The sequence below is a fragment of the Podarcis vaucheri genome (genome assembly GCF_965113315.1).
Source record: "Podarcis vaucheri genome assembly, chromosome: 11".
NCBI lineage: Eukaryota > Metazoa > Chordata > Lepidosauria > Squamata > Lacertidae > Podarcis > Podarcis vaucheri.
The window spans coordinates 19616336-19688424 of NC_138749.1; the positions used below are offsets into that span (position 1 = coordinate 19616336).

Below are 72089 nucleotides of genomic sequence, written 5' to 3' on the forward strand. Positions count from 1 at the left end.
TCCATGAAAGCAAACTTCTCATATATCTCCATAATCATGCGCATTGAAAACATGCAGGCAGTAAGAACCGGTGAATCTTAATAGCACCAGCAAACCCCGCATGAGTTTTAGCGAGCTGAGAAACAAATAATAAAGCCAAATGCAAAAATAATAGAACAAAACTATAAAAACATCAGTGACGTCTTGCTGGTGTTGTATAAACATCTTAGCTCTGGGAGTTAGCGTGGCGATTCTTAACTTCGTGACGTAAGGAATGGCAATGATTGGATCGCGCAGTTGTCATCACTTCAACAATGGGGAAGTAAAGAGTGAGGTTACTGGGACAATCAATTTAATAAGATTCAAGAGTCACTTTTCATTGCAAATGACATTGAACAAATCTCACTCTCTAAATACATACACTCCCACCCACCCCCCGCAAAATGATAAGGGAATGCTGCTGTATAAATAAGAATGCATAGATATCTTACTATATATTTAAAATCTAAGGCTGTCATCACCCTCTGCAGTTTGCATGTCTGCCAATAAAGGGCCAAGCCAACTCCAGGGCAGGGAACTCAAGGGAGCTGTTTCATGGAGGGGGAGGGTACTTCACCGAGTGGTTTAGCAAGGCCCTCTTGGAAGTGGCACCCTCTATTCAATGCAGCTGCAGTGAATTTTAACAGGGGGGAGAGAGGTGCTTCACAGCACAGTTTAGCAAGTACCTCTGCGAAGTGCCTCCTATCTCCTTTAAAAGAGATTGGGGTGAGCTGTGTAGGCAGTGGCTTGGAGCAAGTGTTTAGGGGAGGGGAGATTTGCGAGGGGTGGTGATGTGTAGATTGGTCAAGTGGGTGGAAAGAGTGGTTGGCACAGGGGTTGGCAGACAGGCTTGGCAAGCAGAACAAACCATTCCTAGAGTGGTTTTACAATCAATTCCTCTTCCCCTGCAACTTTGGGGACTATAGGTCTGTCATATGTCTGGATGACCAGGGGGAATTTCTGAAAGGCAGTGCTTTGCCCTGGATTTTAGAGAAGTCAATAAAAAATGTATTTTTGGCTTTGGGGCTTGGAAAGAAAGAAAGAAAGAAAGAAAGAAAGAAAGAAAGAAACTCAACTTTTCTTTTTAGGGAACTCATTGCAATGCCTATTGGAGGGTAACCCCACCTAACATAAACAACTTGAAAGCCAAGTGAGCTGGTGTAAAACCACTGGATTTCTCCCCCCCCAAAAAAGTGTACAACCAAAGATACACACCACTCAAACAAGGGGGGTGGGGAGTTTCTGTTCAAGCTGGTTGCTGTGAGAATTTTGGGCTTTCAGAACTGCTGTTCGATCCTGAGTTTGCTTGTTTTCCTCATCTCTCCTTATCCCTTTTTCCCTTTTGTGTTGTGCCTTTTAGATTGTTAGCTGGAGATCGGGCACTGCCTTGCTTGTTGTTGAACTTTTCTAAGCTGTTCTGGGAGACCTTTCTGGCTGAAGAGTGGGTGAAAATGTTCTAAATACGAGCTAATAAGTTATAACTGGGAAAGGCCTTAAGGTGAAGAAAATGATTCCCTCCCTATTGTCTCCATATCCCAGTTGTAGGCTTCCTAGAGATATTTAGCTGGCCACTGCTGGAAACAGGATGTAGGAGTAGATTGGTCTATTCTCCCATTGTAAGATCCTTTTGTCCACTTGCAATATAAACAACTCCCTCCCCCTGGCATAGATGCTGAGGCCAAGGGGAGAGCAAAGTTAATTTTTACCCATGGCAGCCAGAGAGTTTCAGCCAGACCTGGCTGCTCTACTTTTACATCTTTATTATTACTATCTGAAAGCACCCAGACTGTTGGGTTGTTGCAACTGAGATGCATGTTTGGCTCATGGGACTTCTGCTATCTCTTCCAAACAATGTGGGCTTTTAAACCTTAAGCTATTAGTTGGCCATGGCGAAACCATTTCATGTGGTTTCTACTCCAGCAGTTCTCTTCCCAAGCGATTTTCAACATGGGGCATCCCTTTTGTGTTTCTGCTCTGATCCGTTGCCAGTCAAATTACTCCATGAGTATTTTATCCATTTGCATCTTTTATAGCCAGAGTTTAATATGGTTCAAAGCTGACTTTTCCAAGCATCATTCTACGAGTAACAGACCAATTATTATTTTTCAATTGTGTAAGAAAATACGCTACATAATGAGGAACGCTACAGAGTTCCAGCTGTTGGCTTTGGGAGAATTATCCCCACAATTATTTTATTTGCTGCGGTCATTAGCGTCATACCACTTTCATTTGCAGCTTAACTTTCGGGCTAATTCCTGCGAACAAATAGATTTTGCGTCCATTTCTCAACACAGTTCTGGCGACATTTCCTGTAACTGGACAACCCTGCGAATGTGTTGATGCAATGGTGCTGACAAGGGAGATGCACGTCTGTGATTCCCGTAATAGGAACTTGCATTTTGATTTCTAGGGTCATTGGGAATGTTGGACTCTCATCAGCATCACTTCCCATAATCTGTCTGAACAAGAATCCCAGCATGCCAAATTAAAAGGAAAGAAAGAGCACATTACTTGCACAGGCCTTAGCTTCCCGCCACCTCAAAGATCTTCCTAAAATCTGTGAAATGGGACTTCTATCATACCGTATTTTTTGCTCTATAAGACGCACTTTCCCCCCTCCTAAAAAGTAAGGGGAAATGTGTGTGCGTCTTATGGGGCGAATGCAGGCGGGAGGCTCTGCTCAGAGCTCCCTTTAAAGAGCCACGTGGAGCGTGTGTGCGGCTCTTCGGGGCTTTTCCCCAAGGAGGGAGGAGGGCTGCCCTTCTCCCTCCTCGGGGAAAAGCCCCCAAAAACCGCACACACACTCCACACAATCTTTAAATGGAGTGCGGCTCTTGGGGGAGCCTTAGCCATGCGCAGCCTGTTCTGGGCAGGGGATGAAGGCTCCCCTAGCCCGGGAGAGGCTGTGCACAGCTATCCCATAAGCCAGGACAGCAAGCAGAATCATTGCGCAGCAATCCCGCTTGCTGTCCTGGCTTGTGGGCTTCAGAATATTTTTTTTCTTGTTTTCCTCTTCCAAAAACTAGGTGTGTCTTATGGTCTGGTGCATCTTATAGAGCAAAAAATATGGTAATTCTCAGCATACTCACCCAACCAGTTCCCAGGATTCTTTGAGGAGAGCCATAGCAGTTAGACTGACATAAAATGGATATAAGTGTACATCATCAATAGATGCATCAAAGAAAGGATCCAGTGCAGGGTTTCTCAAACTTGGGTCTCCAGCTGTTTTTGGACTACAACTCCCATCATCCTTAGCTAGCAGAAACAGTAGTCAGGGATGATGGGAACTGTAGTCCAAAATCAGCTGAAGACCCAAGTTTGGGAAACCCTGATCTAGTGAAAGATGGCTCCTTAGTCACTTAACACTGTGTGGCCTTGTATATTTAGACGTATGAGAAGTTCCTGTGTTACAGCAGGCTTGTGAAGGATCCTTTTTTTTATTAACATAGACAATGCTCTAAGAGGACTCTAGAAAGAAAAGCTCAAGATACATATGACTGCATCAGTGCTGTGGCCACCATCTGTTTTTTAGCTTGTTTATCCATTTCTTTGGCATGCCGTCTTCTCCACCTCAAACTTTCTGGAGGAGGACAACGTGTTTGAAACATAAAACTGTTAAAAATATTAAAACATGGATCTGAACCACATCTGAATAGCGCTTGGGCTCCTTCTCAGGGAATGGCTACATCAGTCTTTTTCCAGTCCATGACTTCTAGCCAAAGCAGCACTAACTCACAATCTCGTAAGTGCTGTGGGTTTTGGTTGTGGACTTTCTCCCTTCTTCTCTCCAGACCACCACATTCTCCCTAAACTGGTTCTTGAGGTTCCCCCATTTCTGCATTAACCTGTGATGATTTTTTTAAAACAAACAAACAAACTCCAATTTAAAAAAAACCCTACTTAGATATCATTTTATCACACACACAAATTCCTAGATAAATGGGGAGGTCGCACACTGGAAGGTCTAAAGTGGGTTTCTAAGCACATTCTTCTTCTCCTCCCTGAACTTGGTGGCGGCAGCACTGAGAGGGAAAATAGGGACATTTCAGGATCACATCAGAAGCAGGGGTGGCTTTCATAATTCTGGGACTGTTCCTGGAAAGTCGAGACACTTAGAGGGTATTCATTGTGCATTTCACTGACCTTCGTATTATTAGTTTTGGCTCATAAATTCAGAGAAAGGTGATGTCCAAAGAATACAAGGTGATGTCCGAAGAATACAAGGCAAACAATTTTATGTTTATGGGGAAGGAAGAGAAGAATGAAGAAAAGTAGGGGTTGTTATTTGAGCTACTGTTGAATGTATAGGTAAAGGTAAAGGGACCCCTGACCATTAGGTCCAGTCGCGAACGACTCTGGGGTTGCGGTGCTCATCTTGCTTTATTGGCCGAGGGAGCCGGTGTACAGCTTCCGGATCATGTGGCCAGCATGACTAAGGCGCTTCTGGCGAACCAGAGCAGCGCACAGAAACGCCGTTTACCTTCCCACCGGAGCAGTATTTACCTATTTACCGGAGCAGCATTTACCTATTTATCCACTTGAACTTTGATGTGCTTTCGAAGTGCTAGGTTGGCAGGAGCAGGGACCAAGCAACGGGAGCCCACCCCGTCACGGGGATTCGAACCGCCAACCTTCTGATTGGCAAGCCTTAGGCTCTGTGCTTTAGACCACAGTGCCACCCGCGTCTCTTGTTGAATGTATAGTTTGGGTCTATTTCAGTACTTGAGCATGTACATAAATGAGAAACTTTCTCCCCGGGACACTTCTGTAAATAGGCCTTGGGTGACATACAATTGAGGAGATAGCATCGCTGTTATGATCAAGTTAATTAGAGTGCATTAGTTTTCAATGAAGCAGTAGTAAATCAGAATCAAGTGGTTCTGAGGATTGCAAATCTAGTGATCTGGGGAGTGGAGTACACTTAAACTTCTGAGTCATAGCAAGTACTGGAGTGACAAGGGAGGTGCTACAGTTTACCCTGCCAAAAACAGCCTGGCGGTCTGCTGTATAGCTTGAAGAAAGAACTTTTTGTACAATCCCGTCCAATAATTTATCATCTAGCAGCTATACTGATGTGAATCTCAGTAGTCTGAACAAGCAGAGAACCAAAATATAAAGGAGAGCCAACAAAATGGCAAATGTTCCTTCACTTTTGGATCAAACCTGTGAGAAGCCACTGGGTTTCATAAGCTTCCATCCGGAAGAGATGAAGAGATTCCTGACTGCTCCCCGTTACCCTCTTCACAAAGGGCCACACTCGCACACTTCCCTACATGAAGATCACATTTGTGAGCACATCACTTTATTTGCTGCCTCATACTAGGTCAAACTATTTGTCCATTGAACCCTGCACTGTCTATTCCAGATGGCCCTTCCCCACAATCGCAGGGCATTTCTAGACTGTAATAAATAAAATAATAATAAATAATAATAATAATAATAATAATAATAATAATAATAATAATAATTTATGCCCGTACATCTGGCTGGGTTTCCTCAGCCACTCTGAGCAGCTCCCAACAGAATATTAAAAACACCAAACATTAAAAATTTCCCTAAACAGGGTTGCCTTCAGAAGTCTTCTAAAAGTCAGGTAGTTGTTTATTTTCTTGACATCTGATGGGAGGGCATTCCACAAGGTGGCTGACACTACTAAGAAGGCCCTCTGCCTGGTTCCCTGCAGCCTCACTTCTTGAAGTGAGGGAACCACCAGAAGACCCTCAGAGCTGGACCTCAGTGTCTGGGCTGAATGATGGGGGTAGAGACGCTCCTTCAGGTATACTGGGCCGAACTATTTTCAGGTGGGTTCTAGACTCATTCAGATTGCACAACTATAGTTGATTGGGAGTTCTGGCACAATAACCCCCCCAGGAATCTTGGGAACTGTAGCTTAGCCCTCACATCACTACAATTCCCAGCACCCTTAACAAACTACAGTTCACAGGATTCTTTGGGAGGAAGCCTTGTGTGCTAAATGTTTTTTAAACATATGGCATGGATGTGACTCTGATTTGTTTATGCAATGTTTGTGGCGGGGCTATAACCCACCTCTAACCCCCCCACCCCATTTATGGAGCATTCATTTTAATTTGTTTGTGCTGAAGTTATTCAGTGTCATTTTACCAAATCCATTTTACTGGCACAACCTGATGCCTCCTGGCTGCAATTAAATCCCACCTGCAAAATAGCAACAGTCTTGGAAGCAGCCTAAATTCGGAACATCTCAGCTCACACAGGCAAAGGGCACTTCTTGACGCACCTGTTTATTGACCATTCATCCTGATTTATTTGCAGGGAGATTAGATGACCCTAGCTATTTATTGAGCAAAGGTTAGAAGAGGCTGCGTCAAAGCAAGCGTGAGCCCGCAATTCCCAGGGTATTTCTCCCTCACTTTCCTTACTGCAGAAAGTCTGATCTTTGGGGGGGGGGAGCAGGTTTATTGGAGAAGACCTCCCAATCAACTATCATCACACAACCTGAATTTGCCAGAATACAATTGAATCACACTGAAAACAATAACCTTCCGGAAGTGCCCTTAGCCATTATAATCTCCCAATTGGCCCTGGGGAAATTTGTGTGTATATATAGATGTCTATTGTTTCAGTCCCTCAAAGTCTCCTCCTGTGTGTTTTCTCCTGGATCAAATAAAATAGCAGGCAGATAATCAGCTGTGAGATTCAGCCTTGGTCTGCACTCTAAAGCTTGGGAGTGGCTATTGAGAGTCCATCGGACAAAGCGATAAATGAACAAACACGTCAGTGTGTTCATGTCACCCAAAGAACACACACTGCACACACAATGTCTGAGTCACTTGAGAGATCCAACCTTGTGATTGCCTCTCTGGTGTTGAGCTCAGCTGCACGGATATTCTCTTGGCTTTTAAAAAAAGAAAATCATTTCATAGGATTGTATGTTTTTAATGGTGTTTCCCATCTTTGCCAAGTCTTGGGCTTTCCGACACCCTCGCTCCCAAATGAAGGATACGAAAATTACTGTCCTAAACCATTTGCTGGCTAATAGCATTGGTGGCATCAGTCATAATAATTTTTAATGGCTTTCCTGTAGCTATTCTAGAAAAACACAAGCATTTGGGGGCTGTTGTTCTGATAATTTTGTAAAACAGATTAATCATAAAGCATTAACTCGAGGTGGCTTCAAAAACTATTGATCTGGCTTTATGCAGTTGTATTCCGGCGGAATTGAAAACCAAATTATATGGGCTTGGCTGATCTGCAGATGCATGAAAAGCTTTCCCCTCTGTTCCCAATTACTTCATCCACCTAGCTTTCAGATGAATAGTTCAGGTCACAGAGCAAATGGTATCTATGTATTCTATACACTATGACCTGGTAAATATGAACCAGCCCAATCCAAAATTTATTGGTCAATCAAGTTCAGGTTATAGCCAAAAAAGAGAGGGGGGGAAACAAATGAGCAAAGAGATTTTAACAGACTAGCGTAGATAATAAAAACAGCATAATAAAACACAATTTAATACAAATGTACATATATCTCAGGCTAGACTTGGGATTCATCCATACTTCCATTTGGTCCATGACTTCTAGGCACAGAACCTAGAGGTTTTTCTTTTGCCCCACAGCTTTCCCTGGAAAACCCCACTGTTTTCAGCTCACAGGTTTTCTGTGGGTTAATGTTTGTTCCAATTCAGCGGTAAGCAGGAGGTTTTCCTGGGAAAAGCAGTGGGACAAAAGTAAGACCTATCAGACCAGTGCCTGGAAATCTCAGGACAAAAGGGAGTATGGATGAGCCCTCAGAGGCTTTCCTGATTTGGTGTCAGGAGCGAGCCAGCAGTAAATAAAATGAAGTAAGTCTTCATTAGAAGAAAAAGGATCTGCACAGTGTCGGGCCTAATGAGCACAGCAACTCATCTTTGGTACGTCTTGCCCCTATGAAGCAGTTGTCGAGACCAAAGGTCCCCACCTCCTCACAGCTGTCTAAGTCTCCTCCTTATCAATCTGAGACTGCGCCTACGTGCCTGTCTTTGCTCTTCCCACTTCATGCCTCTTCTGGTTCTGGGAGACCCAGGGGAAAGGGAGCTTGTCGCAACAGGAGGGGGACGTCCCTGTGCCTCTTCACCAGCCAGACTCCTCTGTGCCTTTCTTCCCCCCATAATTTTCATTAATTTTCCAAATTATTACAAATCAAATTAAATTAAATCAATACAATTTCTTAAAACCAGGTTTCCCTCTCCGGTTCCGGCCTCCTCTGTGCTTCTTGGCTTCCCTCCTCTCCTACTTCACCTTCTGATTCTGAACTGCTCTCTGCCCCAGATTCCCTCCTTTCACTAAGCCCTGTTACCTCTTCAGCTTCTGACACCTCCCTCTGACCACTCATCATTGTCCCACCACCAATCCCCGGGCTCTAAGCCTTCTTCCCCTGGGGGTTCTCCAGCTGGTTCTTCCTACCATTCCTCTTATCCAACCCACCTGTGACAGTTGGGATGCTTTTACAGCAAACCTAGTTGTATTAAACACAAAAGGCTCAGCCATGCTAGACAGCAGGTGTTCAATTTTATCAATGTCACTGAGGGTGGCAGCTGGCTCCAGAATTTTCTTTGAACATTTCCCCCTTGGTATTTCATATAGCCTGCAATGTAACATATAATGAATAATATCCACCGCAATCTGGCATCCACAAAGGCAGAAGGCTGTGTGGCTTTGCCCAGAATTACCTACAGATGGTCTCTCATTATAGTATTATCACCAAATTCCTAGGTATGATTATCCTCTCATCAACTTAACTGCATTGGGATGGCACTAGCAGTGAATGTGTGAGCAAGAGGAACCAACTTCTGAGTTAATGTAAGGAGTTTGCCAGGGAGCAGCCCAGAAGTTCAGATAGCCTGGGAGAATGAGAGGCATACATGTGCCGAAACATTAATGCCTTTAAGGCAGTCAGTTGCTCAGATGTTTTCCAATTCTGCTGCGGCCAGAGTCGTTCCATTATTTTCCAGTAAGTGGTCTGAGACTGATATCTTTCAAGCAGCAAACACTAATGCAATGCAAAAGAATATTAGATTATTCTTGCAGAAGGAAGTGTTGCCACGGGGCCAAATTAGATTATTATATTTTAGCCATCATGACTAGCTCTTGCAAAATGAAGGGAGAGCAGCCAACATTGGAGCAGCAGCAGCAAATTGCCTAAAGTGTTTAATAGCACAATCCTACGCAAGTTTACTCTGAAGCAAATCTAGCTGTGTTCAATAGTTCTTAGGACTGCATAGTGCATCTCTGACTTTAATTTCTTTAATCCATTTGCCAGTCACTCAGTCATTAAAATTCTCTGGGTGATGTATTGGGAGTTTTTTGGGTTTTTTTATTGTGTATTTTGTGTTTTTATAATGTGTTTTTATGTGGTAACTGCCCTGAGACCTGTGGGTATATGGCAGTATACAAATTTAATAAAAATAAAATAAAATATCCATTCTACTACTACTACTACTACTACTACTACTATTAAAGTTTGCCTTTTCAATATGCATTAGGGCACCTCTTATCATAACCAAGCTTTGCATGGTGGTTCCTGAGCTGAAGGGACAAGTTTCCATCTATGTTTGGATACAATTTGATGTCATTTTGAATCAAGATGGAGAACTAAACCTTTCAAAACTGCACAGATATTTGGGGTTTCTTACACATGCCAAGCAGCACCAGATCGGAGGCTGTTATTTTAAAGTTCAAGGAGGATTATAGAAAATTCTTACCAAAATGTCAATATCAAAAGAGAAAAATTGCAGACAGGAGCACAGGAAATAAAACATCATACCCAAGGAAATGAGGAGGCAGATTGGAACTGCAAAATATGATTGAGTCCCACCCCAAACTAGCCCCATTCTACAACTGCTGTTTAACTGCAGCGGGCATGCTCACTGAAAACTAGACTTCCACCAGTGTTAGGCATGAGGCCTTTTTGTTCTCACTTTTATTGCAGAGGCTATTTATGGAATATGAAATATTTCAAGGACCAGGGCCGTCTTAAGCATATCCAGTGCCGTGATGCAAAGCTCCCTCTGGCACCCCCCCCCCAATTTCCCAGAGTTTTTTAGGGAGGATGGCGCTGCCGGCGGGAGTGGAGGAGGCGGGCAGCGGCTGGAGGGCAGCTCCTCTGGTAGGGAAGAGGCAGTGGCTGGACGCAGCGCCTCCTGGCTCAGCTGGCCACTTTGTGCTTTGTGATGGCCATGGCAGACGGAGGCTCCGGGCACGGCACTGCTTTGGCGGCAGGTGGGCGAGGGTGGCGAGCTGATGCCAGGAGGCGCCGCGTCCAGCCTCTGCCTCTTCCCTGGCGCCCTCCAGAACTTGGCGCCCCGGCGCCCCACACCACTAGCCTCTGTGGTTCTGTCAAAGACCACCTCTCTCCATATGAACCTGCCCAGACTCTGCCATAATCATTGGAGGCCCTTCTTCATATGACTCCTGGAGCAAGAGGCTTGGAGGGCGGCAATACAAGAATGGAGCTATTCTGCACTGGCTCCCTATCTGTGGAATGCTTTCCCCAGGGAGGCTGAAAAAGAAAGGAATGGGGGAAAAGAAGGGAATGGGGAATTCCCCCCTTTTTTTACGCAGGAAGCCGTAAAAGTGTCTAAAAATAAGCACTGTCCATAACCGCTGGTGTATGTTATTACGCAGAAAGATTTATTGCCTAGATTATTCAAGGGGTTAATGTCAAGTACTCAGAGGATTACAATTCATTAAATTCTAACTCACAAGTGGTGTATTTTGTCTTGCAGACAATTTCTTCTCCCTGTCCTGTCTCCCAGCCAATTATAATTGCCCAATCTGAGTTTGCCGATATGTGAATAAATCCCACCTGAAAATAGCCGCAGACTGGAATCCCCCTAAGAGGGTGGCATGGCTGGGTGCATGCATTAGTGGCCTGAAACAGCTAATAGTGTGATGAAATCCCTTTATAAATACTTCACAAAGTAACTGTATGCAATGGGGGGGGGAGAGCTGGTTGCAATTTTCTGCACAATTCCCTATGAAGGTGCTGCTTTTTTCATGGTGAATATGGCTATCAATGGCTATGTTCAACCTCCACTGCCTGAGTGCCAGCTGCAGGGTTCACAAATGGGGAAATTGCTGTTGTGCTCAGGTTCCTTGTGGGTTTTCCCTAGGTATCTGCCTGGCCACCATGAGAATAGGGTGCTAGACTAGATGGGCCACTGACTTGGTCCAGCAGATCTTGTCTTATGTTCATATAACATACAGTCACATCCTGGAGCATTTTAAAAGACACTTCCAATGAAAAAGGCAATCCTCAGGCCACACGTAAGTAAAAAAAATAAAATCAACTTTTTGCATGAATTGGATTGTAGCTATGGCTAATTAAAGGTAAAGGTAAAGGGACCCCTGACCATTAGGTCCAGTCGCGGACGACTCTGGGGTTGCGGTGCTCATCTCGTTTTATTGGCTGAGGGAGCTGGCATACAGCTTCCGGGTCATGTGACCAGCATGACTAAGCCACTTCTGATGAACCAGAGCAGCACACGGAAACACCGTTTACCTTTTCGTCGGAGTGGTACCTATTTATATACTTGCACTGGCGTGCTTTCGAACTGCTAGGTTGGCAGGAGCAGGGACCGAGCAACGGGAGCTCACCCCGTCGTGGGGATTCAAACCGCCGACCTTCTGATCGGCAAGTCCTAGGCTCTGTGGTTTAACCCACAGTGCCATACCACCACCACCCAATTACCAGCGAGATGTAGAAGAAAGAGCTTTATGGCTGCTGGAAGGGCGCAGCAGGTTTGCTGATCTCTCCCAAGGCCCCTGGAAGAGCACAGAAGGGGCAATGGTTCGATCAGATGTCCCTCTCTGATGTTGCAGACAGAACTCCAATATTGGGACCACCATCTACATTAATATATCCTATCTGCACTGGCATAACTGGCACCAATGCTTAGATCTCACAAGGACCAAGAAGGTTGGAAAGTGGTGTGCTGGCATGCCATGAGAAGACCAGGAGGTGCCTTGGATCTGAAGGACCGAAAGCATCCCAGTCCCTTATGTGTCCCTAAACCAGGACACAGTCTGGAGAATGTGCTGTGGCCTCACTGCTGAGCAACAGACCAGCCAGTGGAGACCAGCCAACCAGAAGAGTCTCTGAGGAGTACTTGCCTAAAGGCAGAGTCCGTGTCCAAAGTCAGGTCCAGTCAGGGTCAGGGAAACAGCAATCCACATGGCCAGATGGTCCAGGGGTTAGGGAATCCAATGATCAAGGGTCAAGACGGGACTTCCGGTTCGGCGCCAGCGCTAATGGCTGCTCTCTCTCCGAGCTCCGGAGAGAGGACGGCTCTGCGAGTTCGGGTCTGACCCGCTTCGGCAAGCGGGGGACCCCTAAAATCACAGGAACGGATCCTGTGAACAAGGAGATTCGGTGGGCACCCGAAGCGCCCCCTCTTTACCGCAGAAAGAGCCTTTTTAAAGGCTCCGGAACGACAACGGGGGAGCGCGGTGCTGAGAATCGCTACCCAGCCCGCAGAGTGAAGCCGCGTCGCCATTAGTGGAGAGCGCCGATTCCCTTCCTGAATAATCTGGATAAAAAAGACCCGTGAGTAAGACTGAACCTCTATTCGAATTAAACTACCTGAAATTAGGCTGAAAACGGGAAAGGCAAAAATTAAGGAAGTCTGCCTTCCCCCGACTGCATGATAATCAAAGCAACGAAAGTTATTAAGCTGCATCCGTAAGGGAAAATCGTTTTTAAATGCTTGAACCCGACATTTGGACTTTGATTATCCCCTCCAGCTTGCAGGGCAGAGGGGAGGAAAAAGTGACTTTACAAGCTGCATGACTAATTTAAAGGAAAAGGAAACTTTCTGCAGCCTCCAACCTGGTACGAACTGCTCATAAAACAAAAGGAACACTGAACTGACTTCAGATTCCTGTGAAAGTAACAAAGTGGAAGCTTTATTGTTTATTTGTTACAAAGTTTTGGGACTTTGTGGATACATTATATCAGGGAAGGCTGGGACTCTATTTACAGGGAAAGTGTTGCACTATACTTATAGAAGCCTCCTGATAAATTTGCTTTTTAACACTCTTTATTTCGGTTTGCGGACATTCTGATTTGCTCCCTCTAGAGGGTAAACTAAAAGTTGCTACGCTTTGGGACAGTGGAATTTTCCTAGGAGAAGGCTCTTGTGGGAAACGACCTTGGGATATGAGTGGCCCAGCAGACGAGATAAGCACGAGAGCCAAGACAAGGCAATATCAACAACAGCTGCAGCAACACAAGAAAAGAGGCTCGATCTCAGGAATAACTTCTACAGTGACAACAGGACAAGAAAGAGGTACAGCAGTCTCCATGGATGCAGTATCGCAAGCCCTTCTTAAGATAAATCAATCCCTGGAGAATTTAACAAAGCAAACGGCAGAGAACACTAAGAAATTGACAGAGAACTCACAGAAATTGACAGACTTGACAGCAAGACTTGATTTGAATACAGAATCTATAAATAAGCTTACGCAAGAGAACTCTGCCACACGTCAAATTGCGGAGGAAGCCAGAACTATTGCTGGAGAGACTCAGGAAAAATTAGAACCGATTGCCAGGAAGGTCTATGACCACGATGCAACTCTGGCACTGTGGGAACTACAAAGAAAAGAAAGGAATCTGAAATTACGATCAATTCCAGAGGACGAAGGAGACAATCTCACGGACTTTTTAACGAAGGAGTTTGCTGATGCTTGGGAAGACCTAGAGGAAGACGAAATCAAAATCACAACGGCATTCAGACTGGGCAGAAGACAGAATAGAAAGGTACCGAGAGACTGCTTGATCACCTTGAGATCGAAGGAGGAAAGAGACAAAATATTAAGACTGCATTTTGAAAAGGCCTTACAAATTGGGAATTCACCGATACAGATCTTTAAAGATATCCCTAAACATATTCTGGACTTGAGAGCTTCTTATAAGGACCTGGTTTACCTGCTCAAGAAGAACAACATTCGTTTTAGGTGGGAATTTCCACAGGGACTGTCCTTTGACTATAGGGGGAAGAAGGTGAAAATAAAGACGACACAGGATAAAGACAGCTTCCTGCATAAAAATCAAGAAGATCTACAGAAAGGAACTGTAGACCCAATTGCTGAGCAAAGGAGTGTATTAGATATCTTGAACCTCTCATTTGGACAGAACCTTCCACCACCAACAGAGGAGGAACAACAATTGGGAGCAGTGGGAGGAATACCAGAAAAATAACAAGATGGCCCTGCAATTCCTTAGCTGGAATTGTAATGGGATGAACATGCCTTTGAAGAGACGACAAGTATTCCACATTTTGTACAGAGAACAACTGGACGTGATTTGTTTACAGGAAACTCACATAACCAGAGCCCACAGGAGACTGCTTATGAATAAAAAATTGGGACAAGAATTTATCTCGTCGGACAAAGTGAAAAAAAGAGGAGTTGTGATTTATGTAAAAGAGAAGTGGGCCCCAAAAATGATTTTTAAAGATGAAGAAGGAAGATACTTAGCGGTGGAGATTCAAGTACAAGGAGAAAAATTTTTGATAATTGGGATTTATGCACCAAATGAAGGTAAAGCAGAATTCTTCAAAAAACTTCATGAAACCCTGATGGACTATTTGGAATATAACATGATAATCATGGGAGATATGAATGGTGTAGTTTCTACAAACATGGACAAGACACAAAGACTGATACTCACTAAAGAAGGGAGACTCCCGAAGACTTTTTTTGAAATGACTGAAAATATGGACTTAATAGACATTTGGAGAACAAGGAACCCTCTTGAAAGAGAGGGAACCTTTTTCTCCCAAGCAAAGATGACCTGGACCAGAATCGACCAAATCTGGATTACTAGTGGAATGGCTCCGAAGATTAAGAAGGTAGAAATCTGCCCAAAAACCTGCTCCGACCATAACGCCGTGAAGATGGAAATGAAACTTACAACAACTGGTCAGTTTAGATGGAGAATGAATGACACCCTGTTTCGAGATAGAGAGTTCCACTTGAAGGCCCAAAAAACTTTAAAGGACTATTTTGAAATTAATCTAAGGGGCGATGTGGAAAGAAGAGTGATCTGGGACGCAAGTAAAGCTGTGATGCGAGGGTTTTTGATTCAACAAAACTCAATAAAGAAGAGAAAGCAGAAGGAGAAAAGAGAAAAAATTTTGGAAAAGATAAAAGAAGGAGAGAAAAAATTAAGGTCAAAACCAAAGTCCCAGGAGATTTTGAGGGAGATTAAATTGTATCAAACACAATATATGGAATTGATGAACCAAGAGATAGAGTGGAAAATAAAGCAAATGAGACAAAAGACATTTGAGTCGGCAGACAAATGTGGCAAACTCTTGGCTTGGCAACTCAAGAAAAGACAGAAATTAAATACAGTTTCAAGTTTGGAAGTGGATGGAAGGACCATATCTAAACCAAATGAGATAAGAAACTGTTTTGTAAGTTATTTCAAAAAACTTTATTCCCAAGGATTACAAAATGAAGAAGACATAGATAAATTCCTTAATAAACATGGATTACAAAAAATCTCTCCTCAAAGTAAGGTGGATCTAAACCAGAGAATAACAGAACAAGAGATAGAGGGTGCCATTCAGGACATGCAATTGGGCAAATCTCCAGGGCCAGATGGACTGACTTCCAGATATTACAAATCGTTAAAGGAATGGTTGATACAACCGTTAAAGGATGTCTGTAATGAGATCTTAGAGGGAAAAAAGGCACCTGAATCGTGGAAAGAAGCATATATTTCACTCATACCAAAGACAGAGACTGAAAAGACTCAATTGAAGAACTACCGCCCAATCTCGTTACTCAATGTGGATTATAAATTTTTTGCAGACATTTTAGCAAAAAGATTCAAAAGAGTATTGATGGAAAAGATTCATGGAGACCAAGCAGGCTTTCTCCCAAAGAGACACCTCTCAGACAATGTTAGGAATATAATAGACATTTTGGAAAAGTTAGAGGTGAATATAAATACTAAAGCAGTTTTGATATTTGTGGATGCGGAGAAAGCCTTTGACAACATTTCTTGGACTTTTATGAAAAAGAACCTTCATGGGATGGGGGTAGGACAAGGTTTTGAGAATGGTATGGGTGCAATATATTCCGAACAAAAAGCTAAGTTGATTGTAAACAATGTAATAACTGAGGAACTTAAGATAGAAAAAGGAACACGACAGGGGTGCCCAATTTCCCCATTGCTTTTTATTTCGGTCCTGGAGGTGTTGCTGAACATGATTAGAGAGGCTCAGCAAGTTAAAGGTGTACAGGTCGGAGCAAAACATTACAAGTTAAGGGCTTTCGCAGATGACTTAGTTCTGACTTTACAAGAGCCATACACTAGCACGAAAAAGGTGTTGGAGATAATTCAACAATTTGGCCAGGTAGCTGGATTTAAATTGAATAAACAAAAAACTAAAGTCTTAGGGAAAAACCTGACAGATATGGAGAAGAATAAGTTTCAAGAAGAGACGGGTTTGATGGTGGTTAAGAAGGTGAAATACCTAGGGGTTAATTTAACATCTAAAAATTTGAATTTATATAAGGACAATTATGAAAAATGTTGGTTAGAAATTAAAAAAGACTTAGAAATATGGTCAAATTTGAGATTATCAATGTTAGGCCGAATTGCAGTAATTAAGATGAATGTATTGCCTAGAATGTTATTTTTGTTTCAAACTTTGCAGATTATTGACAAGATGGACTGTTTCAAGAGGTGGCAGAAAGATATTGCGAAATTTGTCTGGCAGGGCAAAAAGCCCAGAATAAAATATAAAATATTAACAGATGCAAGAGAAAGAGGGGGATTTGCCCTGCCGGACTTAAAATTGTACTATGAGGCAGCAGCATTCTGCTGGCTGAAAGAGTGGATGCTCCTCGAGAATACAGATATCTTGGACTTAGAAGGTTTCAATAACGCATTCGGTTGGCATGCATATTTATGGTATGACAAAATCAAAGTGCATAGTGCCTTTAAAAATCACATTGTAAGGAAAGCGTTGTTCAATGTTTGGATGAGATATAAAGACCTGTTGGAAAACAAAACCCCTAGATGGTTGTCACCCTTAGAGGCGAAGGCCCATAAGAAAGTTAATATGGAGGTCGGATGGCCAAAGTATTGTGAGATTTTAGAACAGGATGGAGAGAAACTGAAATTAAAGAGCCATGAAAAACTAAAACCCAAAGTACAAGATTGGCTCCACTATTATCAAATAATGGAGGTTTTTAAACAAGACAGGAAAATTGGCTTCCAGGTGGAAAAATCAAAACTTGAGACAGAACTGCTAGAACCCAATACTAAGAATTTGTCAAGAATGTATAACTTGCTGTTGAAATGGAACACACAAGATGAAATAGTTAAATCAGCTATGATTAAGTGGGCACAGGACATTGGTCATAATATTATGTCTGCTGACTGGGAAAGGTTGTGGAACACCGGAATTAAATTTACGGCATGTAGTGCCTTAAAGGAAAATGTGATGAAAATGGTATACAGGTGGTACATGACCCCAGTTAAGCTAGCAAAAATTTACCATTTGCCTGACAATAAATGCTGGAAATGTAAGGAAACTGAAGGTACTTTTTATCATCTTTGGTGGACATGCCCGAGGATTAAGGTCTTCTGGGAGATGATATATAATGAAATGAAAAAGGTATTTAAATATACCTTTCTTAAGAAACCAGAGGCCTTTCTCTTGGGCATTGTCGGCCAATTGGTGCAAAAAAAGGATAGAACATTCTTTATGTACGCAACAACAGCAGCAAGAATATTGATCGCAAAGTATTGGAAGACACAAGATCTACCCACCGTGGAAGAATGGCAGATGAAAGTGATTGACTATATGACATTGGCGGAAATGACGAGCAGAATTCGAGACCAGGGAAAGGAGACTGCGGAAGAAGATTGGAAGAAATTCAAGATTTATCTTAAGGACTATTATAAACTTGATGAAGTTTAGAATGTCGAGATTCTATAGAGAGAAAGGGTTGCAGTAATATAAGATTAGAATAAGAAAGGACTATGATGAATTAGAGTTGGAAAAAACATTTATAAGTTGCTATAAAATTTGGACATGAGGATGCAGAAAGGGGAGGTATGGGGAAGTCCGAGGAAAGAAGTTTATGAAATGACATTATGAAATTATACTTGTTTGTTTGTTTGTTTTCTTTTTTGTGTTTGTCTGTTATAAAAACTTTTGTAAAACTAATAAAAAATATTATAAAAAAAAAAAAAGATCAAGGGTCAAGACGTGCCAGAAACAGCAAGGGTAGGGCCCAGGAACTACCAGCATTGTTTCCAGCATCTGGCTGCTGCTGGAAGCTCTGCTTAAAAAGGCTGAAGTCAGCTGGTTCTCACCAGTGCCTTCTCATCTATGTTCTTGAAGGCTGATCAGCAGCAGGTGGAATCACTCCGCCTTCTCCCCCCTCAGGTTGCTGTTCAGCAGGCAAAGCTGGCCCATGACAGGATGACTAAATCCTTCCCTACCAGGGAATAGAAATATTAACAGCCCATAAATGGATGGAAGAACTCAGCACAATCCTCACCACTGCCCGACATCACACATGACAAGGTGCCATCACCACTACCCAAACAAATGCTTATGATTGCAGCCTTAGTGACTGTCATGATGAGGAGAGTATTGTTCCACAGGTACAGCTTTTAGGCTTCCCATTAGGCATCTAGTTGACCACTATGAGAACAGGATTCTGGCCTAGGTGGACCTTTGGCCTGATCCCCGAGGTTCTTCTTGCATTCTTATGTGTATATGAAAAGAGAAGTACAGGGCCAAAAGGCTTTTAAAAATATCTATTTATCTCCACTTTTAGCCTGGAGAAGAGAAGGCTGAGAAGTGATATGATAACCATCTTCAAATATCTGAAGGTCGTCACATGAATGATGGAGCAAGCTTGTTTTCTGCTGCTTCAGAGGGTAGGACTTGAACCAATGGATTCGAATTACAAGAAAGGAGAGTCTGACTGAACATTAGGAAGAACTTTCTGATGGCAAGAGCTGTTTGACAGTGGACCGGATCACCTCAGAAGGTAGTGGACTCTCCTTTATTGGAGGTTTTTAAACAGAGCTTGGGTGGCCATCTGTCAGGGATCATTTAGCTGTGATTCCTGTATTGCAGGAGGTTGGATGAGAAGACCCTTGTGGTCCCTTGAAACTCTACAAATACAGTCATACCTCGGGTTACAGACGCTTCAGGTTGCGTTTTTTTTCAGGTTACGGACGCTCCGAAACCCGGAAGTACCAGAACGGGTTACTTCCAGGTTTCGGAGGTAGCGCATGCACAGAAGCGCCAAATCGCAACCCGCACGTGCGCAGATGTGGCACTCCGGGTTGCGAATGTGCATCCTGCACAGATCACGTTCGCAACCCGAGCGTCCACTGTATATGATTGCATTATTTATTTTATTCAAAAGGCTTTTTACACCACATTTTGGGCAAGAGTGCCTCTCCAACTGGTTTACGGTCAAATAAATACACAACAGGGGATGCGGGCGGCGCTGTGGGTTAAACCACAGAGTCATGCTGGCCACATGACCCAGAAGCTGTACGTCGGCTCCCTTGGCCAACAAAGCGAGATGAGCGCCGCAACCCCAGAGTCAGTCACGACTGGACCTAATGGTCAGGGGTCCCTTTACCTTTACCTTTAAACACACAACAATGAAACAATGAGCATTCAAAACACTTAAAATAGCCAATTCCATCCACTTAAAGGATGCTGGATGGGAAAATCAGGACTGGAAAATCAAACAGGGATTCATAACCAAGGAAAGATTTTAAAGTTTCTGAGACTCACTGAAAACATGTGCACACGAGCTGTACATCAAAAGGCTAAAAAAAGCAAAAAAGCTGTACATCAAAAGGCCAAAAAAAAAAAAGAGGCTATTTTTGGCTTCTGTCCATCATCTTTCTGATCACATTTTTCAGAGGGCACCCCTACTCTCCTCAGGTGGTGGTGGGGTGAAGATGTTAAAAGAATGAAAGCAAAATCCCAATTGATGTGCATGATTAGTCCTTGTAGACTCAGCAAGAAAAAGCAGCTTTCCCATTTTCTTTTTTAAAAATACTTTTTAATTAAATTTTCACTTTAACCAAACAACAATAAATTTCCACATTCATTTGTACAACTCTTTTCCCCCTGCTCTGCTGAGCAATGACCTCCCTCCCTCCTGCCAACAGTTTTCTATTTCCAATCTACATCTCACAGTTTCCTCTTTATTCAAGTCCATGTTGTAAGATTTATTTTAATCCTGCTAGTGTCTTCAAACTTCTACAGTTCTTGTTTACATTTACATTTACATTTACATTTACATTACATTACATTTACTCCAGTCTCTTTGGAATTTTGATTCATCCTGGTTTCAGATCCTGCAGGTCAGTTTTGCCAATTCTGCATAATCCATCATTTTCATCTGCCACTCCTCCTGCTTTTGTAACCTTATTAGGATGTGGTCCTATTTCAAGTGTCATTTATCATGGTCATGGGCTAAGTTGATTACCTGGAAGGCAGTAAGAAGTATCAGATCATCACACAGATGTTTATAAGGCTATTAACATGAAGCTAATAAGCTCATCACTCACTGGTCAATACACTTTTAGGTTTAGCTCTAGATACATCACCCTTGGTCACATGGACACCCTCGGGTCAGCCAGTTTGTGGCTCACCTAAACTCTATTATCTCCAGCCAATGTCATCAACATCACTGCTGCTGTCTCGGAATCAGTCATTTACGACTCTCTAAAATAAACACTTAAGAGAAGTATGACTTTACCCTGATTTGCAGCAGCTAAAGTGGCTCTCTCTAGGGAATTGCACACGGAGTAATTTTTTCAGTGGGACAGAGCTTAAGAAGTATTTGGGTTTACAGTGATTTAAAGCCAATTCCTGATATTGCTTTGAAGGCAGATGGTTTTCCAGCAGATCGGATCTTTGTTCACACATGACTCAGCTTGTGTACGGGTAGCATCACACAAGCCAGCAGCATGTCTGAGATGAGTCACCGTCCCTCCATCAAAGTTAACCAGAGTATCATCCAGTTTACATATCTTCTAAGAGGGGCCTCGGAGAAGGTAAAGTTGCTGAGACCCAAGATTGTAAATTTCAGGATATAAATTTCAGGACCTCTCCCATTTCAAAAAGTCCTCTCTCTAAGATAGCCCTGGGTGGAATTTCCTGCCCAGGAGATTTTTGTTACTTTGCTCCTTATTATCAATTCAGTCGAGATTAAATGCTTTCTGTTTCAAGAGGCATTTAGGAGCTGAGATTTCTAGAACTTTTCTCCCTGTGTTTATGTTGTGGACCAATGTAGATGTATTAGGCAACAGAACGGTGAGAAGTGCATCTTTTTAGTATTACTTTAACCGATGGATTAAATGTTACTTTCAATGGCCCCAAGTGAGGCATGTGGATTCTGTGTGAGGTGTTTAAACCCCATCCCCGCAAGGCAAAGAGAGGGCAATTGTTCCACAGTTATCAGGCTTGGCATCTGCAAGTGATACCCATTGGCAGCTGTCGGGGCCTCAACATCTCAGGAGAGCCCACTACTAATGCTTGCAATGCACACTTTAATATCCCCGCTCCCTCGACCCAGCACTCTAAGAAGTGCGAGGAAGCTGTGCCTGTCCTCCATTTTAATACCCTACTATCACTTGTAGAAGGGACACGGGTGGCACTGTGGATTAAACCACAGAGCCTAGGGCTTGCTGATAAGAAGGTCGGCGGTTCGAATCCCCGCAACGGGGTGAGCTCTCGTTGCTCAGTCCCTGCTCCTGCCAACCTAGCAGTTCGAAAGCACGAAGTGCAAGTAGATAAATAGGTACCGCTCTGGCGGGAAGGTAAGCGGCATTTCTGTGCACTGCTTTGGTTCGCCAGAAGCGGCTTAGTCATGCTGGTCACATGACCCAGAAGCTGTCTGCAGACAAATGCCAGCTCCCTTGGCCTATAGAGCGAGATGAGTGCCACAACCCCAGAGTCGTCCACGACTGGACCTAATGGTCAGGGGTCCCTTTACCTTTATCACTCGTAGGACATTGTGGGGAATTAAAATGGCAGCTAGACCCACAGGCCCTTTGCTGTTTGGAGTAAGCATGCCAGGGCCCACTGATAAAGGAGAGACTCAACAAAAGGCGCCATCAGATCCCTCTCTGAAACCTGCTTACAGCAGCACCTCATGCAAGAGGAGGCCCAGATGGGCTATGCTAGTTTACTCACTGACATCCTCCCTGATGCTGAAGAGGTTTCTCTTTCTTCTGGCTCATCCTCTCATGTTTAGGAGAACAAGGATAAGATAAGGAAGTTGCCTTACACCAAGTGAACTCCTCTATTTTGTATCAGAGAAGAGCTTTTCCCCCCTCTAAGACAAAATAAGGGGTAGCCCCAAAAAACCTGAAATGTAGCTCAGAGAATCCTGTTTTAACTGATACAAAATTCTGCTGGGGTTATTTTCCTCCATGGATTATATGTGCCCTGTTGACACAGCCACTCTAAACTAGGTAAAGGTAAAGGGAGCCCTGACCATTAGGTCCAGTCGTGACTGACTCTGGGGTTGCGGTGCTCATCGCGCTTTATTGGCCGAGGGAGCCAGCGTACAGTTTCCGGGTCATGTGGCCAGCATGACTAAGCCGCTTCTGGCGAATCAGAGCAGCGCATGGAAACGCTGTTTACCTTCCCGCCAGAGTGGTACCTATTTATCTACTTGCACTTTAATATGCTTTCGAACCGCTAGGTTGGCAGGAGCAAGGACTGAGCAACGGGACCTCACCCCATCACGGGGATTCGAACCGCCAACCTTCTGATCAGCAAGCCCTAGACTCTGTGGTTTAACCCACAGCACCACCCACGTCCCTTACTCTAAACTAAGCATATTCTTTAAAATAATGCTGGATCTCTTTTCGTTTAATTTCTAGTGCCATTAGGGGGGGAACCCCTCCCCATTTTAGAAAGTGGATACATTTAAGCACCAACATAAGGGTGGATCTTATTAAACCCAATTTTCTTCCTTCTTCCAATTGTCATCCAGGAAACCGAAAGGCCTTCCATCTGTCTGAATAATGGACGGGGGCCATTTCCCCAGTTATTACCTCAAACTATCCTCCTCCATTATGACAACTTCATTTCTGAAGGCACAATTAAGAGGCTAACAAATATAAAGTTTAATACTCTGTCGAGGAAATAAGCAGGCAATTTCCTACATTTGATAGCCAATCTGGTTTATAAAAAAACACATGACTTCATGTGCTTTGATGCCGGCACCAGCTCATTCTGCGCAGAACTCTTTGTCGCTGCTGTCAATCTGTGTTAACAACAGTATAGGAACAGCTTTATAGTATAAAATGACTTAGCCTGTCATGATGCGTCCTGGCCTGACCCTGGATTATTCTTCCTCTGACAAGGGTTATGACTGCCCAGAATCAGGAGAGCCCAGGGAGCAAAATGGAGACCCCCCCAAAAAAAAACTCTGGCACTGACCTGTAGAAAAACCCCATTCTGTGTCAGAAGAGGAGGCCAAATTGCCTCCCAACCCCAGGGAACATAAATGCCAGAAATTCCTAGAATTCTCTGGGAAGAGGATAGCTGAACCACTCTGGGAGTTCTTTGTGACAGGGATAAAAGGTAAAGGTAAAGGGACCCCTGACCATTAGGTCCAGTTGCAGATGACTCTGGGGTTCCTCCGCTTATCTCGCTTTATTGGCCAAGGGAGCCGGCGTACAGCTTCCGGGTCATGTGGCCAGCATGACTAAGGCGCTTCTGGCAAACCAGAGCAGCACATGGAAACGCCGTTTACCTTCCCGCCGGAGCAGTACCTATTTATCTACTTGCGCTTGATGTGCTTTCGAACTGCTAGGTTGGCAGGAGCTGGGACGGAGCAACGGGAGCTCACCCCGTGGCGGGGATTCGAACTGCCGACCTTCTGATCGGCAAGTCCTAAGCTCTGTGGTTTAACCCACAGCGCCACCCGCGTCCCTCGTGACAGGGATAGGCAGCACTATTTTTTCCAGAAAAAGAAGAGGTGCAAGAGCTCACTGTGAATGGCTATGGGGATAGGGTCTCCTAACAACTCTCAGCACCCTTAACAAACTACATTTCCCAGGATTCTTTGGGACCGTTTAAAGTGGTATGACGTTGCTTTGGATATATAGTACAGACAAAGCTTCCTCCAAACCGTTCTGTGCAAAAAGTATCTTGATCCTTCAGATGATTCACCCCTCGAGTCTCCTGCGGGCCATGTTTTGCTTTTTCTCATTTCTTCTTTTTACGATGCTAATGCCTGTCAGAAAGTGTTGCTAATATTTAAAATCTTAAGGTAACATTGTTTCATTGCCTTAAGCCGGGGGGCAAGTTATGCAGATTGACCAATGTACTGTAGCGGCTGTTGTTCTTCCATATGTCGTAACATGCCTGCAAACTTGTAAGTTATTTCTGGAATACGCTTTGTTCCTTTTCGTTTATTTATCCAACCTCTTGTTAAAAATGTGTGAGGGGTCCTCCCCCCCCCCATTCAGAACATCTGAACGTGTCTCACCACCTTCTGAAATAAGACTAGCTTCTTTCTCTTTTGGTTGTGATTATAGCGGCACAAATCCATTGGATTCATTTTTTGCTTTTATGTGGGGTTTTTTTTTCATTTCATATATAGCGCTTTGAGACTTTCTGAACACAAAAACCGTTTATAAATACCTGTAAGTGAATATAAAATAATAAGCATGGCAACATTTGGGCGGGTTGGCAGATTAGTACAAAGCTTTCGCAGCCTGAGGGGCCTTTCTCAGCATCCTTCTGCGGGCCACATGCAAGTGGCGCATAGCTGTCAACTTTTCCCTTTTCTTGCAAGGAATCCTATTTGGAACAAGGGAATTTCCCTTAAAAAAAGGAAAACGTTGACAGCTATGAAGTGGCAGGCAGGGCCAGAGGCCAAAGTGGGCGAGGCAAGAAATGTAAGTTGTATCTTTGGTCAGTGGGCTGGTTTCTACACACACACACACACACACACACACACACACACACACACATCCCTCTCCATCTGTCAGGGACTGGGCAGAGGAGGAATGGTGGAGACACCCTCCCCAGCCTGACCCTTCCAGAGGAGAAGAAGACAGGTCAGAATTACAACAGGGGTTTGTGGGAGGTCACAGATCAGAGGAAGATGAGAGGGAAAGCTGGGAATAATGGTAAGGGAGAAGGAGGAGGAGGAGGAGGAGGAGAAGAAGAAGAAGAACCAGGGGGGCAACAGCTGACAGACTTTAGAAAGTATTCCAGACCCCCCTCTTCCATAAGAGAGGGCCATAAGTTGAGAGCCAGTGTGGTGTAGTGGTTAAGAGTGGTAGTCTCCTAATCTGGTAAAGCGGGTTCGCATCTCTGCTCCTCCACATGCAGCTGCTGGGTGACCTTGGGCTAGTCACACTTCTTTGAAGTCTCTCAGCCCCACTCACCTCACAGAGTGTTTGTTGTGGGGGAAGAAGGGAAAGGAGGGTGTTAGCCGCTTTGAGACTCCTTCAGGTAGTGATAAAGCGGGATATCAAATCCAAACTCTTCTTCTATAACCCGGCAAGCGTTGTGTGAGCATTAAACGCTGGTTCGCAGATAGTAAACTCAGTCCTTTAGCGCAGAATGCAGCTGAGGCAACTGTGGTTGGAATAGTAACATCAAAGGTTTTATTTATAAAGCAAATAACAAAACAGCAAGACAACCCTCACATCCATCTTCTTCAGCAGAGGAGCAGAGCAGAGAGGAGAGAGGGAGGAGACATTTAAATATAGTGGTACCTTGGGTTACATACGCTTCAGGTTACAGACGTTTCAGGTTACAGACTCCGCTAACCCAGAAATAGTACCTCGGGTTAAGAACTTTGCTTCAGGATGAGAACAGAAATCGTGTGGCGGTGGCGTGGCGGCAGCGGGAGGCCCCATTAGCAAAAGTGGTGCCTCAGGTTTAGAACAGTTTCAGGTTAAGAACAGACCTCCAGAACGAATTTAGTTCTTAACACGAGGTACCACTGTAGTTCCCATACTCATACATCAATTAAGTAATTAAAGGCAACCTGAAACCTTATGCAATGTGAGAATGAGACATTATAATACTAACACGTTGAAAGTAGGAGAGCAGAGAGCTCAGAGGCAGAGGGCACTTTTCAGCACCGTAGCAATGACTCATGAGGAAGTGGGAGAGACACAGGGGGTGGAGATTCACTCGGGGCAACAGCATTATTCCGAGAGACTGCATTCCCAAGCCTCTCTCTGTGAATATTGAATAAAAGCAGATGGTAAGAGCTTTACCTTGTCTGTTCCCGGCAACCTGCCGTGGGGGTTGGTTCCTCTTCCACTTGACACCATCCTCCATCCAGAGGCATTATCAGTGTGGAAGGACATGTTCCACCCAAGCGAAAACACTCAAGAAACCCTCCAAGCAAGCCAGTGAAGGGGACCCGCCTGGGGAACAGGGGGGTGATGTGAATAAAGTCCCACAGGCCAGATTCAGATGCTAGGAGGGCCACAATTGCCCCTTGGGCCCTCGGTTCCCCAACATTTGGTGGACCACCTTATGTTTACTTACAACCATTTCCATCCTGAATGGAGGGAGATCAGTGTAGACGAGAACCAGCCTTGCACTTGCAGGTTTCTCCTCTGCTGCCAGGCCTTATTTCTCCCCGAAACTGATTGAGGAGGAGATCCTCTGTGTGGTTTCTGTCTGGCAGAACCTTTTCATCTCAAGTGAATGTTTCCAACTTCCTAATGTAAGTTATTAATGTAAGCCCTTTTAACCTCAGGACAAAATGCACAAGTGGATCCATTTTGCTGCTGCGGACCATTACTGGCAAGATGCCCTCTTGAGGCAAGAATGCCCATGTATAATTAAAAATGGCTTTATTCATTAGCTGGTATATTTCCTTCTCGGATTGTCTGGGGTGATGGGAGGTCCAGAGGTAGCATTCACCTAACAAGCCCCATCAGCAATATATTCTGTTTATCTAACAGAGTTTCCCCTGTCCTCTCCCTGCACCCCCCACAAGTTGGTTGGGGATGGGGGTCAGGAGAACCCCCAGAGCAGGGGGAGGATAAGGGGAATTGTTCTGTCTGGCAAGCAGATATGCTTATGCTGATGAAACAATCAACTTCGTGTAATGTTGAATTCCTCCCCAGGAATAGTTGGAGGGCCACACATTTCCTATCCCCTGGTGTTTGAGCAGAACACAGCTCACCATTCAACAACCAGTGTGGTGCAGTGGTTGGAGCACTGAGCTAGGACTTGGGAAACTGGAGTTTAAATCCCCAGTCAGGCATGAATCTCATCTAGGGCCAGTCTCTCGCTCATGCTCTGTCTCACAGGGTTGTTGTGAGGCTAAACTTGCAGAGGCGAAACAGTGGGTGTCACCCAGAGTTCCTTGGAGGAAAAGCAGGGTACACGTGCACTAAATGGAAACATAGAATTGCAGAGCCTTCTATCCCCAGGGCAGAGTAGCTTTTTCCAACTAGAGAAGTAGGTGTGCCTCATAATGACTGCTTGTGCATTCAAAGAGGTAGAACCTCAGTTAGACTAAGTGGTCGTGGTAACAGCACAGCAAGCGCTGCAGAAGAGGCCTCATTAACACACTGTGGGCATACAGAACAAGACGTGAGAGATTTCCCATCAATTCAATGTTCCATAATTTCCTCTATTAATTCTGCCGACGCACCTCAGTCGCACACAATGAGAGGAGACGGGAACTCTTGCAGCACTGTTTCCCGAGCAAACCAAAATTACATATGAGGATGAGGTTCAATTGATGCTTAATCTTGCGAATTTTCAGCATTCTGTAAAAAATATAATACAGTGGTATCTTGGGTGACAGACGCTTCAGGTTACATACACTTCAGGTTACAGACTCCGCTAACCCAGAAATAGTGCTTCAGGTTAAGAACTTTGCTTCAGGATGAGAACAGAAATCGTGCTCCGGCGGCGCGGCAGCAGCAGGAGGCCCCATTAGCTAAAGTGGTGCTTCAGGTTAGGAATAGTTTCAGGTTAAGAACGGACCTCCAGAACGAATTAAGTACTTAACCCGAGGTACCACTGTTCGACAGTGGAATTTGCTGCCAAGGAGTGTGGTGGAGTCTCCTTCTTTGGAGGTCTTTAAGCAGAGGCTTGACAACCATATGTCAGGAGTGCTCTGATGGTGTTTCCTGCTTGGCAGGGGGTTGGACTCGATGGCCCTTGTGGTCTCTTCCAACTCTATGATTCTATGATTCTACCACTGTACTGCTTACCATTTAATTGGTAGTGTTGTATTGCGGCACGTCAACGTCCTGCCGCCCCCTCCTTGTCAGGTCCACAGTTCTCAGGAGATTCAGTATCCTCTCCCACCAGCTGGGGAGCATTGGGATTTGGTCTGGCTGCTCAATTGGCCAATGACAGCTGGACCAGGGGGCGGGCATGCTCTGGGGGGCAGTCCTGACCAGGTCCCTCAGGACTTCACTCAGGTCTGCTCCCAGAGTATAAACGAGAGCAGGTCCCTTACACAGCATTTCGCCATTTTCATTTGTCCTTCAGGTCAAATGGCCAATCTGGGGGTTTGGGGTAAAAGCTTAGTCATGCTTGGTGGTAAGGCTGCATGCCTTGCCTGCTCCTTCGAGGATTTGCATATCCCGTTAAAGGGATCCTGGAAGAGGTGCTCCTGTCCAGGCACCCAAGCGGGGGCTAAGGGCCACAGCAGGTGATCTGTGTGGGATCTTTCCTACTTGATGTATGTCATAGGACTCCCTCAACATGGATGGGACCCCTTGGGGGGTCAACCTGCAAGTGGGTTAGTCGATACCAGTTATACCCAGTGCCTAAGCCGAAGCCACTTACATCTGAAATCAATAAAGTTGTGGTCTAATTTGAACCAAAGAATGTTGTTACAAGTGGTCATTTACTTCTTGGTATGGGAAGGAAGGCAGTTCATGGTGCCTGGGCATGCCAATTGTCCTTATTATTATTGTTGTTTATTAAATTCATATACAGTACCATTCTACATCCATAGATCTCAGGGCAGTTCACAACATAAAATTACAATTTAAAAACACAAAATACGTAATTAAAATAAGAACAAAACAAATGTCACTTTCCCACAACACATTTAAAAGGGCCCTGAATTTCAATCAGCCAAAGACTTGGTTGCATTTGTTAGAGATGTGTATCAACTTGTGGGGGCAATCCTGACTGTCATCTGCATAGCTGTGTTGGTTGGGTTTTTAGTGGTCATTTGTTATACTTTGTTTTTAGTGTTTATTGTTTTTGTAAGTCACTCTGGGTCACTTTTTGTCAGTCATTCTTTCTCTTGGATAGGGAGAGCCAGTTTGCAGTAGTGGGTCTGACGTGGCCTGTAGCAGCACTGTGAATTTTATAGAAGATCTGGCAGAATATTTTCACACACCGCCGCTTACTTCCAAAGCCAAAGGCATGAGAAATTCCACACTTTTGTGTCATATCTCTCCTTGCATTTTGTACATACTGCTCTGGCCAAAGGAACCTCATACAAATTTTATTGGTTCTTGTGTTTGTTCCCAAAAGGCAAAACCAATGCCAAACTACCTTCAGACAAAAATTATGGGAAGAAATTTACTCCTTATTTTTCCAGCCCACGAGTACACAATCCATCTCTATAACCAAGAGGCCTGTAATTCTAGGTAGTATGGCATTGCTGTACATGCAAGGACGCAGGTGGTGCTGTGGTCTAAACCACTGAGCATCTTGGGCTTGCCAATTGGAAGGTCAGCAGTCTGAATCTGCAAGATGGGGTGAGCTTGCGTTGCTCTCTCCCAACTTCTGCCAACCTAGCACTTCAAAAGCAAGTGCAGGTAGATAAATTGGTACCACTATGGCAGGAAGGTAAATGGTGTTTCCGTGCACTCTGGTTTCCGTCACGGTGTCCCGTTGTGCCAGAAGCAGTTTAGTCATGCTGGCCACATGACCCGGAAAGCTGCCTGTGGACAAACACCAGATCCCTGGGCCTGAAAGTGAGATGAGTGCCGCAACCTCATAGTCGCCTTTGATTGGTCTTATCTGTCCAGGGATCCTTTACCTTATTTTTACCTTTACATGCAAGGAGGATGTTGAGTTGTGTAGCAGCTCTTGTCTTTGAAAGACAATGAGGATTCTGAGAATGCAGAAGTTGGTCCTCCCTAATCTAGGAGACGGGGGATGCTGTCTCCCATGGGCTTGTGACCCAACAACATTTTCTTGAGGGAAATTGGTGGAGAGTCTCACTAACTGACATCTATGAAGCCTGGGGAGTGATTTGCTAATGACTATCTGGGTTTTTTAACTGTTGCTGGACCACATGCACCCATATTATCATGCCTGCTCACTGAGAGCTCAATCGGGTATGATGATGATGATGAAGATGTCCACCTTCTAGCCCTGTGAGATGTGTGACCACAAGAGAAAGAGTGCTTTTGTGGTGGCTCCACACCTTTTGAATGTCCTGTAGATCTGTGGTTGTAATACAACAAAACCAATACACCAAACCGGCTTGCAAATATAAAGGACAATTTCACTTATTTCAGCAAATTAAAGTGCAACATGACCCTTTCTTGCAACCATTCCCACTTACAGGACTTTGTGCTTCCAGGAGATAACTAACTGTAGAACAATTTGCTTATTTCAGCTGTGCTATGACACTATTATTATATACATTATTGGCAGAGTTGTGCCACTAATTGACTGTATGCCTATAAGTATCTCCAGGCTTTGATATGCACGTTGCACTTTAATTTGCTGAACTAAGTAAAATTGTCCTTTATATCTGCAAGCCGGTTTGGTGTTTTGATTTTGTTGTATTACAATCATTATAACACCTGATGCTTTTTTGTATACCCAGTCGATCTGTGGTGTGCGGCTACACTTCAGGCTTTTTGGAAAGCCTCCAAAACTCATTCATTTCAACCTGAGCTATTTTCTGTCTCACCCACTGAAAAGAGGCTGGGATTTTAGAATGTCACTGGGGTGCTGAGTCTTTTTTTAATCTTTGTGAATTCTGTTTTATTTTTTGTCTTAGCTTTTTGTAGCTTTTATTGTAACCTACTTTAGATAGACTGTGCCCAGAAACGCAGCATGTGTATATTTTTAAATAAAGGAGTGGTGGAAAGAGAGAGAGAGAGAGAGACCCCTAAATTGGAGGTCATCAACATGGTGCATGTGGGCAAACATAAGCTTACAGAGGCTGACCCTGGCACCAATAGGGTTCCTTTCCCCAGCCTTCCCTCACTGACATTCAGCTTGGTTGTGATGTGAATACTGAATTTTATTATTTCGGTCACACATATATCGGTCACACATAATTCCAGCCCACATACAATATCAAGGAAGTCATAAAACACGATAGGGATACATTTGAATTTGCAATTAGGTATAACAGGGACAATACAGATATAGCAACAGTTAAAAATATATATAAATTAAAACTTAATTTAATTTAACCTAAAATTATCATTTGACCTAAAATTATCATTTGACCTAAAATTATCATTTAAAACCTTAATCATTATGATAACACAGCTTGTTTCCTAAGTTTTATGGCAATCGCACAGAATTTGGCTACCCTTAACGTGATCTCAGGATCCTTGTCCTCTACCAGGGATTTTAGACATTGAAGTTCAGATTCATTTGGAGATTTTTGCATAGCAGGGGTAATAAATACCAAGTGTATATCCCCATAAAAATGGCAGCATAACAAGGCATGAGAGACAGTGTCTAACTCCATCAAGCCGCAGGGGCAGACTCCTTCCTTGTAGTTGTGATGTGTTTGTGGTGCCGGCAAGGGTTTTACAAATGTAAAATGAGCACTTTACAAATGTGCTCACAGGCCTAGGAATGTTGCCTACCCTGGATACATAACTATAGACCTGAGAACTACAGATGCAGCACAGCCGCTCACTGAAATATGAGAGAAATTCCATGCGATATCCCAGTCATTTGGAGCAGAGTACAGTGTGGTTTGCACAAACTGCAAAAACACAAATTTGAGTCAGACCAGATTTGTTCCTGAGGGTCGTTTCAGGAGTCTTATGTGCATGTGTGTGTGTGTGTGTCTGCGTGTGCATTGCACCATCCCAGTATGTAAATATAAGAAAAGGTAGATGATAAACTAAATCTATGAGCAAGCAGTTAGAAATCTTCTAATAAAAATAGCTCAGCACAAGAACGGAATTGTACAAGGCAAGGGCAGATCGGCATTCTCTCCTGCTGATTAATTACTTTGAGTAGGAAAGAAAAACACAGAGCGCATGCCAGAGAAAAGGCACATCGAATGAAACAAAGTTAATAAGACACCTCAGTGTCGATTAATTGTTCTGGACTCCCACATCAAATGTCACAAGTTAATAGCAACTGGCTCAGATGACGGGAAGAGTCTGCAAACGAGGAATGTTGCATGGTGATAAAAGCTGAAGGGATAACAAACAGAAGAAAAGAACATGACTGTGTGTAACGGGGGAGCAGCAGAACACCCTGAAGACGCACCACTGCAGATGGAACAGATTTCTGTCCATTGTCTACCAGTCTGGATTGCCAAACATATCTGTGGTGATTGTCGCAGATTGACTAAATATGGTGAAAGTATGTAGAATGAACACCGAGAACCTCTGCAATATCACCACTCCTGGGTGACATGGAAAACCCAGAAAGCTATTATTTCTGGAACCGAAATGATGAGTCATTTGTCCCTGAGTACAAACACAATGGATCCAGCTTAGACATGCTTTGAGCAGCTTCACTGACATCAATGGGTCTTAATATAGTCGTGACCAGCCTGTTCCATTGACTGTATTGGGCCTTCTCTGAGCGTAAATGGGTCTGGATTGCAGACCCTGATGGTCACTGTCAGGAAACAACAACAAGCAACAATTCTTGAGCATTGCCAGCTGCTTACTTTAAAGACAGAGGTGACCCCAATGTTGTCATGGCAAATTTAAAGCAACCACTCAAGTGGGCTGAGGTTCTCCCAAGCCCAACTTGGAGATAAAATACCATCTGTAGCTAGCTAACACAAGGAGCAAAGTGAGAAAGCCTAACCTAGAAGCTTCACAGGGCTCAGTGTGAGTCATGTGACCACATCTGGCCTATTGTGATTAAGGATGCCATTCCAAGGTAGACCACATGAAAGGTCCCAGGTTCAGTCCCTAGCATATCTACGTAGGCCTGGAAAATGCTCCTATCTGGAATCCTCTGGAGCTGCTATCAAAGTATAGACAATGTCAAAGACTATGTGGTGTCTTTCAGATGTTGTTGGATTCCAACTCCATCCGCCCTAACCAGCATAGCCAGTGGTTAGGGATGTTGATAGATGGAATCCAACAGTCCAAGTCTACTTTAGAGATAAAGAACCGCAAGAAGGGAGAGCAGTGGAGTTGAAGTTGCTCATCAACACTTAGCACCTGGATTGCAGACTGACTAGACGCCCAATGGCACTCAACTTTTTATTCAGATTTAGACCCATTGAAATTAATGGAAACCTAATTGAATGCCATCTATATAGGTTACCTGGTAACAGTCTTCCTCACTGATTATGATATATGCTATACAGTGGTACCTCGGGTTACAGACGCTTCAGGTTACAGGGTCCGCTAACTCAGAAATAGTACCTCGGGTTAAGAACTTTGCTTCAGGATGAGAACAGAAATCGTGCAGCGGTGGCAGCAGGAGGCCCCATTAGCAAAATTGGTGCCTCAGGTTAAGAACAGTTTCAGTTTAAGAATGGACCTCCGGAACGAATTAAGTTCTTAACCTGAGGTACCACTGTATTTCTAAAGTAATTGTTTGTAAATTTGTATATAAATGAATGCACTCAAAATTTACGCAAATCTGTGCCTTCTTCTGTCTGCCCACTAATAAATAAATAAATATTGGTGCATTGTTTCCATTGTGTGGAAGTAGCACAGTCACCAGGTTCCTTTCTGGGAAAGTCAGTCATGGGAAATGCTTACCGTACATACTTCAACACCCTAGCCGGTTCCTCCCTTTACCACAGAGATGAGGAACCTGCAGCCATCTTGATGTTGCTGGACTACAGCTCCCATCATCCCTGACTGTTGACTGTATGGACTTGGGGCTGATGGACGTCAGAGTCCAACAACATCTGGACAGCTACAAGTTCCTCGCTCCTGCTCCCAAGGTCTTATTTTCCTCCATGTAAACCACTTTATGTGACTGTTGGCTATTAAGAAATATCTTGCGGGTATGAAGTGCAGGAATTGACACCCATAGGCCAGGAGCGGAGTCTGCCAGAGGAAGGAACCAGGCTACAGGTGGGTGGAAACTGGAGGTGGAAGGACCTGTCAATTTCAGTTCTCTCAGTTTTTCAGTTTTTCCAGTCTTGACTTCAGTTCTCCACATTTCTTCTGCATTTTGCAATTTTATTTTACTTTTTAAAACCTTCATAAAACTTCCTCAGCATGTTTGCATGAATTTCCCCTTGTAAACACATTTTTTGCAAGCAGTTTCTCCTAACATAATGCATGTTATTTCATTAATAAATTCACTTTTACACACAATTCCCCTAAAATATGTATTTTTGTAAACACTGCTTGGTTGGAGAATGATGTCCCAAGATTTGGGTAAGTGTGAATTTCAATGGACAGCTGTGTTTCAGCTCTTATACCATTTTGAACAATGTGAACTTGATAGATTTGCATTTAAATGCAAACTGAATCGAATTTCTCCTGTATCCATACTAGAAACTAAAGATTGTCCTTTTCCAAACCTGTACAACAGTCAGCCATCAAACTTGAAAGGTCCTTAATTTCTGACAAATCAAGCTCTAAAGGATACATTATCAGAGCTGTGCATGATTCGGCACTGCGTGGTCCTTTGCAGTATAACAAGAACATTGTTCCTTCGGAAGTCAGTAGGAAGTGAATTGTTGGGCTAAAATCCTGTAATGAGGCCAAGTTCTATCAGGACTCTGTCAAGACAAGGAAACAATTTGCAAACGATATTCTTTGTCCTGGATTCTTGACCTGACACTTGACATTGCACTGAAATTAGTGCAAGGAGCTAAATAATGCATCTCAAGAAAAAGAAATATTGACAATGCATGACTCAGCCCAAACATTAGATTAAGTCATGAGAAGCCAACCAAATTGCAGCCAGTGGCCTTTTCTGTTTCTATGCCCTCACTGTGGAAAAAGGGGTGATTGAAGCACACACAAAGGAGATGAATGACTGAGGCCTGTGTCCTTGGGTTACGTATTCCTAATTATATTTCAGATATACTGCAGGATGCATTTAGATTGGGCACTCAGTCACATTGTCTGCAAGCAGGCTCAGGGGTGCAGGCTGTTTAGCAGTGGAAGGGCTTGGAAGGCAACAAGCTCTGGTAAGGGACAGAATTTTGCAACACCTCTTCGGTTGCTGCAGGGAAACTAGTCACGGTTTAAAAACAAAAAGAAAGAAATCGAATAAAGCTGCAAACATAAATATATTAAATAACCCACCTGGTTCTTTAGGGGAAGCTTTATTGCAGCCTTTTGCAAGCTGTGGATCTTTCAAAAGTTAAGGATGGGCAGGTTCTGAAGTAGATTAAAGCATTTCACACTTACTGAATTTGTTCTCTTAAAACCTGTGTCATAGCTCAATGGGAGAGCATCTGTTTTGCATGTACAATGGTACCTCAGGTTACATACGCTTCAGGTTACATACGCTTCAGGTTACAGACTCCACTAACCCAAAAATAGTACCTCAGGTTAAGAACTTTGCTTCAGGATGAGAACAGAAATCATGCTCCAGCGGCGCGGCAGCATCAGGAGGCCCCATTAGCTGAAGTGGTGCTTCAGGTTAAGAACAGTTTCAGGTTAAGAATGGACCTCTGGAACGAATTAAATACTTAACCTGAGGTACCACTGTACTGTAGAAGGTTCCAGGTTCAATCTCAGACACCTCTAGGTAGGACTGCGAAAGACCCCCGCCTGAACCCCTGGAGCAGGAGTGACAAGTGGGGGGCAGCCCCCCCCCACTATTAATGAAAGAGCTGCCCCTCCTATGTTCCACGGCATTTGCACATTTCCACTGATGTGGAAATGTGAAGAACTGCACATAAGAATGGAAAAATAAGGGAAACAAAAGTTGATTGATTTACCAATCCCTTGCCACACACTGAACTGTGATCTCACCCTATAAAGTGCCCAGCATTTACAAAACTGTTTAATGTGAATAAATAAGAGAAGGTAGCCTTCTTGTCTTGCTTTCAAAGAGAGGGGAAAGGAATGGTCTCAGACTCAGTGTTATCCAAATAAATAATCAATGAGAAAGATCATTAAAAGGGCAATTGTTCTAGTAATCACACCAATTTTTTTTTAAAAAAGAAAAGATTAAAGATATGTTTGTAGGCTGGTTTAATCCAGAGCCTTAAAAGCTAAGTATAGATTTCTCTCATTGTGTAACTCAGACAGGTGAGAGTGAGAGGTCAATGTGCTATAAAGCACATGAGGAAGGAAAGGCCATAGCAGCTCATAGTAGAGAATCTGTAGAAGGCCCAGGTTCCAGCCCAGGCATCTCCAGAAAGGTCTGGGAATGTCCCCAGTCTGAAACCCTGGAGAGCTATGGGGCTCAAAAGGAGCTGCAACCACTGTCTGAGGTGGTTTGCTCTCTCTGCCTAATAATAGGGCTGGTTCCAGCCTGGAAAACTGGTGGAAAGAACTCATGCTCCAGAAAGAACTCAGGCTTCCTCAACCTCGGCCCTCCAATTGTTTTGAGACTACAATTCCCATCATCCCTGACCACTGGTCCTGTTAGCTAGGGATCATGGGAGTTGTAGGCAAAAAACCCCTGGAGGGGCCAAGGTTGAGGAAGCCTGCTCTATGACATGATATTTTTGCTGCTTGAAATGAAGGACAAGATGTTGGCCCCTCCTGTTTTACCACCTGAGGTGAAATGGGAAGATACCTCCCATCCCCATCAAAGTCTCGCTTACCAGGGTCATGTGGTGGCAGGGACATGTGGGGTGCTCACGGGGGGGCATTGCCTCATGGGATTTTGCTACCCAAAGTGGCTGCTTCAATCTGTCTTTTGGGTGGGCCAGCCTTGACGCCTCCATTCTCCCATACAAAAGTCTGCCAGACTGGCAATTCAACACTGGTAAAGGGTTACATTACAGTGGTACCTCGGGTTAAGTACTTAATTCGTTCCGGAAGTCGGTTTTTAACCTAAAACTGTTCTTAACCTGAAGCACCAATTTAGCTTATTGGGCCTCCTGCTGCTGCGTGATTTCTGTTCTCATCCTGAAGCAAAGATCTTAACCCAAGGTACTATTTCTGGGTTAGCGGAGTCTGTAACCTGAAGTGTATGTAACCTGAAGCGTATGTAACCCAAGGTACCACTGCATCACTCATTATATCAAAGGGTAGCAGAATAGCTTTATCATTGAACAGCCAGTACACTTCAATTGAGGATTAGGAGAAATGATGACAGGAAACAATGCAGGAAGATAAAATATTAGAATTCCATTGTTTGTAGTCACATTTCAAAGGCATCCTCTCATTTAAGTAAGTATACTAATAACTCAGGTAGCACTCGGCTGCTTGGGGTCCATGGCTGCTTTGGGATGTGGATGGTGCTGTGGTCTAAACCACTGAGCCTCTTGGGCTTGGCGATCAGAAGGTTGGCGGTTCGAATCTCCGCAATGGAGTGAGCTCCCATTGTCCCTGCTCCTGCCAACCTAGCAGTTCAAAAGCACGCCAGTGCAAGTAGATAAATAGGTACCACTGCAGCAGGAAGGTAAACAATGTTTCTGTGCACTCTGGCTTCCATCACGGTGTTCCTTTGCAGCAGAAGCGGTTTAGTCATACTGACCACATGACCCAGAAAGCTGTCTGTGGTCAAACACTGGCTCCCTCGGCCTGAAAGCGAAATGAGCACTGCAACCCCATAGTTGCCTTTGACTGGACAACCGTCCAGGGTTCCTTTACCTTTACCTTTTACTTCTGTGCATACTGCACATATCTATACATCCTTTCCTAATTCTGCCTAATGGTAGATCCAGCCTTGTTTCCAGCTACCACGAGCTCCTTTCTTCCCAGTTTCCAGTAATTGTCCTTGCCTAACCACAAAGATAACTCCGTTTTTGAAGTCTGGGTTTTCAATAAACTACTTCAGCACTGAATGATGTTCAAATAAATACCATAATTTTATTTGTCGTTCCCACCCCCCACCCCACCTGGAAGAAAAAAGCTTGCTTATCCCCCCCCCCCCCCGCTCTTCCAGCCTTTCCAGAAGTACAAAATCTCCAGTCATGACTATCACCAAAAGCAAACTATCTGGCTGGCTGTAACTTCAGAAACCTTTGCATCATCTCTGAATCACACCATTCTTTGAAAGTTCTTTTCTGAAACAGTGCCAGGTTAATTTATTTAACCACTTGCAGAACATGACTAAACACTCAAAATGCAGATTATTTGATTCACGCTTTCATCACCTTGAGAATTTTCTGTCATAGAATCATAATGGATAGTTCTATGTCCCTTTGGCATCAGTCAGCAAAGGGTTTGTGTCGCTGAGTCAGGAACTGGTGCCTTAAACTCATGAATCAGCACAATCCCCCGGGTGTACAGTTAAAGACCTGTTAAAATCATTGGTTGCTTTGCTACTGACTTCAGTGGAGAGGAGATTAAAACCCATATTGGAAATGCTTTGCTTTGCTTTGATTTTTGATTTTTGATTTTTTTGTAAAAAAAACAAGCTATATAAGAAACAGTTTACTTCTAGTGCCATATGGAAATCTTCTCCTCTGTGTTTTAATAATAATAATAATAATAATAATAATAATAATAATTTATTTGTACCCCACCCATCCAACTGGGTTTCCCCAGCCACTCTGGGTAGCTTCCACAAAGACCAAAAATACACTAAGATGTCACACATTAAAAACTTCCCTTAAGATGTCTTCTGAATGTCAGGTAATTAATCAATTAATGAGAAGATAAATTGCATTTGAAAAGAACCAAAGGGGTGGGAAAATATCAGAGAAATTCTCAGGCCCAAGTGCCATCTCATCCAACATTCTGCTCTCATAATTGTCAACCAGATGCTTATAGGAAGTCAAGAAGAATAAGTGCCAACTCTTTGGGGCCCTGGTCCCTTTGGTCCCCCAAACAAAAATTTAAGGGAGGTCAGCCCCCCCCCATATTTTCTACAAGTTGGCACCTCCTCCCCTCCCTCCCCTGGGCAGCCACCTCCCTGCCAGCTGGGTGCCTCTCCCTCTTCTCTCAGACTGGTGACTGGGAACGGCCGCCGAGACCATATAACACCGGTCTTGAAAGACCTACATTGGCTCCCAGTACGTTTCCGAGCACAATTCAAAGTGTTGGTGCTGGCCTTTAAAGCCCTAAACGGCCTCGGTCCTGTATACCTGAAGGAGTGTCTCCACCCCCATTGTTCAGCCCAGACACTGAGGTCCAGCTCCGAGGGCCTTCTGGCGGTTCCCTCACTGCGAGAAGCCAAGCTACAGGGAACCAGGCAGAGGGCCTTCTCGGTAGTGGCACCCTCTCTGTGGAATGCCCTCCCACCAGATGTCAAAGAGAACAACAACTACCAGACTTTTAGAAGACATCTGAAGGCAGCCCTGTTTAGGGAAGCTTTTAATGTTTGATGTATCATAGTATTTTAATATTATTTTGGAAGCGGCCCAGAGTGGCTGGGGAAACCCAGCCAGATGGGCGGGGTATAAATAATAAATTATTATTATTATTATTATTATTATTATTATTATTATTATTATTATCATGTCTCCCAGCTTTCTGCACAATTTCTGAGCACGTCTGAGCCAGCAGACAGGCAGGCGGGTAGGAGAGACAAGGGGGTAGCGGGTGGAGGGGGCAGAAACCTCTTGTGTACGGACAGGGGGCAAGAAGCGAGTGGGTGGGTGGGTGGGTGGAGGGGAGGCCTGCACCCTGACATCTGTTAAGGTTTGGGAGGTTAAAGTGAGGCCTTTTTACTATTAAATAAATTAGTGCAATAATATTTTTTACAATGACGAAAAAGACTTCCCTTGGAAACAAGATCAGAAATGAGATAGAAACGAGATAGGAAGTGGCTTTGTTGGGTGTTATGTTGAAGTGGATGAAGTGAGTATTGTTTACATATTGTGGACAGATGAAGAATTGGAAGTCTCTTTCTGAATTTTATTTTTCTCTCTTTCTAGTTTAACCTCTTAAATTTCTTTTTCTTTATTTCTCTCTTTCTCTTTCTTTATTCCTTTCTTCCTCTCCCCCACCCTTCTCTTTCTGGGTTTTTTAAAAATATTGTATTTAGATCAAAGTCCAAGTCTGGACAAAAGAAGCGGAAAATATATTTGATATAGTTTTGCATTTTTCTCTATAAACCCTAATAAAATTTATTTTTTTTAAAAAAAACCACAGAGATCAGCGAGTGCACCAGTCTCAGACAGGCTCTAGCCTGCTTCTTTACCTTGATTAAAGTCTCATGGAAGACATTATGAGAGAATTCCCACGGGGCATTTTTCAGATCAGGAAGTGCAGGTAGACAGGAAAGCGCTAGAGTGCTGGGAAAAGGTTAAACGAAAACAAAAAGACACACATTTCTGAGCTCCAGAGCTATCAAAATTCTAAAGACATTCTAAGGCACCTTGTGAATAAGACAGAAAGACAGGATCCTCTTTTTCAGGGAAGAAAGTTTTCAGGAAATTGGAGGACAAGTTTCAGCACACTGGTGAAACATGGTTGGAGGTGAGGTGGGGCTCAGCCTACACTTGAGTAGGACCCTGGCAGAGACACATGCCCGACTGGCATGTTCTCTCCCTCCTGGTCGATTGTTCAGGAGCTTCAAAAGCTTTCTTCAGCCCGAACATCACAGCGACTGATGCCAACAGACATCGGCACACTTAGGGTTCTGCAGAGTTTGCCCAGTTGTGTAACAGACCTCAGCAACTCAGCATTTTGGCTAATCTACTTTATTTACATATAAACACACACGGAGCACTGCAACATGGCTCCCTCCCTCTCTCACACACACATCAGACAGCAAAGAGAATGAGCAAAGGACAATAAACCTAGTAACACAAACATCCTGTCTCTGTCACTTCCCACTCTGTGGAGTCAAAACATATACCGTTATGTGAAAGACAACAATTCCATGACTGCAGTCATGGAGCAGGAATTCTAACAGAATTCTAACAGAAACAAGGTTGGTGGCGAGGTGGGAGAGATGGAGACATGCAGGCAGAGAATCTTGCCTGCACCACTTCCTTCTCCCCTCCTCTCCTTGCTGCCCAACCACCACAACCCCGTTTAGCAGCCCTGAATCACTCCAGTTATCTATGCTTATTTGGGGGAGCCCATGTGATCACATAAGAAGGATCTGGAAGCAGATTGAAGGTCAGCTCTGAACATCCTCTAGCAGGTGGAAGGGTCCCAGAAACCCAGAACCACCAGCACTCAGGGTCCTGCCTGGCCCACTTACTCCTAGTTGAGTCTGCAAGCCATTATTTTAAATTTCCCACAATGCTCCTGACAGAGCATTGCTCCAGTGCCGTGCAAGAAAATTCCAACGTTCTGTGGCTGCCCACCTCTGCTGCTAAGGAATCTCATCACTGGGACCCAATCAGTGGGCATTTTGCCAAGTGTCTTCTTGAACTTAGCGCCAGCTTTGTCTGAAAGACTTGGTCATATTCTTTTTCTCTGCTGCAGAACAAGCAGGGCTTTCCTGTTCACCTCATTGGAGAGGACAAGTGCAGAGATTCGCCTTGAAATGTCAGAGATTATCATTAGGGTGATTTTTTTTTTTAGCCCAAATGCTGGTTGGTATTGCACATACAGGGCATTTATTTGCTAATGCAGATATTCATTTCTTGCAATGGTAAGATTTCCTGAGGGTGTGTTGTTCCCCATTGAAAGTGCTTACCAGTGTGCTATTTTTTCCTGGCATCACGCTATTGTAAAAAAACACACCAATTTGTTCCATATCCTTCCCCATTCTGTGCAGGGTATATTGGAAGATTGGGGGTGGGGGGAATGGGGTTATTGGTTTCGTTTCTTCTTGTTTTTATTGCATATTTTGTGCTTTTTATCATGTGTTTTTATGTTGCGAACTGCCCTGTGATCTTCAGATGAAGGACGGTCTACAAATCAAATAAATAAATGCCAAGAACCAGAAATGAACACCAAACGACATTAGTGGCGGTGTGAGCCCTGACCTCACCACCAATCCGCCCCAGCGCCTAAGCAGCTCTATTGCATCACACATAGCAGGACTGTGTTCTGATACCTGAAATAAGAATAAAGCAAGCATTTCGGGGGAAAGCAGTATAACATCACAAGGCTGACCATGTCTACTCAGATGTAAGGAAGTTGGAAAATTCTAATGAAAACAGAAACAACAGCAGAAATGGCAGGTGTTCACTTGTTCATCCCATGTCCAGACTGGGAATCAATGCAACGCATATGATTGGCTTCAATCCAGTTGTGTGTGCAGCACTCAGGAATTGTGTGCTTTTAGTCCACAAACAATACTTAGTTAATAGTGTGTGTCCCTCCATCTCCCCAAAGGCATTGTGTTTCCTTTGCACTGAAATGAATGGGGTAGAATAACTTAATAACCACATAACTTATGTAATTTAGGTAATTACAGTGGTACCTCAGGTTACAGATGCTTCATGTTACAGATGCTTCAGGTTACAGACTCCACTAACCCAGAAATAGTACCTCGGGTTAAGAACTTTGCTTCAGAATGAGAACAGAAATCGCGCGGTGGCAGCAGGAGGCCCCATTAGCTAAAGTGGTACCTCAGGTTAAGAACAGTTTCAGGTTAAGAACAGACCTCCAGAACGAATTAAGTTCTTAACCTGAGGTACCACTGTGATGACATAAACTACGTAAGCTGTGAAATTTCACCACAGTGGGAAGTAAAATGAATGATGTGCTTTCGGGTGGAAGATGAACTGCAGCAGAATGGAAACTTGCGTGGCAAGTCCCCTCCCCCATGTGAAATGAAGACACTGGACACGTTATTTAAGGTTAATGGGCATAAAAGGCCACAATTTTGTTAATTACAGAATTGGAAGGTATTGGCCTTAGGCATTGGCTCCTATCGACCACCCAGCATGGGGACCGGGAAGGGTTGTCCACAAGCCGTGGGAGTCCTGTTGAAGTACGCCAACTAGGATCCCACGGGTGTCACTGCTCGGGGGCGTGCCGGAGGCCCTTACCTCCCTAGGTTTCGGACAAGGCAATGCCCCCCGGAGTCCTCTACTGGACTACCCTTTTCTTTTGGGGGAAGGTGATGGTGTTTCCTTCCCCCCTTCATTTGCATAACAATAGACCCCTGCCAATGCCTAACCGCCAACACCGAATAAGTTCTGACGTTTGCTAGGAGGTAGGCGAAAAAACCAAAAGGCTCGAAGTGTGCCAACTTGGAAAAATTCCTACCAGGCCCCTTGCGGTGACCAACCGAAGTCCACAGCAAGGTCAAAGCTACCTAACCTAATGGGTGGGTGGGTTGGGAAAAACCGCTCAGCTGGCAAGGGGCAAAGAGGGCGGTCCCCGGGCATGCCCAGTCTTAAATAGGCTAGGCCCCGCCTCCCCGGTCCACCGATTGGTGGGCCAGGTCGCCGACACGCCCGGGGATTCCCTAGTCTCGCGGGGGCAATGGCCAGCCCCCGCGAGGGATGTGGGAGGGATTTCTGCCCGCAACCCCCTCTCCTCCCAGGTCGGAAATGGCTATGTGATAAATACAGAGCAAAATGTAAAGCAATGCCACACACACAAACACACACATATATATACATACATCTACTCAGGACTAAATCCTATTTATTTCAATGAGGTTCAGGAAAGTGGAGTTGGGGTTCCAGTCCAAGTCAAGTCTATAGCCTGCATCTTTTGCATCACCAAGGGAGGCATTCAACTAAGTTGTTAGATGCATAGAACAAGGTCTGCTTGAGCAATGGGACTTCCCCTGGCTTTCCTCCACCCACGCCCTCTAAATCTACTCTGGAGGGTTAGAATAACTCCAAGAAGAGATTTAGCAGGCAAACAAAGTCCACATAGCAGGAGGAGAGGGTGGAAAATCTCATTGCATCAGCAGACCTCATTACCCACGTGCACACCCCCACGTAGGGCTAAGCTGAATTCTACCCTAAGAATGTGGACAGTCACACCAAGTTCTTCCCCAATTCACTGATGGAAAGGTCATTCGTCTTTATGGGGTCAAGTGTGCTTTGGCGCTGAAAAGAGTGACCTTGATCTGACTAGCTGAAGAACTTCACTTGCAAGCACAAATAAAGTTTAATTCCATATTCCTACATAAGACGCCAACTTACGTGATTCGAAACATGGGAACATTTTTATGTCCACTGGGCCTTATCAAAGTTAAAACGACTTGTTTGACATTTCTCTTCCCAAAACTAGGTTACCCAAACATAGAAAGGAATGTGCAGGTTCTTTTGAAGCTGTCTCCTCCCCACCTCCAGCTAGTAGTGGCCAAGTCCTTTCAGAAAATGAGGAGCTTGGCAAGAAAACCCTACTTTCAGTGAACGGGTGCTCTGTTTCAGCACTTCTAAGGCTATTCCCTGCAAGCTGGACATGTCAGCCTAATATGGTTCTTCAAAGACAAGTAATGTAAAGGTAAAGGGACCCCTGACCATTAGGTCCAGTCGTGACTGACTCTGGGGTTGCAGCAGTCATCTCACTTTATTGGCCGAGGGAGCCGGCGTACAGCTTCCAGGTCATGTGGCCAGCATGACTAAGCCGCTTCTGGCGAACCAGAGCAGCACACAGAAACGCCATTTACCTTCCCCCTGGAGTGGTACCTATTTATCTACTTGCACTTTGACATGCTTTCAAACTGCTAGGTGGGCAGGAGCAGGGACCAAGCAATGGGAGCTCACCCCGTCACAGGGATTCGAACCGCCGACCTTCTGATCGGCAAGTCCTAGGCTCTGTGGTTTAACCCACAGCTCTACCCGCTTCGTATATTGTAATGTCTGAAAGGCCATGCAGTCAGGTACTGGTTGGCCACTGTGAGATCAGGATGATGGACTATATAGGCCATTGGCCTGACCCAGCAGATTCAAGTTATGATTCTTACATTCTTGTTTAGTTCATTTATATACCACATTTCCACAGTAAACGGAAGCAATCCACAATTGCTCTACAGTGGTACCTCTGGTTACGAACTTAATTCGTTACGGAGGTCCATCCTTAACCTGAAACTGTTCTTAACCTGAGGTACCACTTTAGCTAATGGGGCCTCCCACTGCTGCCACACCACCACCGTGCGATTTCTGTTCTCATCCTGAAGCAAAGTTCTTACTATTTCTGGGTTAGCGGAGTGTGTAACCTGAAGCGTTTGTAACCTGAAGCGTCTGTAACCTGAGGTACCACTATATTTCACTAGCTCTACTGAAGAGGCTCCTCATGAGGCCGGAGGAACATCACCTGGCTAATGTTTTATTGATTGATTGATTGATTGATTTTAATATGCTGTACAGAGCTTTGAGATTTTTGTTAAAAATATAAAGCGGTACAAAAATTAAATAATAATAATCATCATCATCATTAAGTTATTATCCCAATACACAAAGTGGGGGAAAGCCCATTTGTACCGAATCATATAAATAAATTTAAAACCAGCATTTCAGCCAGGCCTGGTACCAGAAGTTGACCAGTTTGAACACTGAGTGGGGGCCACAAGAGCACAGGATTTCTCTTTGACCCAGCCCAGTTATCTTACTTGCTGCCCTGTTGGCAGACTACTTTATAGCAGTGGATGGACAGCAGAGTCACTTTTGAATAGCAGCAACAGAAATATATAGTTTGACCACTTTGGAGGTGTGTGTGTGTGTTGGGGGCCCAGGGTCCCCTGAAATTAATAAAGTAAACAGAGGATAAATTCAATATTTCAATAATCTAGACCTTGTACACAGGGAGAACAAAAACAAAATTAACAATCCAAAATCATCATCACTCATGTTACAAGTCCTTGTCTTGCTGCATTCCAGAGGGCCACAGTATCCTGGCTTAAATGAAGCTGAGAGGGTCTTCTCACCAGGCTAGAAATTTCACAGTTGCTTCCATTATCTCTCTCTCTCTAGAGATTGGAGTGACAATGATGGTAATTTCATCCTGCCTGGACACTGAAGTCCAGCGCCGAGGGCCTTCTGGCAGTTCCCTCACTGTGAGAAGCCAAGTTACAGGGAACCAGGCAGAGGGCCTTCTCAGTAGTGGCACCCGCCCTGTGGAACACCCTCCCACCAGATGTCAAAGAGAAAAACAACTACCAGACTTTTGGAAGACATCTGAAGGCAGCCCTGTTTAGGGAAGCTTTTAATGTTTAATAGACTATTGTAGGGTATAAATAATAAATTATTATTATTATTATTATTATTATTATTATTATTATTATTATTATTATTTTCCTGGTGTTTGGCTGCCAGTGCTGATCATACTGGGGAATAAGCCCCATTAGACACAAAAGGACTTATTTTTGTGCAAAACACACATGAGATAGCACTGCTAAAATTCACCAGATCCGATTCAAAAATGAAATCGTCACAAGAAACATTCAGGGTCATCGTGCTATTACATCAAAGGCTAGAGTTACCGTAACAGCGTCTCATCCTGATTACCTTTATTTCAACATCACATCTAATGGACTTCCTTCCAAGGAAGTGATTAGTACTTAGGCTTGAGAGTTTCTAGGACTTGTGTTCCAGAAAGGCTAATATATTCCTTTGAGTCATTTCACCAAGCAGTCGTTTGACAGCCAAGTTTGCTCCTCTCTTCCAGCGAAACATCTCAGGTTTGTTGAGGACAACATCAAGGGTCAAAAGCTGAGAAGAAGATCCTTGCATCGCATGCAGGAAAAGCTTTGATCAATGGAACAGTAGACAAACACATTAGAGGTATTAAGTGATGTGCTCTTGGATCATGACGCCACAGCTGGATGTGCCAGATGTTTGGAATGATTACACTTGCCGATATAAGGCACAATTGGCACGTGGTCAGTGTTTAATCAAAACACATGAGATATATGCAGGCATTATAGACTGGAACAGCCAGAAAAGGCTTCCCTGATACAATGTGGAGGGGGGGGCGGTGTTAATTCATAAGGAGAGGGAAGCAAGAGGGACTTGTATATGGAGTTGTGGCTTCTGAAGGTAGGGTTGCCATATTTCAAAAAGGAAAAACCAGAACACCTGCTTTTTAGGAAGACCCCGAAATTGCTGGAAGATCAATTTCACAGAGCTGAATAGCATGTGGTTGATGTAACTGCAGCCCATCAAGACTCCCGCGGAACAGAGTATGAACATATCAGAAACGCATCCAGAGAGAAAAGAAAGCCATTTTGTACAGCTTTACTATTTGGAATCCTCTGAGACTCTATGACCTAATTGTTGGCAATGCAAATACAGATTCATGTTCTGTATTAAGAATTTCCTCATTACTCCCTGGTGAGTATATGCCAGAGGCCATTAGCTTCCTCCTCTGTGCTTTGTTTGTTGTCTGAGGCCTAAGCTGTGTGCATTGGATAAAAGCATTGAGCGCAGGCTGCTATTTTCTTCTCCTTTCTTTCTTTCTTTCTTTTTTTTTTAAATTGAGTTTGGTATTTTTAATTTGTCAAAGAGTCTTTCTTCCAGGAAATCAGCATTGCATCTCCAAAAGCATCAAAGGATGGGAAGGCGATATTCCCCCAAAAGGAAATTCTATATTCTTGGAGAGTGATACTTTCATAAAAGTGGCACTTTGGTGTTTAACAAAGATTGAGATGACAAAGAATCACCAAAGAACTACTCCAGGGGTAGCTGGAGACAAACAGCGGGAGCTTACCAAACTTTAAATTCCATGTCTTGTGATTTGCCAGAAGCCTCTGGTTGACGTTTTTCACAGGCTAGATATTAACTATGCCTTGCTGAGCATTTCAAAGCAGGGGCAGAGGAAGGGGGCGTGGTGGGGGTGGGTCGCCCCAGGTGTCACCACTGAGGAGGGGTGACAAAATGCCAGGTGGCACTCACCGCGGGGCCTACAGCACACCAGAGCCACGCGTCTTTCCTGATGGTGACACATGGGCTTGGGTGCCCACAGGCTCTGCACTGCCCCAAACTGTCTTCCCACTGCCTCCCCCCCCCCCAGCTATAGGGTGGCTGAGTGGAAGAAGGCAGGTAGACTCCTCTGAGGCCCCGCAGAGCGTCCTGCCCTGGCTGGCCCCACCCCTGAGTGCAGGGCATGTGTGCTGCCCCAGGCGCCTGATTGGCTTGCTCCGCCACTGTTTCCAAGTTGTTTAGTGGTGACCCATGTCATGTGACAGGCCTACCATTCCAACAATGGGATTGCTGAAGGTTACTAGGATGGGGATGAATGGGGATGGGTTGGGCAGGGCAGGCCAGGGATATACAGAGCCATATTTTCTCCACTGTTGCACCAGCACAGCCCCAACCTTGCCACTGCCCTGCTCTAAATGGTGAAAACCTATGTATGTTGGAGCCATTCATGCATCATGGGGGGCAGGGATTCAAAAACTGAGGTGCTACTATGACACATACATCCCCTTTGGGTCTCTACACAGTGAGCAGTATTCATCGGCAGAACCAAATAATCATAAAATCATAGAATGGTAGAGTTTGAAGGGATTCCAACAGTCATCTAGTCCAACGCCTAGTAATGCAGGAAGAAGAAGAAGAAGAAGAAGAAGAAGAAGAAGAAGAAGAAGAAGAGTAGTAGTAGTAGTAGTAGTAGTAGTAGTAGTAGTAGTAGTAGTAGTTTGGATTTGATATCCCGCCTTTCACTCCCTTTAAGGAGTCTCAAAGCGGCTAACATTCTCCTTTCCCTTCCTCCCCCACAACAAACACTCTGTGAGGTGAGTGGGGCTGAGAGACTTCAAAGAAGCGTGACTGGCCCAAGGTCACCCAGCAGCTGCATGTGGAGGAGCAGGGAATCGAACCCAGTTCACCAGAGTACGAGTCCATCGCTCTTAACCACTACACCACACTGGCTCTCAGGAATCTCAGCTGAAGCATCCATGACAGATGACCATCCAATCTCTGCTTACAAACCTCCCATGAGAGTCCACAATCCCCCAAGGGAGTCCTTTCCACTGTCCAACAGCTCATACTGCTAGATAGTTCTTCCTGAAGTTTAGTTGGAATCTCCTTTCTTGTAACTTGAAACCATTGGTTCAGGTCCTAGCCTCTGGAACAGGAGAAAGTAAGCTTGCTCCATCTTCCATGTGACAGCCCTTTAGATACTGGAAGATCTAAATCATATATCCTCTCAGTCTCACCCCACCCCTTCCCCCAAGGTCTGGAGAGATCTAAGCCACTTTTGAGGACCCAAGCCTTCATCAATATAAAGAATGATGGCACTAAAATAAAATAAGGCACCAAGACATAATATGATTTTTAATACTTAACAAATGCTTCTCCGGCTTTTATTATGTACAAATGTCCTAAGTATTGAGAAAAAATCTACCTTTCACACGGTGTTGATATTTAGCATGGCAAGCCCATTTAAACACCCATGATGCATTCTCCTTGCAAAGAAGCTGATCTTGTTAAAGAATATCCCAAAGTCACAAGGCATGGCAACTTTGCTGAACTGAAGTGAACTAGGTCTGGATCTGGTTAGTTTTCAGACCAAAGACCAATTGGGAATCCCACCTACAGCTCTTTGATTTCTACTCTGGAGAAAAGGTGGACTATAAATGTAATATTCTAAAAGCCTGGCCTGGAACTTACTACCACGGTGTTTTTTACAAAGCCTTTTAGACTGAAGCAGGAGGATGAAATTTAATTTTAAGGGAAAATTTGAACAAGATTGGGAAGCTTTTAGAGGATGTCAAAATGGAAGCTTCATTGCCTGTGACAGACAGGGCAGCCCAGTACACTTGCAGAGCTCAGAAGATTCGAACGTGGATTAAATTATCTTCATTCCAAATAACCCGAAACGTTTTAGCATTTAGGATAACAATAAAAATAATGGTAAAGCAAACCTTCCTGCCCCGTGAAGCAGTGCTCTGTTACAGTTTAATTAAATGATCCCATCTTCGGCGGTGTTTGGGAAACCAATTTTGCTCTATCTTCCAATTTCCTGTGCTTGAAATTGTGCTGAGATAGCAAAACACAAAAAAATATATTTAGAGAGAGAGAAAAAAAACACTACCTGACATTGTGCCTTTATGCCTTTATGCCTTTTTATTGCATTATCTGTCAAACAGGGAGCATGGAACCCCCCAAACAAACTCGATTTCCCAATCTCTTAAAAGTAACTGATTATTAATTAGATTCTGGTGCTGGTGGATGTGTGCATAATCATTTATGAAGCTTCTTTTGAAGAGAAACCAGAACCTTTTATTATTGCAATTATGAATGAGGGTTTGCTTTCATTTCATATTGCTATAGTTTATTACTAACCTTTCAGGCAGATGGTAGAACATTAAATTATTCTCTGCAGCACACTGATGGTCTTTTGTCTGCAGCCAAGTCTTTGTGGATAAATATATATCCTCCTCATTAATATGTCTGTCTGCAAGGAGGGTCTGATATCTCTAATGTTACTGTAGGTTGCAGGAGTCATTGTACATCACCCTTTGAGCTTACATCACAACCATCACCAGAGCCACAAATGTTTCCACAGAAATTTCATTGCCTCCTGAGCTGCCTCTTACTGGGGATTTCTCATCAACAGGGAGGCAACCTTGCTTGATTTCATAAAAGAAGGAGAATCTTCTTCTAGGCTGGAGGTCTTCAGGGACACAGCTGTAGCAGAGGGGGCATTGGCCTAATTTCAAATGGGTGAGAGAACCCAAAGGGAGTAAAGGCAGGAGGGAAGGGGGGGACATGGGGAGGTGCCTGAAAGGGATGATAAGGAGTGAGGGGAAAGCCCTCTGCAACCAAAAAGTTCATACCTCTAGCAAGAGTGATCAGGAAGGAAGAAGGAGAGAGAGGAAGGTGGGGGGGGGAGAGAAGAGGCTGGAGCAGAAAAGAACAGAACAAATTGGCCTTGCCCATTGGTGGTTCTCATGCTGTGTACAAGTCAGCTAGATAGCTCAGTTGATTGGACCGTGGTGCTGATAATACCAAGGTTGCAGGTTTGATTCCCCATAAGGGATAGCTGCAGGGGCACAGCAGGGAGTTGGACTAGATGATTCTCAGGGTCTCTTCCAACTCTACAATTCTTTGATTCAAGTCACTTTTATTCTTTGACTCTGGCCTCTCCCACCACAAGCACTGTCCTGCTCCCTGCCAGCATGTGGTACCCAACACTTTACCCCTGAGGAACTGTAGAAGTTTCATTCAGAAGGATGCTCTGTGTCTGAAGGCCATTACTGTGCTGTGATTTCCTCTCCTCTCCTCTCTCTCTCTCTCTCTCTCTCTCTCTCTCTCTCTCTCTCTTTCTCCATCTCTCTCTCTTTGGGGGGGGGGGTGTTCTTCCACGGGACAAATCTCTTGATGCCAAAGAGCCCTACAGGTCATTCAGCAATGAGGAAGGATTATGGGGATGTTAGCCTAGAGGAGAGACTGACTACATTTAAATGAGAAACTACCCAATTTACAGTTCTCTAACCAATGCATGAACCCAGATTCAGCTGTCCTGCAAAATTCATCGTTCACCGAATGTTGTGTCACAGTTGTTCTGCCAAATAATATGTACATAAATACACAAATAAGAAGAAATGTGTAGAAATACTCATGTATGAGTGAAGATAGCACACAAAAATACATTGTATTAGTGGAGGTTGCTTACAAAAATGTGTCTATCAATCATAAGTGCACCTAAAAATATGCAGAAGAGAAATTTTGTAGGTATTAAAAAATAAATGGATGGATGAGCTGTTAAAATGGGTTGAGCCGATCTGCTCAGTATGCACCAAACAGATTGTGACATCACTTTACCCTGCAGCCACCTGTCAGTGCAACTCATTGCTACCACAGAATTGCTCACTCCACATTTGGCAGCCTCATGGTGGAATAGTAAATGTGACTTGAGCTGGGATTATACTGTAGCAACCACCCCATCCCTTCCAATTCATTTAATGACATAGACACTGCTCCAGATGCTAAATGAGCCTAATTAAGGGTGGAAGTCAAAACAGGTTTACTTGCTTTGTTGAACGTGCATCGCTCTGTGTTTGTGAATGCTGCAACCCACAACACATCTGGGTTTAATCCAAGTTCAGACAATTTCACAGGAAGAACTGAGTCATAGCTTGGGCACATGTTGAATCCCGGACAAGATGGGTTCAATAAGTGCAAACTGGGCTGGGCTCTAATTTGTGATATGGCGTCCATACTCTGGACCTTGGTTGGTAAAAAAAGTTCAAAATACATAATTACCAGACTAAATTTTACTCAGAGTAGACCCCCTGAATCTGTGCCTATTGCTTTTTATCGGGTGGTATCCAATGAAGTGCTCCTGCTAGTGAAAGAAAAATTGGCTATGCTCTCCTTCTACTGTGTTGGGGTTTTCCCCAGCCTTTGAGGGAAGATTTGGAGAGATTGCAGGGATGTGTGAGGAAAGGAGAGGGAAGAACAGCCCCATTGCACAAATGCAAAGCTTTGTGCTAGGGGAAGCACTTTGTTGCCCAATGGATCTACTCTATGACTAACATTAGCTACAACCTATTATTCTCATAATGTCACTTTTGTTTTTTAAGAGAATAGGATTATGATGCCCTTTCTTTAAGACGGGGTGCCCAAACTTTTTTCAAAGAAGTGAACATGTGTGAGGGCCGACCATATATATATATATTCAATGATTTTACCCCAAAGTTGTTGAGCTTTTACCCCTGGAAATAAACTGCCACAGGGGCTGGATTAGACCGACCGGCGGGCCAGATTGGACTCCTGAAATGAACTTTGGGCATGCCTGCTTTAAGATGAAGGACCTGTTTGGTTGCAAGGTGGGGTAGGATTATTGGGAGTAACTGAATAACCACACTCAGCCACTCTTTGAAATTTGCTGTTTCATTCTCTTTTCAGTGCCTGACATTGACTTTTGGGGAAGTTACCATAAATATAAGCTCCTCTTTTGGTTTCAAACATTTGGTGGTCTAGTATCTGAATAAGCCATAAATCATCAGCTTTTCCTGTAGGCTGTGGAATGGGGACCGTGTTGCCCTCTGGGTGCTGAAAACCTTTCCTGCCCATTGGTTAATGGAATTTGGAGTACAACAATGTTCTGCACCCTCCACCAAAAAGAGCACCGACAGACTACAGCCCAAGAACATGGCTGACAAACTGTACCCTTGAAATATGTCTACAAATCAGTGGAAGTTCAACATTTATTTATTTATTTATTTATTTATTTATTTATTTATTTATTTATTTATTTATTTTCACAATATTTATATGGCTGCCCAATAACATATGTTCTTGAACCGGACTACAAAAAAATTGAAAGAGAAAAATACGATATTAAAATGCATCCTCAAAATTGCAAAAAAAGCTACATAGAATTGTTCCATCTAGTAAAGCACAGTATCTGAAGACTATAAAAGGCATTTATTTATTAACTTCATTGAACTTAGCTGCTAAAAGTTACTTGCATGCTTAACTTTTGCACTGAAATCACATGGGCTTAAAGTGATTACCTTTTGCTGAATCATGCCCTGCTGATTTTGACCGTCATTTAGAAATCAAATGCTCAGGCTATGGATTTGTTTTGTGGGTTTCCCCCAGTCAATTTAGCGCCATCTGCTATGAAAGGTAGTTATTTTTATCATGGAATATCCCAGTCCACTGACATCGACTTCTAATGGGCTATTTGGCAAGTGTAGCGCACCGTCATGTAAGCATGGCATTAAAGCAAAGGTTAACATTGACAACATTAACCCTAATTGTTTATTTTGTGCTCTGCAAATAAAAGTCAATGTTTGGGATAAAAAATAATGGGATCTGAAACACACAGTGGAAATGTTTGCAGAAATTAGTGAATAGTGAATAACTCAATTTGAAACAGAAAATCAAAAACTGGAAGTATCTGTACACAAAAGAAAGAGGAAAGTCTGGTTTGTAAAATAAAACAAAGGAACATCCAGTGTCCATGAACCCTCTGAGGTTTGCAGAAGTAAAAAAGAACTTGAAGGCATGGGTGGGGTGAGACAGCTCAAAATAGCCCAGTGAGAACTGAGCATGCTGACAAGTTGCTCTTTTCCGTGAAGTAAAGGGACTATTCTATTTTTTTTAATTAATATTTTATTAAGTTTTATCAGTAAAGTAATTCAGAGGGGGAAAATACAAAACAGAAAAATACAAAATCACAAAATACAAAAATTCAAACATTAAACACAAAAGGGAAAGAAAGGGGGGGAAGAAACACATAAAAACAAAACTCCCTCTTTTTTAATTTCTCATCTTTAGTTAACTTATTTTCCTGACTTCCTCACGCCTCCCTTTTTTGTATCCCTTTTTTAAAATTGGTTCAGCAAATTCATGTCCAATTTAGCTTATCTATTATCAATCCCATCTTACATTTTACCTTGTTGCTAGAACCCCTTCAGTTCATTTCGTCATCAGCATTCAAAAATTTTACAATGTTTCTGTAAATAAGTTTTAAATTTCCTCCAATCTTCTTCTACAAGCTCTTCTCCCTGGTCTCGAATTCTGCCAGTCATTTCCGCCATTTCCATGTAGTCTATTAGTTGCATTGTAAAGGGACTATTCTAGACTCCTTTCTGTCAACCCACATGGGCAGGCAACAGTTTTGGGTGCCATGGGAGCAACAGCAACAGTATCAACCCTTTGGCTAAGTCAGCATCCCAAGGGATCGCAGAGCCAATCTAAACATACAGTGGAATTGAATTGGTACATGGTACTCGTTGGACTATACCAGAAATGGGAGCAGATGATGGTGGCAGGGTCAGGGTCGAAGAAGAGGTCCTTGAGGTATTGTGGCCCTGAGTCATTTAAGGCTTTACAGGTCCAAACCAGCACTTTGAACTGGGCCCTAAAAGTAATTGGCAGCCATTGCAGTCAGGCCAGGATTGGTGTTGTAATGTTCAAACCATCTTGCTCTGGTGAGCAACCTGGCTGCTGAATTCAGCTGCGGAGGAAGCCTCTCAGGCACCTGGCACGCCCAGGGGTGGAGTGAACTGCCCATAGGGGTGGGGCGAACCACCCATAGGGGGCATGCTGCCCATAAGGATTGACCGTGTGGCACTCTTAGGGAGGGACGGGACAGGATGTGCCGTGGGGCCTCCCTCATCCGCCCTACAGCACGGAGCCTGTGGCTGGTGCCCATTGGGGGCAATCGGCACCCGGGGGTGGCACAGAGATCTGCCCAGGGGGGATTTTGTCACCCCCCTCAGAGATGACACCCGGGGCAGACTGCCCCCTGCCCCTGTTACGCCCCAGCTGAATTCTGCACCAGCTGAAGTTTCCAGATTGCCTCCAGAGGCAGCCCCTATTTCCTTGAAAGTAAATTCAATGAAACTTATTCCCAAGTAAATGTACCTAGGACGGCGGCTGCAATCGTTAAAATCTATCAAAGTGTCAAGAAATCCTATTTCACAGGGGTCTTAAGTTAGTACTTTATGCCCTCAATAATTGCTTATATATAGAAACACTTTAATCGTTCATGCTAGAGAGAGTATAGCATTTTCCTTCTTCACATAGGCTTGAGATGCCCCGACATCAGAAAAACTGGAGATGCTATAGGTTGCCTATTGAAATTAGGGGATGGATTATAGCTCAGTTGTAGAGCATCTGCTTTGAATGCAGAAGGTGCAATCCCCACCATCTCTGAGTAGGACTGCCTGAAACCCTGGAGAGCTGCTGCCGATCTGCAAAGACAATATTGAGCTGGATGGACCAATGGGCTGACTCTATACCGGGCAGTTTCCTACGGTCCCAAATTGTACAGCCTACTCTAGTTTCTGCCATTAACAAGTGTACCTTGTGGACTGTTAACCAACAGAGGCCGCTTCCATTTCATTTGTACAAAGTGTGCTCCTTTGCATTAAGCATAGCATCCTCTGATTGGGACAAGTTGTTTACCTCTGCTAATTTGCGAGCTGAAACGTCACTAAAACTGAAATGCAGCATGCATGCGAGAGTCTTTCCAACCACTGCACGCTTGAAGCCATCTGTATACGAACACTTGTGGTTATTGTTAGGTAAACCAGCAAGTTGTGAATGAACAGGATAATCTACTGTGCGCATTAATGGTCGAGTGTATTTCCTGTGGCAACTACAACATTGCGTGCTAAAGGTCTTAAGAGGAAGCTTGCAGGTTTGCTGCTGTGCAAGGACTTCTGCTACATATCATGAATAAACAAATGCTAGCAGGGAAGGCTGACCAGACCCATGCCTAGATCTTGAAAGAGGACAAGGGCAAGGCCAGTGGAGAATTTTTCCAGGGAGCAGGTCTTTCTGTGGGTGGCCAAAGAGATGGGAGTGATATATGGACAGGATTCCCAGCAGGGATAAAAGGCCCACACACTCTCTGGTCAGTTCAGATGCTCTGTAACCCTAGGTTTAAGCAGAAATAGATCCTACTGACTTCAATTATGATTAGTTGCAAGAAGGCAGATATGCAGTAGGTGCTCAGCTTGGAGCTTCTTGGTCCTTCTTGGTGGAACACTGACTCTCTGGGTTTCTGAACCATTGTCCCTGTATCAGAACTTGAATTCTGACTAAAACAGGACTCGTGACTATAGCCTATCCAGACTAGCAGCATTCTTGCTTATCATAGGAGAAGGAAGGTCACTAATGCGGGCTTAGTAATTTGGATTTCCCCGTCTAGTTAACGTTTTCCTGAAGACCAGCAGCCTGTTCTGCTCCCAGTCCTAAGGCACTCTAAGCCACACTCATTTCAATTCAGTGAAACCTAGAGTGGTCTTTGATGGAGGGGGTGCTTGAGAGAGGGGTTGGGCAAACCACTCCCTGAAGCACCGCCCCTCTCATGTTAACATTGCTCCAGCAAGGGATATTTGACAGGTTAACAGGGCTGCCTCCCTTTCTATGATGTCACATGATTGACATGCGAATGACCTTGCCCACCTGATGAATTTGGCGCTTGGGGCCAATCCTGATCAGGATATGGCCTATGGAGCACAAAGAGTTCTGTATCCTTGCTAATATGCACACTTTCCCCCCATAAATGCATTTTTGTGTGCGTTTCTTGGCTGGAGAAATGAATTGCAAAATTCAGAGAAAGTCTTGCTAGCTCAGTTGGTTATAACATTGTGCTGATAATGCCAAGGTTGCAGGTTTGACCCTGTATAGGACAGCTGCATATTCCTGCTTTGTTAGGTGATCCTCATGGTCCCTTCCAACTCTACAATTCTATGAAGTGCAAGCTTTGAGGGATGGCTGAGTTTTGGTTCACATATTGTTTCGGAACATGTGGATTAGGTAAACTCACCTCTAAACGCAAACTGATTCAAATTTCTCCCTCATTCCCTAGACCAGAATGACAGGTACAAACCAGAGTGAGGCAGAACGCAATGGTGTGGCTTGGGCTTGACTCATGAAGGAATGAGTGAGAAGAATTCAGAGATAAGTAACAACAAAGGTGCTTTCTTTTCTTTTCTGTAATTGACACTTCCATAAATAGCAGGACTGCAACACCTGAACTTTCAAACTGAAGCAAAGATGTGTCTTCGTCTGTTTGCTCTACAAATCTTTCCTTGTTGTGAATACAAACCGGTACATCCGGGAAGAAGATACAAAGATTGCCTGCAAAGCGACTGACCTTTCTGAGGCACGGCGGATATTCTGAGCAAACAGAATAAACTCACATTATATCACCTGTTTGCCTGTAGCTGTCAGCTGCCTTGATTTTCTCTGCCAAGAGCTAGGAGTTCTGTACTTAAGAGAACAAAATTCTAGAGATGGGGCATCAGAAGCCATCTAGACCAACTCTTGCTTGCTCAATCTGTGATCCAGGATGCAATGGCGAGGAACATGGGATAATTAGGAAAGTAGAACCCAATGGCTTTCCAAGATACTCAATTTCCATTTTCTAGATTCCCATATTTCTGGAACAGTGCTCCTGCTAAGGACCTGCCATTAATATCAGCAGAAATTATAAAGGAGAAGCTTTAGCATACTCACATTACACATACCAGGGTTCCAAGATCTGGGGAAATGTTTGGATCACATCAGCAGGACATGCATGCCATGGTTGGGACTCAAAACACAGCCCCGCAACCTCACTCTACAGACTTTCCATCTTCACTTGAGTGTTATGGGAAGAGAACTCTGGTGTCAGGAGGGAAAAGTGGAGGATTTAGACAGGTTGGGGCAGTGTGCCAAGACGACATTGGCACAGATCTGACGTACGGATCCAGTAATAAGAGCAAAAAAGTTGGTTATGAAAGGGATGCAGGTTTTAATAAAGAACTGGTGACAGAACAGGCCTGGGGCAGCTGTGGAACCTGAAAGTCTGCTGTAGCCCAAGTGTCCTAAGGGGGGAGTACAGAGGTTGTAAGACAGCCCAGATTGATGCCCCTTTTAGCTCAGGACAAAGTTAGATGCCTGGAAATCCATGCAGGGCACCAGCCTTGAGGGGTTCCTTGGCAAAGTGTCCACTGGCACCGCAGTGGACCTTGGCTACAAGCTCACCGGGTGGGCTAAGCTAACTATTTAATTTTCCCATAACATCCCAGAAACACTACCTAAGGAGCCCTCTTTGAAAACTCAGGTGCTAAGTGATAATTTCCTTCTCTCCCTGTGGCAATATCATTTCTCTCTCTCTTTGAAGTAAACTATTTGCCAGAGTTAATGTGTCCCCTCTGTGTGTGAGGTGCAGAGCAGTTGTCTCCAACTTCTCCCCAAAGCCAAACCCCCAATATCACATACATATACAACATGCAAGAGGCTATCACACTGTGGCTGTCCATCAAACTATGAAGCCGAAAGGAACTTAATCTTCACAGGGATGGTGAAGAACCTGCTGCATCTACTTTTTGTATACTATGGGCAGATCCACACCACACCTTTAAAGGGCATTCAATGCACACTTAAAGCACATGACTTCCCTCAAAGAATCCTAGGAACCATAGTTTTCGCCTCGCAGAGCCGCAACTCTCAACATCCTTCACAAACTACAGTTCCCACGATTCTTTGGGAGAAGCCATCAGTACTATTGTCACATTTCCCAAACATCCCTTGGTTAGGCTGATTGCTGGTTAACAGTCCTGAAGGATCATTTGCTATTTTGGCAGTGGGAGCTAATACCTAAGGAATGGTCTCCTGATAGTAGGGGAAACCTCTCTGTGTCTTTCAATGAGACATCCATCTGGATTTGGAATTAGGTGACAGTGCTCTAGCTGAGAGGGAGGGCAAAGGCTTACTAGAGACAGAAAGAAGTAAATGTTAAATTTGCATCATTGCCTCCCTACACTTGCATCATGCTTGCTGCAGGTGCAATGCTACAAATTCGCCTAGAGGTATTGGGTTTTTTTGGGGGGGTTTCCACAAAGGAGGCTTGATACGAATGACAAAGGTTAGAAAGATAAAAACCAGGAAGTGTCAGGGCACGAGATCCTTGTTCCTTTTTTTTTTTCCAGAGACGCAAGCTTTCGCACAACAAAACTAGGAAGCAGAATGCAAACAGCAACTGTTCATGAGATGTGGCAATATGAACACACCATTGCCCGCACACACAATCAGCAGCTGCACACACAGCAAACAGCTGGTTGCAGACATCTTCTCCAATCTTCTAGGGGATCGTAGGCTGCATTTTGACATGCTGGCTGCATTTTTCCTGCAACCAACTGCATTTGACATGCTGTGGATCCCATCCCACTGAAGTCAGTCCCTCGGCAGTATAATTTACACCCATCGCTGTTGTCGTTCTTAAGAGGGTTTTTTTGTTTTTTAAAATGATTAAGAGCTTTCGATGAAGCAAAACAAATGGGTTTGGGGAAAAGAAAGCTATATTCAGAGCGAGCATTCCAAAATTAAGTTTGGATCATTAGGTGCAGGATGTTTGCTGGACAAAGGCAGCTGGATGAAGCATCTGACTGCCTAGCTCATGGTTAATGATATCTGAGCAAACATCAAGTGTCAGTCATTTGGTAGTCCTTTACTTATTGAAATTGTGACCAGCAATGCCATTTCCAAAAATAGTAGCCTACCACTGAAATGTGGGGCTCTTGCTTTGTGCCTTGCTGCCCAGTCAAATTTAATGTTTTGTCCTAGCTCTTCTTTTTGTGTTCATAAAAGGTGGTGGCAGTAATACTCACAATAATCATATTAGGGTTGCTGTATTTCAAACAGTGAAAAGTTGTTGTGCTTTTTTTAGTTTTGCCCAAAGTTGATGAGCAAAAAAGAAGTAGTTGTTTTTGAGTTGTTTTAAAGGAAAATCGCCAAAGAATGGGAAAGCATTATCATTGATTTAGGAGACCACTGTAGGCAGATGAAAACATTAGCAGGATTCTAATAACACTTGTAATGTAACAAATACTATGGGCAATCTGGAGAGATATAAAATATGGACGATGAAATAATATGCAGTTGAAAATGTTGACAATAGGACCCACGGAGGGGATGGTGGGAAGTCTGGAGATTCAGAGAAATCTCTAAATATGAATATGTATTTGGTACTGTTATAGCTTTATACTTGTAAAATCAAATACTATTATTTTTAAAAGGAAAATCACCCAAAACAACACTGCCAACTTGGGTTGCCATATGTCCAGATTTTCCCAGACTTTTTGTTGTTGTTGTTGTTTTGTTTTGTTTTGTTTTGGGGTTTTTTTGCACTATTTCCACCCAGGCAGTGCTTACAACTGCAGTATTCTGGATATGTCTGGAAAATTCCAGACGTATGCCAACCCTAATATCCTCACGGTGCATTTTATGCCCACCCTTCATCATAAGATCCCACAGCGGGTTATAGCAATATAAAAAGATGAGATTAAAGCCAGTTAAAGCGATTTACAATCAGAAGAATAAAGTGGCTCTTAAAACACCTTTTTATTATTCAAATTTTGGTGGGCAAAGCTGCCTTGTCCCTTATAAGTTGATGAGAATTTAAGCAGTGAATGTTTTGACTGCTGTCTATGAGAAATGTACAACAGAACACAAATACCACACCTGGTTATATCTGCTTCACATTTTCTTTCTCTGTTTTAATCAAAATGCATTCGCTAAGGTTGGTGCAGCAGCAAAAAAGAAAGTAAATAAGGCTGCTGGAGATGCACACAAAACACAAGAAAGAGGAAAGAAACCCCAGATCCTTGGTATCTATTGCTACTCAGCAAAACAAAAGTTGTTTATTTGGTGTTGTTTATCTGTGTCTCCTAGCACCAGCTGATATTGAAAACACTTCTTGTTTGCTGTAATTCCCCCTTTCCCAAGCCTTCACATTCGGAGTCAATAACATATTGCCACTTCATCATTAGAAAGCCATTTGCTAGAATTTAGAGCAAGTCACAGATCGGATCTGCATAGCCATGTCCCTTGAGGAAGGGTTTGCAAGGCTCCACATCAGTTTGTCCACATCTCTAGGAAAGCATGTGGGCAACTATAGTGGTCTCCAATGCGGACTGTCTGATATGAAGTAAGGTAATTCATTCAAATTTAGTGGTCATCATCATCATCATCATCATTTATCTCCCACCCATGTGGCTGGGTTTCCTCAGTCACTCTGGGTGGCCTCCAACTAGAGATTAAAAATACATTAAAACATCAGTCATGAAAAACAGCCCTAAATGGCTTCTAAACATCTTCTAAACGTCAGGTAGTTGTTTATTTCTTTGACATCTGATGGGAGGGTGTTACACAGGGCGGGCGCCACTACCGAGAAGGCCCTCTGCCTAGATCCCTGTAACCTCTGCTTCTTGCAGGGAGGGAACCGCCAGAAGGCCCTTGGCGCTGGACCTCAGTGTCTGGGCTGAATGATGGGAGTGGAGACACTCCTTCAGGTATACTGGGCTGAGGCTATTTAGGGCTTCAAAGGTCATCACCAACACTTTGAATTGTGCTCAGAAATGTACTGGGAGCCAATGTAGGTCTTTCAGGACTGGTGTTATATGGTCTCGGCAGCTGCTCCCAATCACCAGCCTAGCTGCCGCATTCTGGATTAGTTGTAGTTTCCAGGTCACCTTCAAAGGTAGCCTCATGTAGAGCGCATTGCAGTAGTCCAAGTGGGAGATAACTAGAGAAGGCACCACTCTGGCAATACAGTCTGCGGGCTGGTAGGGTCTCAGCCTGCGTCCCAGATGGAGCTGGTAGACAGCTGCCCTGGACACAGAAGAGGCCATTATAACCAGTTGCTGTAACGTGTACAGCAGATCCATGCCTTGGTTCAGTCTTGGGTTCCAGATTCTGGAAGAAAAGAACATCAGTCTGCATGTCACTGTGAGCAAGGAAAGTATTCTCAACTAAACCTCCTCAGCCTCAGTCCAGGTTCTTATTTATAGAACTCTGCTGGAATCAACATAGATGTAAAACAGGTGAATGCCTGAGGGCAGGAAGGACACCTCACAATCTTCATAACAATATACTTGTTTCTACATTACACGGAACAAATGTACAAGCTGTCTTCACACATGTAGCTAATGTTTGAGCTGCACTCGGTTGTGGGTTTATTGTGTTTGTTTTCCTGGTTATAATGCTAGTGTTTCTGTCCCAATTTCTATCATTCATTTTACACTGCAATACTTGGTTGTGTTATGGAACGGTGGCTTTTTGGTCAATAGATAGCCATGCCACTCTTCAAATTTCAAATGGTGGGAAAGAACTTTACACCAGGATACTGCCCCAAATTTCATCACGTGAAATTGCAGTGCAGAACTCCCACAAACAGATTTCTTTTTCAGGAAACAATTAAATAAGCATTAGGTATACACCGGATTCCACTAGGTTTCCAGAGGTGGCTTTTACAGCATGTGACATATCACATGAAATGCAGAAATGATCAGGTAAGGAAACATTGGGGAAATGCGACTTTTCCTACTCTAAACTTCTAAATGCTTATTAAATTTTTTGATATCCTTGTTAAACAAATCCAGCCTCTCTATAATATACATAAATATTCTGTTTACTTCACTAGGTGCTTCATAATCCTGTCCAAATAAGAAATATTTCATCTTCAAATATCAGAACATTTGGTATTTTTGCCACAGGAGAAAAATATTTTGATAAGTTTACTAGCGCACAGTATAAATGTGCTCACTCGCATGCACTTGAGGTCATCTGCCATATATTTTTAGAAGTGTTAGAGTGTCTATCTTTTATGAGAGACCTCTTAAACATTTAATGGCTATTTCTTTGGTATTCATATCCCAGAAAGGGAAAGTACCTTACTGGATGGAACTGCAAGTGTATTCGCTTAGCAAACAGCAAAAATGAAAATAGTGACATTTCTGGTATCTGTAAAAACAAATGAACATGTAAATTGGTAACTCCAGACATATTTATACCATTGCAACAGAGTTGGTGACTCCAGATATAATTACAATCTCTTCCATTGCAACATTGCTGTTTATGTCTGCAAGGCAATGGTGGCCACAATCCAACAAAAAGTGAAGCTCACTTAAGCACGTTGCCATCAAGAGACTTAAGAGCACTTAACTCTGTATTAGATTGTGGTCATTTTTTTTCCCTTATGAGAAGATAGTCTTCATTGTTTCAATCCCCATAACGTCCCATAGCAAAGCTCTCTGAGACATTTACAATGAAGGACAATAAAATCCAAAAGTGAAACAGAACAGGTACTACCAAATACAGCATAAAAGAAACAAGAACAGCATTAAGAGACAGAAAACAAAGCAACCCCACCCCCACCCCAGCTTAAAACCAGACTCAGTTAAACATCAGATTGAAATGATAAGGATTTCATCTGCCATCTGAAGGCCAGTAAGGCAGAACTCCTATGCTCTAACAGGCAGGCAGCAAGGAGGGAGAGAAGAAATTGTTGCCTCGGTCACTTCTGCAACCAGGTAAGGAGATTAAGGTCTATTTTATATAACATCTATCAGACCTCAGTTATATACTAGAAACAGGAATTCCTGTCACCAAAACAGCTGCACTCACTTTGAAACCAGTCTTCCATTCTAACAGCGAGCAGCCACCATTATTTGTTAAAATGTATGTCCTTCAATATAAGCACTTGTCCTTCAGTATAGAAAATATATGCATGTTGAGGTTTGGGGGTACATCCACATTTATTTAAATATAATAAATAAATACAGATCAGTCAACTAAAATCTCATTAATCTGTGCACAGCCATAATGGTCATCTCAGCTTGGCTGCTGAAGATAAACAAGAGAAAGTTTCTGACATTGAGTTTTGGGACAGAAACTGTCCCACTCCTGTGTTGTTTTAATAAAGCAATGGATTGTTGTGGAGGGAGGACACAAATTAATGAAGACTTTTGCCCGACCTCAGCAGTGTTCTTCACAGTGGCTTTATAGTGTCGCATGGTGGGAAAGCAATAACATTCATTCGTGGCAGGGCATTTCAAGTTCAGCTGCAACGGAAGGCTGCCCACAGATACCACTTGTTTTTCCAAGCAGAGGAGGGAAAAACTCTGCGCAGAAGAAACCTTTAGGCTGAGAAAAAAAACAGAAGAACAGATTGCAGGAAGAGGCATCAACAGGGCTTCTACAGTGCCAGGGTTGTTTCCCAGACAATGACTGGTTGGAAGACCTCCAGTAAAATATTCATGGTGAATCGCTACTGCTGAACATGTCGGAGGTGAAATTGTAATGGGTGCAAGGGTGCATGCACCAGTCTAAGTGGTAGTTCCATTAACTTTTGGATGTTCAGGGCTCCCACTTGTGGGGAAGATTCTAAGACCACATGCACACCATGCATTTAAAGCACTGTAATACCACCTTAAAAAGTCACGGCTTCCCCCAAAGAATGCTGGAAGTTGTAGTTTGTTAAGGGTACTAAGAATTGTTAGGTAAAAGGTAAAGGGACGCCTGAGCATTAGGTGCAGTTGCGGATGACTCTGGGGTTGCGGCGCTCATCTTGCTTTATTGGCCAAGGAAGCCGGCATACAGCTTCCGGGTCATGTGGCCAGCATGACTAAGCCACTTCTGGCAAACCAGAGCAGCGCACGGAAACGCCGTTTACCTTCCCGCTGGAGTGGTACCTATTTATCTACTTGCACCTTGACGTGCTTTTGAACTGCTAGGTGGGCAGGAGCAGGGACCGAGCAACAGGAGCTCACCCTGTCACAGGGATTCGAACCACAGACCTTCTGATTGGCAAGCCCTAGGCTCTGTGGTTTAACCCACAGTGCCACCCTCATCCCACAAGAATTGTTAGGAGGAACCCTCCCCCCATTCCCCTTCCAGAGTTCCCTGTGAAGAGAGATTGATTGTTTGTTGAACCACTCTGGATGTTGTAGCTCTGTCTTGTAAGAAAGCACTTTCTTGTTCCTGCCTGAACCTCCCACCCTTCCAGTTCCTTGGGTGACTCTAGCTTCTAGCATTATGTCAGGGTTTGGAGTCAGATGCAGGTCATCAGCAAAGCAATAGCTTACCCAAGGCCGGTGGAGTTAACTCTTTATTCAAGGAAAAAACCACAACTCAGGCCTAGTGGCCTCAGCAGCTCTTTCTAGGAGGTCCTGCCCCAATGAAGCCTTTACAAGTACTGAAGGTCCCCAACTTCCCAGTGCCCAATAGGACTCCTCCTCTCCAGGGTCTTTCCAGTGCAGTCTCAGGCTGCATCTGCACACAAACACCCTCTGTTCTGCCCATGTCATTTCTCTGTGAGTTTTAGGAGATCGGGGAGAAGGGAGCTGGTTGTAGCAGGTGGGGGGGGGGAGACTCCCTAGATTCTTCAGCAGAATGTCTCCACTCTGCCTCTTGGCCACCCTACTCTGCAGCCTCTGCTTCAGCTTTATAGTCCAAACTGCTGTCTGTCACACCCTTTCCTGCTCACTAAACTCTGTCACCTCTTAATTAATGAATGTTAGAAAAATGCTGGAATGAGGTTACATGGTTTTAGCAGAAATGTTATAAAGAATTAAGTAAAAAATGGATTGTTAATGGGCCAAAGTGTAAAATATAAGGTCAGATTGGGTTAAGGTAAATTATAGAACAAAAATTGAGTAAGATGGAAAGGATTTGCTGAAATAGCTAAATTGAATTAGAATACAAAAAAGGGAGGTGTGAGGAGGTCGATGAAACAAGTAAATGAAAGACAAAGATATGGAAATACTGGATGTGTTTTTAAATGTTTTTGTTTTTAAATGTTTTTGTTTTTTGTTTTTTTATTATTGTTGTGCTGTATTCTTTTTTATTCTGCTTTTTATTTTTTTATGTATTGTAACTTTTTATTGTCCTTTTTTGTAATTGTTAAACTTTTAATAAATATCATTTTTTAAAAAAAACTCTGTCACCTCTTCTGCTGACACTGCCTCCTCCGAGTCTGTGGGGTATAAATAATAAAATTATTATTATTATCATCATTCACACACCAATCCCCTAGCTTGGAGCCTTCTTCTCCTGGGGATTCCTTAGGGAGTTCCCCAGCTGGTGCCTCCCACCACTCCTCTGAGTCCAGCCAGTCCATGACACATTATGAGAGAGTAGTGTTGATAAATCTGTCAATTTCAGTTTCTCTTAGTTTCTTGTTTTTCCAGGACCCTAGATTTCCAGGACCCTAGATTTCCACATCAGTTCTTCTTTTAAGTCCTCATAACAATCCATCAGCAAATGTCTCCTAATACATCTTTGCATGCATTTTTTCCTAACATCTTCTTCTTTGGTGATCACTCATAGCCGAGGAAGATTGTCTTCCATAAACACGGTTTTAACAATGAGTCCATAAGTGACTGTGGAGGCCAATTCTGGATCCACACGTCCTTCCACAGTGAGAACATTGGTTTTCGGGCAAGAGTTGATCACGGTGTGGATTTGCCAAGCGTGCCTTCCTCTTAGCACGTTTCTCCCTTGCATCCTGAGTTTGAGTGTCTTCAAAGCCCATGACACCTTTGGTAAAGGCTCTTCTCCAATTGGAGCACTCACAGGCAAGTGTTTCCCAATTGTTAGTGTTTATACTACTTTTTAAAGATTTGCCTTGAGACAGTTTTTAAACCTCTTTTGTTGACCACCAGCATTACGCTTTCCATTTTTAAGTTGGGAATAGAATAATTGCTTTGGAAGACGATAATCAGACATCGGCACAACATGACCAGTCCAGCAAAGTTGATGCTGAAGAATCATTGCTAACATACACAATTTAGCAAAGCAGTTTCCCCTGATGCATTTACCTATGTATGTTTTTCACTAATGTATGTGTTAATATGCACATGTTTCCCCAACATATACCTTATTACACATTACTTGGTTGGAGAACTGCATTGCAAAATTTGGAAAAGTGTGAATTTCAAAGGGTGGCTTCATTTGGGTCTGTGTATTGTTTCGTAAGGGTGGTGCTGTGACTTAAACCACAGAGCCTAGGGCTTGCTGATCAGAAGGTCGGCGGTTCGAATCCCCATGATGGGGTGAGCTCCCATTGCTTGGTCCCTGCTCCTGCCAACCTAGCAGTTTGAAAACACGAAGTGCAAGTAGATAAATAGGTACTGCTCTGATGGGAAGGCAAACGGTATTTCCGTGTGCTGCTCTGGTTCACCAGAAGCAGCTTAGTCATGCTGGCCAGATGACCCGGAAGCTGTACGCCGGCTCCCTTGGCCAATAAAGCGAGATGAGCGCCGCAACCCCAAAGTCGGCCATGACTGGACCTAACAGTCAGGGGTCCCTTTACCTTTATTGTTTCATCAAGTGTAAATTTGGCATGCTTTCTGTTAAATGTTAATGGAATATAACTTCTCTCCCATCTCAACAAGGGAGGGAGACATTTCTCTCTTATCAATTTCTCCATAGCATGGATAATTCCATACACTTTCATCATGTGTCCCCTTATTGCCTCCTCACCACCACCAAATAAGAAAGCACCAAACACCTCACCTCTGACATGAATGCCATCCTTACTATACTTTAAAAGTGCAGGGCCTGCCATAAATAATCCTGGGAACTGCCGCTTGTTCGGCGTGCTAGGAAATGTAGTTCTGCATGAGGTAAACTACAGTCACCAAGATTCCTCACTGGAAGCCATGTGCTGTAAATATATGGTGTGGGTGCAGGATTAATTTGTTGATTCCTTCACCAAGAATGCTGCTCTTTGGCCTTGCAGTGCAGCGTTTTGCATAACAAGCTCCCATCGTTTTAATCATGATTTGCCATTCAAACACTGTGGAGCTTCCTGATCCATAGGAATTGAACAACCAGAGACACACCAGTATTTGCATTTTGTCAATTACATGAAAAACACGTCGCCTACAATTTAAAGAATCTTCCACTGAGGAGGTTAAGCCGCTGCAGATTACAAACCTTTTGCTGCAGGTACAGAAACCTCTGTGAACCAGGCCAACTGCAAGCAGCTGTCCCAGTTACCTACTGGTAATTCCTCCACTCCACTTATGGACGTTTATTTCTCAGCATTGCCATCAGATCATCAGCATGGAATGGATTCTAAGAATTATCCTTTTGTTGGCTTCTGAATTAGAAGTCAATGAATCACGCAAGCCAGTCACTTTCTTCATGAGCCATAGCCAGCTTTTCGGCCAATCCACTTCACCACCTCCAGTCCTGCAGAACCAACTGCTGATCAGGTTCTGGCCAAGCTCATTCATTCATGTAATGACCAGTCTTCTAAAGACCAGTCAGCATACACATACACATATAAGTCATTACATTATTGTGTAGTTTTCTGAAGCAACTGTTCTATCTTCAGGTACACACGGGAAAGGGAAGTAAGATTCTTGCAGCACATATTTCCGAGAGGCATGTGTTTCTGAACCAAGCTGCTTATACGAAGCAGGATGTGGTAGACTAGCAAACTGGCAGCGAAACCACGTGGGCCAGTTTGCAGGTGAGGTTTCCAAGTAAAGAAACTTATTGACCTTTATTATCTAATTTAAGCAACAACAACAACAAACAGGTTTTCTTCCAGCTTCTCTTCTCCGTAAATGGGAAACGTGTAACAGTTGTCAATTTTCTTACTTATGAAATAGTTACTGAATGTAATCACTATTGGCATTCATTGCATTACATTAATGTCATTACTATTTACTAGTTAGTTACACATCAGTATAATAGTGCAATTAAGTGGTGAGAAAGTCTGGACTTAAATAGTTGTAGTAGCAGCAGCAAAAATCTCTATACCCCTAACATTAATAAAAAGATTTTTAGTGATGAACAACAAAAAATCAACAATGAAATTACATCCATAGACTGAATACAAAATATGTTTGAAATCAGTAGATCAGCTTTAAACTTGTTTGTAACTCTTTATGATTTTATCGTCTTATGTTTTTATATTGTTGTAAACCACTGTGATGTATATTGGCACCTATACTGAAGTTTCCATGCTATACAATTTTTGCAAACTTAACTTAGGAATAGAAGAGAAGAGAAGAGAAGAGAAGAGAAGAGAAGAGAAGAGAAGAGAAGAGAAGAGTTAGCAGGACTGATTAGCAAGAATATCTTTGCATCTTTATTATTGTTGCCTGTTGCCGAACAGGCAAGGTATTTCCAAGTATTAACTGGTCCAAACCATCCTGATCGGTTTTGTAGCCAGCATCTCTCCAGAGACAACAATGTCAAAAACCTTCTGACTTTCCTTCCTGTGTGCTATGATCAACAAACACTACAAACTTGTCAGAAATCAAGGAAGTTGTGAATGCATGACAGCAAGTCTGCTGTTCTGTAGTTCTCTGTGTTGGCATAAGCAGTGAAAGAAGCCAGGTAAAAGCTTCGCTTCTTCTTCCAAATATTAATTCTGTTTGCAATAAACCACAACCCTGCATACCTAGGGGAGGGGATGGAGGGTGAAAGGAAGGAAGGTCACCTTGTTGGTTTTGCATTCTTTCCACTCAAAGGACTCCCAAGCCCTGCTCAGCCGAATCTCAGGTGACAGGACAAACAAAAACCATTTGCCTGTAGTGTGACATTTCGTAGGAAATGTTAAGTGTCATTCCATCATGCTGCAGCAGGAGAAACAGGGAACAGGACCACCAGCTGTTTCCATTGCAGCCAGCCATTGTAAGAGCTACTGTGTTACATTAAGAATTGATGCCTGGGTTTCTTGTTATCCTCTCCCTTTCTCCTTTTATGTTTGCATCCCTAAGGGCAGGGAGTATCTTTCAAAAACTGAACTTATGTCAGCCACCCTACTGACATAACTTCTGAACTTATGTCAGCCGCTTATGCTTTAAATAAGTAATGACTTTTAAAAAGACTAGCCAGTCTGAATAACAGCCTGCAATAAATATTCTGAAATATTTCTGGATCTTTTGCAACGCTCACAAACAAGCACTGCTCTCACTGACGCATAACATAAATTTCCCAGAGTTTTAAAGAAGAGCTACTGACACCAACTGCCTTCAAACGCCAAGTTCCTAACCGACACACCGACACAATTTCTCCCAAGATGTCTTGCTAGCTCTCTCTCTGAGACTTTGGTTAATCATCCCTCCAGTCAGCTCTCGCATACATGCATTTATTACTTTGCTAGCAGAGATGTCTTTTTGCAGAATGCATGAGCAAAAACAGGCTACCCAAGTGCCCATATGATTGATGATGCCTTGGTCAGGCACAGGCTCATATTCATAATGCAAGGTGAAGGTTGAATCATCTGTTTATACAGCAAGGAGCACCTACTCAACAAAAGCTTTGGAGCTGCACCCTCATGGAAGAGAGAGATGGCAGGAAGGAAACAAAAGCAGCATACTCAAATATTAATGGGCATCAAATCCATTTGGCAAGGAACTCTTAAGTCCAGATGCATTACCAAGCAATATTATCTGTATTTACTGATGGCTCCTGAAACTGGTATCTTCATGCCTCATGTCAGGACCATGGCAATTTCGAATATTTCCACAATACAGTAAGCCTGCTTATGTGGGGGTTATACATTCTGGTGATCGTGCCTAAAGCCAAAATTGTGTACAGTCAAAACACATTGGGTTCAGTGGTGGATGGGATTGCTGAAATATTTTCCCCAAGATGCCTGCCCCCTTCCCGCACCCTTTTTATTTATTTTTCAGTTTTGTGTGTAAAGCTGAATGCGCACAAGTTAAATGTGTGCTGAGTCACAGGCTTACTGCATGTCATCACAGCTTTTCAGTAACAGCTGAAGGAGGATCCTTGGAAGATGTGCATCATTCCATGGTACCTCCCAAGCAAATGCTCTCCATCTGTTCACAAACTTAAGAATCATAGAATTGTAGAGTTGGAAGGAACCCTGAGGAACCATCTAGTCCATCCCCCTGCAATGCAGAAATACATAGCTGTCCCATACTGGGGTCAAACCTGCAACCTTGGTGTTATCAGCACCATGCTCTAACCAACTGAATGCAAGAAGAACCCTGCTGGAGCAAATGAAAGGCCGAATCCAGCAAAGGAGAGTCATGAATACTATTGATACTCATCCTGATCCTTGTTGAACTTCATGTCCACACCTGAATCCAGAACCATTAGTCCTATTCAACACAGAATTGTAGAGTTGGAAGGGACCCAAAATGTCATGTTGTCCAACCCCCTTGCAATGCAGGAATATCAGCTAAAGCATCCATGACAGATGGCCACCCAAGCTCTGCTTAAAAACCTCCAGGGAAGGCGAGTCCACCACCTAACAAGTGAGACCGTTCCACTGTCGAACAGCTATTACTGCCAGAAAGTTTTTCAATATCCTTAGTCAGAATCTCATTTCTTGTAACTTGAAGCCATTGGTTTGAGTCCTACCCTCCAGAGCAGGAGCAAACAAGCTTGTTCCCTCTTCCATGTGACAGCCCTTGAGTTATTTGAAGATGGCTATCATATCTCCTCTCAGTCTTCTCTTACCCAGACTAAAAATACCCAGTTCCCTCAACTGTTCCTCCTAAGGCTTGGTTTCCAGACCCTTGATCATCTTGGTTGCCCTCCTCTGTGCACATTCCACAACCTTTGTTCTAACTAATTAAGAGAATGGATCTAGCATCTTTGAGAGGAAGGACAAATTCATGTTCATTTATATGTAGATCCTTACTAGCAAAGGGTGTTCTCACTCCTTATTAGAGTGGGCAGGCTATTAATAAACGTAGGCAACATTCATTCTGGACATCTTTACCACCCAGTAATTGGTTTCCGAATGA

General features: G+C 43.6%; 1 long non-coding RNA gene across 1 annotated transcript; it reads right to left on the reverse strand.

Annotated features, from left to right (window-relative positions):
- Window positions 1-20354: 20354 nt before the first annotated feature.
- On the reverse strand, window positions 20355-58215 carry LOC309514283. Its single transcript, XR_014211879.1, has 3 exons — window positions 58042-58215; window positions 35477-35551; window positions 20355-20532 (listed from the first exon to the last, which is right to left on the reverse strand). It is a non-coding gene; the product is annotated as an uncharacterized lncRNA (long non-coding RNA).
- Between the last annotated feature and the right edge of the window lie 13874 nt (window positions 58216-72089).